The 63,869-nt window shown below is 40.2% G+C and overlaps 2 protein-coding genes, 1 non-coding gene and 1 pseudogene across 5 annotated transcripts; 2 read left to right on the forward strand and 2 right to left on the reverse strand.

Moving 5' to 3' along the window:
• The first annotated feature begins 12,361 nt into the window (after nt 1-12,361).
• Nucleotides 12,362-39,825, forward strand: LOC105058288 (ubiquitin-conjugating enzyme E2 2-like; annotated as a pseudogene).
• Nucleotides 39,826-50,834: 11,009 nt separating this feature from the next.
• LOC105058179 (probable xyloglucan endotransglucosylase/hydrolase protein 10) lies at nt 50,835-53,243 on the forward strand. The gene is made up of 4 exons (XM_010941021.2): nt 50,835-51,185; nt 51,286-51,386; nt 51,467-51,660; nt 51,769-53,243. Exons 1-4 carry the CDS (start codon nt 50,996-50,998, stop codon nt 52,169-52,171), a joined length of 888 nt encoding a protein of 295 aa, XP_010939323.1. The 5' UTR covers nt 50,835-50,995; the 3' UTR covers nt 52,172-53,243.
• A 1,250-nt stretch (nt 53,244-54,493) lies between these two features.
• LOC105058180 (uncharacterized) lies at nt 54,494-61,196 on the reverse strand. Of its 3 annotated transcripts, none has more exons than XR_012137129.1 (10): nt 60,978-61,196; nt 60,605-60,675; nt 59,775-59,853; nt 58,399-58,473; nt 58,149-58,263; nt 58,015-58,072; nt 57,867-57,938; nt 56,427-56,560; nt 56,140-56,348; nt 54,499-56,027 (listed from the first exon to the last, which is right to left on the reverse strand). XR_012137129.1 is itself a non-coding variant. In XM_010941022.4 (10 exons), exons 1-10 carry the CDS (start codon nt 61,041-61,043, stop codon nt 55,952-55,954), a joined length of 870 nt encoding a protein of 289 aa, XP_010939324.2. In that variant the 5' UTR covers nt 61,044-61,196; the 3' UTR covers nt 54,514-55,951. The 3 variants fall into 3 exon arrangements, 2 of the variants coding, with proteins under 2 accessions (XP_010939326.2, XP_010939324.2); XM_010941022.4 differs by having other exon boundaries at nt 54,514-56,027; nt 56,225-56,348; XM_010941024.4 differs by lacking the exons at nt 59,775-59,853; nt 60,605-60,675 and having other exon boundaries at nt 54,494-56,027; nt 56,225-56,348.
• A 121-nt stretch (nt 61,197-61,317) lies between these two features.
• On the reverse strand, nt 61,318-61,389 carry TRNAH-GUG (transfer RNA histidin (anticodon GUG)). The gene has a single exon. It is a non-coding gene; the product is annotated as a tRNA-His (tRNA).
• Between the last annotated feature and the right edge of the window lie 2,480 nt (nt 61,390-63,869).

Raw genomic sequence — 63,869 nt, forward strand, 5'->3', positions numbered from 1 at the left:
AAGAGTCGCATACGAAAAATCTATGCGGCTGTGGCGTTCTAGAGGAGCCTGATGGGTCCCATAAATGGGCATGCGTGATTTAGCGGAGTGACGCTTAAGGGCACCGCCCCTCAGGTGACGGCACCGTCGCAACCGGTAGGTATTATGAAGACCTACCTGATAGGACCCGTGTGAAAACTCATCTAAGACCGAAACATTCGCACACCACTTCCTCCGAGCCACACATCTTGGTGGGACCTGTGAACGACGATGCAATAGAAGCCCTTGCGGGTCATCCTGTACAGAAGTACGTTCGATGAGAAAACTTGGGATTGGAATCTTTCTGCCTCTTTGTTTTCTTTTCTCCGGACTGATAAGCGGACGGCAGAATGGAAGCGTTCACCAACCCCACTCGCACATGATACGCTAAACCATGGTGGGACCCAGTTCACATGGAGGTGAACTGCTAAACATGACTACGTGGCGATGCGTTGCGTTGGATGGTGTTTAACGCTATTGATGTGCGTAACGACGGTAACGGCATGCTTCCGAAATCAAAGTTTGGACCATTCAAAACACGGAACAAGGGGAAGAGCAGTTATGAGATCATTAATTGCGAGTGATTTCACAGAAATTGTTGTGTGGCCCTTATCTTGCCGGCCATCTTCTAGAACAAACATGGTGATCTTTTTCCAATGACCTCGAGACTTGCTACCTTCTGGAAGTGTCAGCTGTATAAGGAGTACAGCTCGTCATCTTAGTTGGATTTGTTGGGTATCTGGTCCACCAAACAAGAAGCATACTTTACATATATGAAATAATAAGATGTTTTTTGTTTTATTACTTTATCAAAAATAACAATAATAATAATAATAATAATAATAATAATAAAATTTTAAAAAATCATAGATTCAAGATAGAAAAGAAAAGAATGAGGTTTAGCCAGTTTAAAATTCTAGACCCCTTGGGTTGCATGGTTTGTTTAGCATGGATAGGGTTAAAGGTAGGAATAAAGTATGACGTGAAAGGAAAGGATGGGGGAGCAAAAAGTGGAGATGCATTCTACTTTCATCACCCCCATGTCTCTCTACTACCTCTTCACCATTCTGTTCTCTCTGTTTTTATATTTCAAAAGTTTTGTTTATGGCCAACTAAATGTGTCGCTGGGTCATCACTTTTCATATGGTCATGGTGCAATAGGACAGAGTCAAACTAAGTGGGGTTCTATTATATCTAAAAATATTGATGCTATCTACTCGATAGGAGACGTTGATAATTTTTTTAGGAGGATGCCCTAATATATCCAAGATGGGAGGCTACAAAATCAAAAGTTCTTTTTTTATTTTTAGATCATTTTAGTATTTTAGATTTTTTCATTCTACTTTATTTTGTCTTGCTTTTTCTTTTTTTTTTACTTTTTTCCTTTCTCTATTTATGGGAGTCTTATTTTAGAGAAGAAGCGAGATCTTTCACCTTCCTTCCCCACCAAATCAAGGTTGTTCCTGCAGCAGTTAATTTCTATTTCTCATTCCATAAATTTCAATTCATCACACTCGATTAATCTAAAATCTCAATTAGGTTATTATCTTCTTGATTTACTGTTTGAGACATGTTTTGAGGCCTTTGTGCTAGCTATATCCCTATCTCAAAGTAGTAGAACCCACTTTGAAAATATACATCTTCCGAGGACTAATTGGCTATCTTTTTTTGGTACAAAAAAATAACTTTATTGATTCAAAATACAACTGTACAGGATTGAAAAGCCAAACAGCCAACAGACCTACCCCATATACCAGACCATAGAGTGGAATATACATTAGAATTACCTAAGCAGGGATTAAGATAAAAAAACAGGGCTGCTAACATCCTATGGAAAACAGGCGCCCCAAAAGAAAAAAGACCACCATGATATAATAACATACAATAACTATATTCTATACATATCTCCAAGAGACCCTGTATATGATGAGCTAATGAATTTTTGAAGATCCTCCTGGAAAGCTGGATAGGTGATGTATAAGTTTATGATGAAAAAAAGCATGCTATCTTGAGTAAAGTGTTAGATAGAGATCACGGGCTCTTATGCAATGAAAGGATTTTGCAAGAGGATCGACAGCACAAAATGCATTCAGCAACATCATGTGAAGAATTCAGATAGAAAGTACAAAAAAGAGAAAGAATAGTGTCTCCCCATGGTGACAAGGATATCATCCAATAAATTGTTCACTAACAAGAAGATCTTAGCCCCAAAAAAATAAAAGCAATCCACCAAATCCATCATTCCTTAAAATCCCTAAGTTTTGAGCACCCCAAGCAAAAAATTCCACTCAAGCATATCATAATTTTTGAAAGTCCAACTTAATCAACAAGCCCTTTTCTTCTTGGATGGTAGTCAAAAACACTAATTTCTGCAGTGAGAAATTTGAACCGGAGGGAGTAAGAGATCAAGATGGACTTGGAGAAAATGTGAAAAGAGGAGTGGGAATGTTGGGAATTTCCGATCCCAATACGAAAAGAATAAGGTCAAGCCTTTACCAGAACCTTCAGGAGACAAAAGGGTTCGATTTCTCATCTCGACTCCGGGCAAGCAGCTTAACTTCAATGAAATCACATGGTCAATCGCATCTTGGTACATAGCTTACTTCCATATATCAGGATTTAGGATCAGCACACGTTTCTATTTGGTTTGCTTGTCAACAAAGCCACTGACTTAAGCTTCATGCATCATTTGCTTATATCTAATGCTCTCCAATGTGGTTGACCTTTCTTTTACAAGTACCTACAACAGTTGTTGGTGACTTAAGTTTATAATGACTTGTTTGTAGTTGTTAATTTACCACTAGATCTCCAAATCTTGAGCTGCTCAACTCAAAACTCAAGCTATTATAAAAGCACTTCAAAAAAAAGACTCAAACTAACAAACGCATGATGTATTAATGAAAAATTAGCCTCAACAGGAATTTGAATTTATGATCTTCACACCGATGCTATGTTAATTTATCACTAGACCACAAAAGTTCAAATTATTAAGGAAACGGTTAACATTGTATACTAGGCTTAACAGTATCGAAAGCTTTAATTCCATATAAATCAGGTAAAAAGGTGAGGGTTTGGATATTCTGATTATATGGGTGAATCAAATTTTTCTCAATTGTATGAATCTAATCCATGCAAATCAGGTATGGTTGCAATCGAGCTAGATTGGGTCTACTGTTGTCCAAGATTTGCCATATATATACTCGAGATGTCTAACTAGCATTTTGCACGGGGTCCTCTAACTGGAATCCATAGACCATATAAGACTTGAAAGGTGGAAGAGGATTTCTTACGGTGATCTACAAAAATATTAGATTTTTCTTTCGAGAAGCATGTTAACCGGTCATAAACGCACATCTACATGCATTTAGCCATTGGCAAACAAAAACGTTTGGACAAAGCTTGGCTAGTTGGTGGCGAACAAATACTCCTCATTCTCGTCAACCAAGGAAAATGTTTCTGAGTCCCTTCAAATATCCTACATAATGTTAGGAAATATAAACTTGAAGTAGAATGTTGAACACTTGTATGCAAGAATATGTTGGAAACATGAGATGATCCACTATCCTTAAGACATTATTTGCCCTCACTAGTTGCTGCAGAGTACCGGCAAGTCGTCTCTAGGAATGATCCAAGCACCAACAATTATAGGGACCTTACATTCAAGAAAGCTATCAAATGATATTTGAGAAGCAAAGAACTTTGAGAACAAATATGAATCTGTAAAAGTGATTTGTGAAGCCTTGGAGATCTCTATTTATAGTTTTCCAACAGTCATAAATCAAGAATTATATCCCATACGAGATAATTCTTCTTATAGAGTTGTATCTCTTGCTTGAAAGATCACAACTCATCCAACTATCGCAACTGTTCATGCAGCACCGCAGCACCGACGCTTCGAATAGAATTCTTTCAATTCAACACATCCAATCATAATTTTTGATTCTAAATAATAATAATAATATATATTTATATATATATTCAACAATCCCCCACTATATATATATATATATATATATATATATATATATATATATATATATATATATATATATATATATCACAAATCTCTGCAAAGTATTCAACTTCTCATGTCCATATAGACTATACATAAAGGAAAGTGTCTTTTGACTTGAACCTTCCCTTAGGATAAGTACTTCAAAGCTCTAACGTAATTATTGGTAGCTCATTGCTTTGAACCATAATCACTATGTATTAGAATTGGAATTACCACTCATATAAATCTATAATATTTCAACAAAATTCACAAAAAATTTTAACTCAGCATGTTTTACGACCATGTGCTCCATTCTAGTTTCATGAACATTTCCAAAAGCCAACCCTATAAATTTTTGGTAGAAGCGGGACCACTCCTTATGTTCACATAGGTGAAATTCCTTATAATATCTTAGCCTTCAATTGACTTCATTACGAGTTGAATACTCAACCTCCTTATACCTGTAATATTAGCATTTTATGCCCAAAAAATTTGCAGTACACACTTTACTTGGAATGGTGTTTCTCCAGTGCTTCAAGTCACTTATCAATAACTTATTTTTTATTTTTACCCATTGAACCTTTGCACTGGATTTTTTCCTAGATGAAAGTTGGGTTCCTATTATTGGTGACTTATATTAAGGGTTTTAATCCCATTCCTATTGATGATTTCCTCACCAATTCCTTTGTCAACCCTTTTGTTAAAGGGCCAGCCCAATTATTACTTGACCTTACATAGTGAATTGTGACTACACCGTCACAAATCAATTGCCTAACATATTTATGTCTCAAACTAATATGTCTAGACTTTTCATTATACACCTTATTAAAGGCCCGAGACATAGTAACTTTGCTATCGCAATGTAACAAAATAACTGGCATAGGTTGTGGCCACAACACTATTTTCACTAGTAAATTTCTCAGCCATTCTGCATCTTTACATGCACCTGCTAATGCAACAAACTCCGATTCCATCGTGGAATGAGTTATACACATCTGTTTCTTAGACGTCTAGGATACAGCTCCTCTACCGAGGGTAAATATCCATCCTAAAGTCGACTTATTATCGCTTACGCTAGTTATCCAACTAACATCCGTATAACCTTCTAGAACTGCTGGAAATCTCTCATAGGAGAGCCCTAAATGCTTTGTTTTCTTTAGATATCCTAGAACTCTTCTGATTCCATTCCAATGATCAACTCCTGGGTTACTGGTATATCTTGAGAGTTTACAAACTGTAAAAGATATATTAGATCGAGTACAATGCATAGCGTATATAAGACTACCAATGGCGCTTGCATACTCAATTTGGGCAATTGCTCTATCTGGATTTTTCTCAAATATGTGTGAAGCATCATAGGGGATATTTGCTTCTTTAATTTTTAAATGTTGAAATTTATTTAAAACCTTTTCAACATAATATGTTTGCTTCAAAGCAAAACCCCCACTATGTTTGGCTAGCTTTATACCTAAAATAGTATCCACCTCTCCAAAATCTTTCATCTAGAATTTAGATGATAGATACTTTTTAGTTTCATTCACAACAAGCATATTTGTCCCAATAATTAGCATGTCCTCAACATACAAGCAGATAATAACGCAGTAATCCTTAGTAGCTTTAGTATAAATATATTTATCTGTGTTATTATGCTTAAAACCATGAGACAATACCACGAAATCAAATTTCTTATACCATTGCTTTGGTTCTTGTTTCTACCCATATAAGGACTTTACAAGTTTACAAAGTTTATTTTCATTTTCAGATAGAACGAATCCTTCAGGTTGTTCCATATAAACCTCCTTATAGAGTTCGTTATTTAAAAATGCAGTCTTAATATCCATTTGATGCACAAATATACTATATATAAATGCTAATGCAAGCAGTACTCTAATGAAGGATATTCTTGCTACTGGAGCATACATGTCAAAATAATCAATATCCTTTTTTTGCCTAAATCTTTTAGCAATAAGTCTTGCCTTAAAAGTTTGCAAAGTACCATTGGAACCTAGAGGTAAATCTACCAACACCCAAGTATTGTTGGACATAATAGAATCCATTTCATCATTTATGGCTTCCCTCCAAAAGACAACATCTCTGGATGCCATTGCCTCACTATAGGTCTTAGGATCTCCTTCTTTTATGTTTAACACAATAGGTATTTGACGTAGGATAAAATTTCTACTACCCTCAACTAGAAATACTAAGGCTTTCCAGGAGATAAAATCAGAACCTAATGATTTCTCTTTCTTTGCTCCTGAGATCTCCTAGGTTCACTTAGGGATATTCGCAATTCTTTTATGACTGATTACGCCAGAATCACCTTGACCTTTATTTACAGGGTCATTTTCAGATCCTGTTCTTGTGGAATCATTGACAAATTTATTGTCAATAAATTCAACATCTCTTGATTCCACAATTACATTAGATTCAAGATCTAATATTCTATAGGCTTTAGAATTTTCTGCATATCCCACGAAGATCCCTTTTATAGCTCTTAGTCCCAATTTAGTTCTTTTAGGATTTGAAACTCTATAAAAGGCTTGACATCCCCATACTCTAAGATAACTTAAGTTTGGTTTTTTTCCTTTCCATAATTCATATGGAGAGATCTTTAGTTTCTTAGAGGGATCCTATTGTGAATAGGACATGCAGTAAGCAAAGCCTCTCCCCAAAGATTCATTGACAATCCAGAACTTACGATCATGACATTTACCATGTCTACCAAAGTTCTATTTTTCCTTTTAGCCAATCCATTTTGTTGTGGGGTATAAGGAGCACTAGTTTCATGAACTATAACATGCTCCTCACAATAGGTTGAGAACTCAAAAGAAAAGTATTCTCTTCCTCTATCACTCCTAAGAATTTTGATCTTATTTTTCTTTTGCTTTTCTACTTTCAATTTATAGCACTTTAACATGTTAAAGGCTTGATCCTTAGTTTTCATCAGATAGACATACATAAATCTAGAATGATCATCAATAAATATGATAAAGTATCTATTTCCTCTCTAATTAGAACTCCATTTAGTTCACATATATCAGAATGCACAAGTTCTAAGATTTCAAAAGTTCTTTCTATAGAAGGAAATGGCTTCCTAGTCATCTTAGCTTGTATGCAAACATCACATTTATAATTAACATCATTCTTGCAAGAAATCAAGCCATATTTTGATATATATTCAATAGATTTATAATTATTATGTGCTAATCTTTTATGCCATAAAGAAGTAGAGTACTCAACCATATAAACAGAAATATTATTACTTTTATTAATGCTTAGTTTGTACATGCCATCACAAGAGTATCCTTTTCCAACAAATACTCCATTCTTGGAGATTACAATCTTGCTAGACTCTATAATGGTTTTCAAACCTTTCTTACAAAGTAAATTTGCAGAAATTAAATTCTTTTTGATTTCAGAGATATGGAATACATTTCTCAAAATTAATTTCTTCCCAGAAGTGAATTGTAACTGTACGTTGCCTTTATCAAGAACCTTTGTGGAGTTGCCATTTCCCATGAAAATCTCTTTGCCTTCACTAGCAACTTCATAATTCTTGAATTGATTTTTATCATGATAGACATAGATTGTAGCGCCAGAGTCATACCACCAGTCAAAGGACTTAGTTGCCAACGCCATGTTCACTTTGAAAGTCATGCTAATTTGCATACTTGACACCATAGCAATAATGCTATCAACATTTGTTTCAACCATATTTGTAGAGTTGGATTTGCCAATCTTTTGCTTCTTCCAAATCCTACAGTCACGTTTCATGTGCCCTGACTTTCCGCATACCCAACAAGATTTCTTCTTTTGATTGTTGGAACTTTGACCCAATTCTGGTCTTTTTCTCTTGTTACCACCATTGATGCCTTGGGACTTGTTGCTTACACTTGTATTCACAAAGTTTACTTTTGAAGTAAATTCCGACCTCTTTCTTTGAAGATTTGGAGTTTCTTCTTCAATCCTCAAATGTTTTAAAATTTGGTTGACTGTGAAACTTTCAGATGTGTGCAACAGCTTCTTTCTATAATCGTTCCAATTTGAAGGTAACTTTGTGATGATTAGCCCCACTTGGAATGATTCAGAAAAACTTATCACTAAATCTTTTAACTTAGATACTAGAACTTATAAATCATGCACTTGATCCATACTAGAAGTATTATCATTCATATGAAATTCAAAATATTGCATGATTAGAAACTTATCTGTGCCTTGCTTTTCCGAATTGTATTTGAACTCCAAGGCTTTTTATATCTCCCTTGATGATGAAATTGAATGATATAAGTTGGCCAAGTGATCTGAGAGAGTGTTCATAATATATCTTCGGCATAAGAGTTCATCCTCGGCCCTCTTCTTACGTTGTTCTTCAAGCCTTTGAACCTCCTCACCTGTGCTTTTCTCATTTGGCTCTGGAATGGCGGGTGGATTGGCATCAAGAACATATGAAATCTTCATGGCAGTGAGCAAAAATAACATCTTGTCCTTTCATCGATTATAATTCATCCCATCGAACCTATTGAGTTTGATGAAGTCTTGATTCATAACTTTGAAAGCAGACTCTTGAGTGGACTCCAGCTTCCTTCTTCTTTACAAACAACGTCTTAAGATTGTTAGGAAATGTAAACTTGAAGCAAAATATTAAACACTTGTATGCAAGAATGTGCTTGAAACGTGAGATGATCCACTGTCCTTAAGATGTTATTTGCCCCCACTAGTTGCTGCAGAGTACAGACAACTCGTCTCCAAGAATGATCCAAGCACCAAAAATTCCTATTCAGTAATTATAGGAACCTTACGTTCAAGAAAGTTATCGAATGATATTTGAGAAGCAAAGAACTTTGAGAACAAATATGAATGTGTAAAAGTGATTTGTGAAGACTTGGGGACCTCTATTTATAGTTTTCCAATGGTCATAAATCAAGAATTATGTCCCATACGAGATAATTCTTCGTACAAAATTGTATCTCTTGCTTGAAAGATCATAACTCATCCAACTATCGCAACTGTTCATGCAGCGCCGACGCTTTAGATAGAATTCTTTCAATTCAACACATCCAGTCATAATTTTTATTTTAAATAATAATAATATATATTTATATATATATTCAACACATAAGATATTATTCACCGTGAGAATCTCAAGCACCATTAGTTGTCTCCACTCCAGAAACACGAGAATAGGTGGTCTCAAGCGAGGTTCTCAGGATTTTGGCCTATTTATATAGTGCGCATCAGCACCACGAGGAACCAAGTAGGGAATAAGTGGGAAGGGAGGTCTAGCCTTTTCCTAATGAAAACTACCGCATATATGTATCATCACTCTTGATCACTTCGCAGTTCACAAGTCCTAAACAATACTTTGAAATTAGTGTGATACACCAGGCCTTGAGTACTGTTCAACCGATCATTGCCTTCTATGTAGGATCAATAAACTGAGAGGTGATCAAAACGGGTAATTTTTAGCATTTTTCTTGCATAATCATGTATAACTAGATACACTAACAAATACATCTATATCTTATTTCTAAAAAGAGTTAGAAATGGACAGCATAAAATTACCCAATTCTTAGCCTTTTTCTGATGAAACCTGCCAGATATCATCTCTTTCGATCACTACTCAGTTTGATGGCTCTAAGCAACACTAGTTGATTGCTCTGATACACCGGGAATAAGTATTGTCATTTGGCTTTCTGGGTACCGTTCGGCGGCTAGTGATTGCCCTTTATACAGGATTAGTGAGCTGGGTGGGGAGCAAAATTGGTAAATTTTAGTAATTTTTATAATTATTTATAATAAAAAATTTTACATTAGCAAAAAACTATATTTTGTTTAAATAAAAAGTTAAACATAGTTCCACAAGATAAAAGAGTGAGAGACTAGGGGTATAATTGAGCCGAGCTGAATCGAATAATTAGAAGTTCGAGCTCAACTTGACTCAAAATATTCGAGCTCGAGACTCGATTTCAAATTGATCGAGTCTTTATATTCCAAGCTTGAGCTCGGCTCGATGAAAAATAGGTAAAATTTGAGATCGATTTGATTCAACTCAAATATCAATCGAGCCATACTTGAGTTCAAAATTGAACCTTACTTTACCAATAATATAATATTATATATATATATATATATATTATATAAATTAATATAATATTATTAAAAATATATATAAATCTAAGTAGGCTCATGAGCTTTCGAGCCAAATATCTTGCTACTTGAATTCGACTCAAAAAACTATTCGAATTACTCGAGCTCATCTCGAGCTCAATAACAATCGAATCAAGCCGAGCTTCAACTTGAGTCGAGCTTAAATAGCTCACAAATGGCTTTACTTGTTTGCACCCCTATAAGAGATTGTTCAACGGGATCACACTGCATAATATTTATGCTATGTAATAATCTAGGCACTAAAATCTTTGATCCCATGCTATTATTATTAATTTTTTGTATAAAATAATATGTTTGCCATTACACTATACAAGATACCGAAGATCATATGTCAGAGTTACTTCCAAATGAAATAATTAATGAGGGTAGATTCATCCATATGAATTATTGGGCTTAAAACTTAATGGCTTCAGCTCTTCAATTGAATTAGATTCTAACTTGTACATATGCCTTCTAGATGGATTCTAACTCTCTATTTCTTTCCAAGAAAAGTATTCAAGCCAATGCTGACAATCCTAGGTAAACTCTTGGAGTTGTAAAGATGATCAATTAGTAGCTCTTATAAAGAATGGTAACATGTTAGTTGATAGAGCCGAGTCATGGTGTCTGTAGTGTGTTCGACTGATGTAGCAAGTGTTTACCCAAAAAAAAAAAACTGATATAGCAAGTGCGTTTGTTAAAGCAACACTAGGTTTGAGCACTAGCTCGAGCATAGTTCTTGGAATAATGGATCTTTTTAAGGGGTGAGATGAGACATGGCTCTTGGGAAACGGAACTTTTGGCCTCTTATAGGCTTGAGCACCCACTTTTGCGGAGGAGCAGAAACATGTGGTGCATGTAAAGGCAGCTTGATTGAAGGGAAAGAATGTTAAAAATCATCTATGAGGTTCAATCTCATATAGAACAATGAATGAGAGGTAGATAGATGTCAATAGATCATTGGGTCCAAATTTTAACTTCATAAGCTTGAAAGTGGAATTGGATTCGAATTTGCATAACAAGGCTTTCTCCTAGTTGGACTCAATTTTCTTGTTTCTCTCTGATAAAAAATGTTGAGAATCATTTTTGAGATTTAGTCACACATGAAATAACTAATGGAAGGTGGATGGACCAATATAGACAACGGGATCCAAAATTTAATCGCTTAAGCCTTTTTTAGGTGAATTGGTTCCGACTTGTATACCAGAGCCCTTTTCTGGTTGGATCTAAACTCTCTATTTTCTTTCTGGGTTAACTCAAAAGGATAAGTTGAACATGGAGTAATTTGGAGAGAAAAATTTTTTTGTGCACCATGGATGATATAGAAAATTCGACGTGAAATGCACTATCCTATTCGATTGATCCACATAGTCACCACTTTCCAATGCATATTTAATGTCTGTAATTCTATTTTTTTATTTAAAATTTTGAACAATGAAAATGTTCTTCTTTAAAAAAAATTATAATATTTTATGGTATATTATAACATCGTGCATCAAATTATGACTTCATATATATAGTCCAGAAAATTATGACATCCTGACATATTATAATATCCTGCGTCAAATTATGACTTCCTGCATATAGGATATCATAATATGGGAGGAATATTTTTATCCAACTACTTTTCAATGCATATTTAATGTCTGTAGTTTCGTTTTTCTGTTTAAAAATTTTGAATGACAAAAATATTTTTATTTTTAAAAAAAATACGATATTTTATGACATATTACATCCTGTGTCAAATTATGACTTTCTACATGCAGGATGTCGTAATATACACATAAGATATCATAATTTTTTCAAAGAGCAGGCATTTTCGTCATTCAAAATTTTAAATAAAAAAATAAAATTATAGACATTAAATGTACGTTAGAAAATGATAACTATATGGACTAATGAGATAAGACGGTGCACTCTATGTCAAATTTTAACCCTACTCACGGTGCACAAAAAATTTTTCGATTGGAGAGTAGTGGTGGGCTGGACTTGAAGCGAAGAATTAGGATGAAATTTGTTTGGAGAACAGCAATGGATCAGACTCAAGTCAGAGTAACATTGGCTCGCATGTGAAGGAGAAGACTGTTAACGGTATACGGTGCCGGACTCTCCGTTTTTCCCAACAAAAAATGCTTGTGGCGCCGCCCTTTTTCTTCTCCAACGAAAAATCAAAAAAAAAAAACAAAAAAAAACAAACGCAATATGAGCAGCGTTTTCAGATTCCATGGCCGTTATTTTTTTCCCGTGAGAGCCTTCCTTTCGTTCTTGTCCTCGCCATTACGTATTCTCCCTTCCTTTTTTCCATCCCCAGAGAAAACAGAGACTGAGATCCTATCAAAAGTTTTGTTTGTAGGAACAGGCCACGGCGTCGTCCGCCCAGCTTCGCCTCATGACTGATCTCAAGGCCATCAAAAACGAGCCTCCGGAGGTAGTATACTTTCATTTACTTCCTGGACCGTCGTTTCCTATCTAAAGATTCGATCTTGCTCTTGTTATCCCTTGTGCAATTCAAGTTCAGGAGTTATTTCTTCTAAAATAATGATTTTTTTTTCCCGTTTTGGGGGACCGGGGGGGATCTTTGGAGTGTCAGGAATGCAGTTCGAGTCCCTTGTCCGACGAGAATTTGTTTGTCTGGAACGCGACCGTATTGGGTCCCGATTAAACCCCTTGGGAAGGTGGAAATTTTATACCATTTCTGATGGTTTTTGTTGGAGGTGGTACCTCGGTCATGCCAAAGATACAAGGTAGAAGAAGCCCCAAAGAAGTCAAGCCACCTTCTCCACTCTCAGGTCCTTGATTGTCTATCCATGTGATTAATGGGTATATCTCCACCATGAGGCGACAATATTCATCAAATTTAAGGTCAAAAAATCATACATGAATTTTAAGGATATTCAATGAGAGAAGAAAATCTTAGGCACCCGCCATGCGGGATTCTGACGGGACAAGGAGGGATGATGCGACCCATCCTTCATTTAGCACCGATCCAAGATGTGCCATGATTCAGACTTCCCTCTTGAGGATCGTAGGCCAATCCTTACTCCTAATTATGTGTCACTCTAATGACTATGTCAAAATAGTCTAGGGAGAGTTAACCCTCTTTGTTGAAGGTATTTTTTGTATTGGTCGAAGATGTGGGATAGATTTTTGAATCACACCAACTACCATGCATCAGCCCCTGGATCTGAGAGAGAGAGGCATTTTAATTGCTTCTCTCTCTCATCCCATTTTTCCATGGGCATCAGAACAAGACAAAAAGGAAAAGAGAAAAAGATGGAGGAGAGAGAAAAAGTGGTGGAGAGAAAAGGCACAGAGAAGCTACACCTATGCGTCTTATGCATCAGGCTTCCATCCACGTGCTCGTGCTCCCTATGCAGGTCCGATTCCTACCTCAGCCGACAAACCCTACGGTGGCCTTGGCCCTTGCATTAGCCATCGATCCCTACATCGGCTTCCATCCAGTTTTTGACCCCCAGGGGTTTCTTTATGGCTTTTTTCTCTGGCCCATCACATCATTATTTTAAAGATAAAGACAACCGTGAATAAAGCCATGTCATTTTCAAGATCTTAATTATCAATTCATACAATGAATAGAAATGGCTCTCACTAGCTGTGATGTGACGGTGTCCACCAGCCTTTGGATAATCAATAGATCAGACATGATTCCCAGGAACATCATGAGGGGCAAAAAAACCTTTTATGATCTTTTCCTTTCCTAAGACTCCACACCCACCTATAAAAAGATAAGCAAGGGATCCCAAAAGGTATGCCTCATCTCTCTTCAAAAATGCTCACTCTTTCCCTCTTATTGTCAAGGAGTTTGACTTGAGCGTTGGAAGGTTCCCATCGGCGCCACCTCCAGTGAAAACTTATTTTGCAAATCCGGCAGCTATTGACTCACCAGACATCGCCTCGCTCCAGCACCTCCGATCGAGGATGGATTCCAACCACAACAGATTGATGCTAGAGAAAAAGCCAGATCTGCTCGTGAGAAGGAGCAAACGCTCGGTGAGAGGAGCTTCATCGCACCACTTCGATGCCGATAAAATTCCGACTGCTTCATCTCCAAATCGATCAGATGATCTGGCTATTCGTAAATTAGCTGACGTCGAACAAATCTAATCATTCAGAATTAGGGAGTGATGATCTAAATGATTTTTGATTTTTAAATTATTTTATTTTTATTTATATTTTAAAATTTTAATTTTGAAGCAAGTTTCGAGCATGGAAGGAGACTACAATCAGAAAAGATATCATCATATTCAGATAAAAAATAAAATTATGAAAATTTCTATCGTAATGAGGCTAATGTTTTCTTTTTATTTTTTTTAATTCTTAATAGGATCTGGAAAGCAACAGAAGTGACTGTATAGGAGAAAAGACAGCACACACCCGCATGTCCGACCCAAGGCGACACCGAGGTCGCTCGCTAGTAACCCTGCACTTCCATGCGCGAGGGCCAACGGGAACTGAGAGTTAGCACTTCTCCCCATGATATGAATAAAATAAAGGTCGGAGGTGCAGCTGGACTGGCCAACAGTTGGGATGAGGCAAAAATACGAGGGAAGCACTCAACTCTCGAGACGACAAAATAGAGTTATTGCACTAGGTTTTTGGAAATCAAGGGATGAAGGCTTCTAGCCAAACAAGAAGCTACACTACATACTGTTATGTCACATCTTAAGTATCTATACATCCCATCGATTATTGCCAGAGCTTCACATGAGAAGCCATCCACAAGAGGCATTGATAGAGGATAGCATTAATGAGGCAATGGGCTTGGGTCCATCTTGGCTACTCTCAGTGGCCGAATGCTGCCCATCTTCAGCTGTCCCATTACGACCGAAGCTTACAGGCCGCGAGCATCCAAATCAAGTCAAAATTAAGACTGCTTTGAAATTTAGAGTAAAATTGATTTGAAATCAGGTTTAGACCAATTCGGAGTCTCCGTGATAATGAAAATATAGATGAAGCCACTGCAACGATGAAAGAGCATTCAAAGATTTCACAATGATGAGAGTATGGATAAAACTATTATGACGATGGAAGAATATCCGAAGCTTTTATGATGGTAGGAGTGCAGATAAAATTTTCATGATGGTAAAAAAGTATCTAAAACTTTCGCAATGGTTAGAGTGTGGATGAAGCTCCTGCAATAGTAAGAGTGCAAATGAAGCTCCCACGATAGTGAAAAAATATCCGAAACCCCCATAACTGTGGGAGAGCATTCAAAGTCTCCGAAATGATGGGAGTACAGATGAAATCTCCACGACGGTGGAAGAGTATCTGAAATCCCCACAATAGTGGAAGTTCAGATAAAACCCCTACGATGGTGGAAGAGTACCTGAAGCCCCCATGATGGTGGAAGAATAGATAAAGCTCCCACGAAGGTGGGAGAGTATCCGAGCTCTCACGACGGTGGGAGTGTAGATGAAACCCCAATGATGGTGGGAGAGCATCCGAAACCCTTATGATGATGGGAGAGTATCTGAAGTTTCTGTGACGGTGAGAGTGCAAATGAAGCCCCCACGATGGTGGAAGAGCATCTGAAGCCCCCACGACGATGAGAAAGCATCTGAAGCCCCCACGATGGTAGGAGTGCAGTGAAGCCCCCGCAACAGTAGAAGTGCAAATGAAACCTCCACGACGATGGGGGAGAATGCGAAGCATCCACGATGGTGGAAGTGCAGATGAAGCCTCCACTCCTCCATCAGAAAGCAGCCGAAGCCCCCACTGTTCAGTGGGAGAGCCAGCAAAACCTCCACTCCTCTATGGGAGAGCAGTCGAAGCCCCACACTGTTCAGTAGGAGAACCGGTAAAGCTCCTGCTTTTTCGTAGGAGAGCATCCGAAGCTCTCACGATAGTGGGAGTACAGATAAAAGTCTCCACGATGGTGGAAGAGCATCCGAAGCCCCCGCGATGGTGGGAGTATAGATGAAGCCCACACTCCTCTGTGGGAGAGTAGCTGAAGCCTCCATTGTTCAGTGAGAGAGCCGACAAAGTCCCTACTCTTCCATGGGAGGGCAATTGTAGCCCTCACTATTCGGTGGGAAAGCAGTCCAAGCTTCCATCCTTCAATGGAAATACATGTGAAGACCTCACTCTTCAATGAGGATCCAAAGCTATGCTAGCTGGGTCGGAGTAGATCAGAGTATGCCTCGTGAGGCAGAAGCTGAAATTCATTGGCTGAAGATTTCATTTTTTGATAGGGGATAAGAAGATCCCACTCTTTAGTGAAGGAGTAAAAGATTTTACTGGTGCAAAATTTAAATATATTTAAATTTGAAATACCACAATACATGAAAATCGAAATAATGAATACAAACAGAAATAAAAAATTTTAATTTAAAATATTTTAATAATAATTTGATTATAGAAAAAAAGCATCCTATGGATCCAACAAGACCGCTTATGCATGGATCCTCGCGAGCGCTTGAATCTCTCCTATATGCATGGCCAACCCCAAAAATGAGTCTGGCATTTAATGATGCCGAAGTCCCTTGGGAGGGCTCGAAGTTCCGTCCGTATCTCCGTGTTCGCTGTGAATGACTCCGAAATTATCCATTTGGTGTCGTAGGACTCACCCTCAGCGCGAAGCACCCACGCATCTCTAATCACTTTCATACTGTGTACCAGAACACTAAACACCCCACTGTTTTTGCAGTACAACGAGATGAATAGAATAAAAAGCAAAAGGGTAGGAGCTAGAAAAGGTGGCAGAAAGAAAAAAATATAATAATAAATGAGGTCGGGGGACCAAGCCTTCTGTCTCTTTTGCACGTCCGCTCCTCCCGTACGCCACCCGTGAGCGACTCCTTCCGAGCAACCGCGCCCATCAATGCCGGCCGATCCGGCCACAAAACCCTGCGCACCCACATGCGTGCGTCCGGCCCCCAGCATCATCGAACCCTCCGACGGATCCAGATTCGGGTGGCCCCGGAGGAGAGGGCTGGGCTCCTTCACCGGCCGATCCGGCCTCTGGTGCGGACATCGAAGTCCCCCTTGGCTATCACAGCCTTAGAAGATCCTGACATCCCCCGATCGGCCCGATTTCAGGTGGTCGGACCCTGCCCCTTTCTCCCATGCATGTTCTGGGCTCCACCGAATCTGCGGTCAGTCCGGACCTGAACGGTGCCGAATCTCTTCGCCGGTTGATCCCAAGCTACACCGAACTTCGTCGGCCAATCTCCCCCTAGGCGGTGCCGGGTCCCGTCGGCCGATCCATCATAGGAGGTACCAGGACCGACCCTCCTCGAACCCACTCCCGGGCGTCACCGATCCCTTCTCCGGCAGCGGATCCGATCCTTCCTTGTGCTGGCACCCTTGGGGCCGACGGACCCGATCCCTGGTGGCGTTGAGGCCCACTAGAGGACCTGATCCCAAGCTTCATCGGACCTACCGGCGGATCCAACTCCAAGCAATATCGGAGCTCTCACCGGATTCAAAGTCATCCACGAACAGCATCGCACTCTTCTCGCGCATGGCCCTACTAGTGCCATCGATCTCCCGTCTCCTGATTTGAGCTCTCTCGGCCAACAGCGCCGATTCTTTCTACACCTGAGGATCCGAGGTTCTCCTCTGACAACTCCAGACGTCCCTCGCAACGCCGATCTTTCTCCAACTCGACCGACCCGAAGCCTCCCGCTTATCCCTGCGTGGCCGAAGCTTCCCCATGCGCGTCCATGCACGGTCGAAGCATTAAGGGCTCCGAAGACCTCCCGGATGTACTCTGAATGAAGGAGAGTGATCAGAATAGAGAAGCTTCCCACATGCACGCCCTCAGCTAGCACCGGAGTCATCCGAGGCTCCGAAGCCCCGTGCGTGTGAGGCTACGGCCGAGGATGTCGTGGCCAACCCGATCCCTGACAGTGCCGAAGTCGCCCACTGGCGAACCCAATCTCCCACGCGTCCGATCTCCGTTGCGGCCGTCACGGTCGGTGCCGAAGTCATGGCCAGTGCCGAAGTCACCCACAAAAACGGAAGGACTAAGAAGAGAGAGCAGGTGACTACCACGTCTCCCTCTCTTCGTTCACCTTGCAACAGGATCTCTCCTCCCCAGGCGTCCTGTTCGGCGCCCGAAACCTGGGGTCGCTGGCCAATCTGGTCCTAGCTTGCGCCGAACCCACCGATATCCCCAATCTCGGGCGGCGCCAAGGTAGCCCACGATCCGCCACATCCCTTTCGCGCGAGTTCCCATCGTCGCCAGGGACTCCCGTGTGTGCTCTGATCGATGCCGAATCTCACCAGCAAGTCGATCTCCCCTGGCTCCTGATTTGAACTCCCGGTGCGGTCGGAGCCACTGGCGGCGCCAAAGCCAACAGGAGCAGGCCTGAAGCCTCCCAGTGTGCCCCTGAAGCGCTCACCTGTGCCAATCCTTATGGGATGCGCGGCACCAAAGCCTCCTGCGCGCCTCTTGCGGGCACCAAAGCCACCTTCATCCATGCCCGCTTCACCGAACCCAAGTTCAGTCAACAGCAAGCCCACCAGATCCGATCCATAGAAGTTCCCCCTTTTTGTGTGCCATCTCTTTGTCAAATCAAGTTACTATGAAAATATCGGGCTAAACACCAAATCAAACAAGATCAGACAAGATCCCATCAAATATTAAGATAGGGGGTAACAAGCCGAAGCCAATTATTATAAAACAGTTGAACATGCGACAGACGCTAGGAAAGGCTGAGACCTGATTCATATCTTTGGAGAAACGGATTGATTCATACTCCGTGGGCCTGACCACAGCTTAGGCTAGGGAGCAGGGGGACAGATGTTGGGGGATAATATTTCGATCACTATAAAATAATAAAAATCGGGATCTTTGATTTTGTCTAATATAATGTATCCTAAATATTGTTTAAATTTCATTGATGGCTGGTCTGAAAACTCACTGACTAGATGTTCTAAAGAGGCACTTAAGAGAAGAAGAGACTGAGATAATATAAAGACTGTTGGGGGATAATATCTCGACTATACCAAGGACAGACCAATAGAGGACTCTCGATAGACGATGTGCAGAAATATTATTACAATCAGTCGAAAATAAATGAGCACAATCTCAGTGAGAGCAATATAATCGAGACCAAAGAGTGTCGATAAAGATCCAAAGGCTCCTCGCTCTTTAGCGAGCAATGCTGACAAAAGTCCAAGGCCTCTCGCTCTTTAGTGAATAGAGCCAAGATCCTCAGAAGCCAAAATGAATACTCTTTATCTTTCGTGTGTAGGTCTATGGCAGCCGACTGATGCTCCTTGTCCATGAGTGAGCCAAGCGAAGGTTGTGATCATGATGACTGGCTCGACAGAATTCCTCAACAATAATTCATTTCCAAACAAAAGTAGCTTCGAAAAGGATGCCTCAAACACCAACACCATCATGCAGATGGCTCCCCATGTTTCATCGAGTAGACTCCATTTTTGGCAAAAGGTGACCTTGGCACGTCTTCGGCAAATCTGAGATACTCCCTTCGCCTGATCCAGTTATGATTCAGACTCAAGAGTAGAGGGGCTACTGTTAGGGGTGGTACCTTGACCGTACCGAAGACACAAGGCAAAAGAGGTCCCAAAGAAGCCAAGCCCCCTCCTCCACTCTCAGCTCCTTGATTGTCCGTCCATGTGATTAATGGGTGTGTCCCCACATGCCATGAGGCGACAACATTCATCAAATTTAAGGTCTAAAAAAATCATGCACAAATTTCAAGGATATTCATTGAGGGGAGAAAATCTCTGAGTTCCGCCACGAGAGGCTTTGATGGGACAAGGAGGGACGGTGCGACCCATCCTTCATCAGGCATCGATCCAAGAGATGCCATGGTTCAGGCTTCCCCCTTGAGGATCATTGGCCAATCTTTACTCCTAATCATGTATCACTCCAGTGACTATGTCAAAATATTCTGGAGAGAATTAACCCTCTTTGTTAGAGGTATTTCTTATATTAGCCAAAGACATGGGATAGACTTCTGAACCGCACCAACTACCATGCATCAGCCGCTAGATCACTTGGATCTGAGAGAGGCATTAATTGCCTCCCTCCCTCTCATCTCATATTCCCATAGGCATTAGGACAAGACAAAAAGGAAAAGAAAAAAAGATGGAGGAGAGAGAAAAGATGGTGGAGAGAAAAAGCATAGAGAAGCTGCACCTATGCATCAAGCTTCCGCCCACATGCCTGTACTCCTTACGTAGGTATGATCCCCACCTTGGCCAACGAACCCCATGGCGGCCTTGGCCTTTGCATCGGCCACCGATCTCTACATTGGTCTCCACTCAGTTTTAGCCATTTGACCCCCAGAGGATTTCTTTATGGCCTTTCTCTGGTCTGTCACATCATTTCCTTTAAAGATAAAAGCAACCATGAATAAAGCCCTACCATTGCCGAGACCCTAGTTATCAATTCATACAATGAATAGAAGCAGCTCCCACTAGCTGTGATGTGACGCTATCCACCAGCCTTTGGATAACCAATGGGTCAAGCGTGATTCCTAAGAACATCATGAGAGGCAAAAAGGTCTTTTATGATCTTTTTTTTCTAAGGCTCCAAACCCACCTGTTGGTGCAGAATTCCGTCGAAGCCAGAGAAGCTGGAGTTGAAATGACCGCGGCCACCGTCAGGACCTGCAAGAAAAGTCTAAACCGGAGTTGGGGGTGCTCCGACAAGACCCTCCGATGCTTAAGTCAGTACTCTGCTTCAACAGAAATAGAGTGCTCGAGTAAAAATTTTAGCAGAATTTCGAGATAGAGATTTAAGCTTAGAGAAGAACATATCTGGGGGTCCCTTTTTATAGACGGAGAGCATAACTGATTGACAGCGACGTCTATAACCGCTTGGTAGTGAGCCGTTCAGAGCCACGCGGAGTTTGTTATGGAGAGTAGTGGCGTCAGGGGCCGTTCAGGGCCACGTGGAGTTTGTTACGGAGAGTGGAGTGGTGTCCGTTATCGTAACTTGCTAGAGAGTGGTGGAGCCACGCGGAATCCATTACAGAGAGTGGAGTAGGATAGTGGCCATCGTCGTGACTTGCCAGAGAGTTCAGATCTGTCGGTCGAAGCTCGGCTGGGATGTCTGATGGAGCGGAATGGCTCTCTATCTCGTCGATCTAGGAGAAGCTCGGATGTTTTCGAGGTTGTGACAGGTCAACTGTTGTCGGACGCTTGAAGCACTGATGCTGCAGACGGAAGCCATCTACTGTAGAAGCTCGGACGGGGACTTTCTGTTGGGGAAGTCCGGTTTCGTGAAGAATCTGACAGAGGGTCGGCCGGCGGTGGACTTCGGATGGCATTGGGGAGGTTTGTCCGCTGGAGGAGTCTGGGGATCCTGTGGAAGTCTGGATGGCATTGTTGAAGTCCGACTGACGCTATTGAAGGTTGATGGCTGGGGAGGTTCGACAGACACCAGAGGCGATCGGCCATTGTAGAAATCCAGCTGCTGGAGCCCGTCTGTTGTAGAAGCTCATCCAGAATCCATCCGCTATGGAAGTTCGGATGGAGTTCGGTTCTTGCAGAAGGCTGAAAGGAGGCCGCTTATTGTAGAAGCTCGATCGAAGATCAGTTATCGTGGAAGCTCGAAGTAATGACCTGGTCGATGGAGCCTATCCCATTGTAGAAGCTTGTCTAGGATCCGGAGTAGATATTCGAAGTAGACCGCCTGTAGTAGGAGTTCGGAGTAGACTGCTTGCTGTAGAAGTTCGGCTCTCGCGGGAGCTCGGGTGGAATTTGGAAGGCGATCGACCATCGTAGAAACTTGGATGGAGTCTGGTTACTGTAGAAATCTTGTTGTCGGAGAAGCTCGAATATTGACGAAGTTCGGAAGAAGTTCGAAGTAGGGTCGTCCGTGGCCAGAAGAAGTCTGGAAGGGATTCGGAGAATAGTTGATCACTGTAGAAGATCGACTGATAGTGAAGCCTAGAGAGCCTTTGGAGTGGCCCGGTAGATGAATGGAGAAGCTCATTATCGGAGAAGTTTGGATGGTCGAGGGAGTTCAGAAAGATGTCACATAAGGTCAAAGGCCGGTAAAGCCCTGGAAGGGTCAGCCTTTTGCGAACTTTGGCTGGGGGTATTTTATACCCAACACCAGTCCCCCTACTTTCGAGTTCAGGTTCCGAATGAAGTATAGAAAAATTCTCACAGCCGAAGTTGCCTCCCTTGATTTCCGCACTCGATGATTTTCAGATATTTTGACATTTGGCGTGCTGGTGCTGGAGTCTTTTCAAATTAAAGTCATCCGAAAAATTTTTTTCAGAATTTTCGTCGGTGCATGGCTCTAGGTATGATGCAATAATGATTTTATTAGCTGTCAGTCATTTTCAGTAGCCTGTCATGGTGAGTGGGACACGCGGCGAGTGTAGGTCAGCCAGAGGAGATCCGCAATCATTACTGCGCCGGGTCCTGTTGCCTATTTAAACTCGCTCCCCCCTTTCAGGAATTTCACTTTGCCTCCTGTTGGTGCCCTTCTTCTTCTTCCCCAAGAGCTCTATCCCTTTCGACCTTAGGCGTTCTTCGAGTCAATCCCCTTCTCTGCATCTCTGCACTTCTCGGACCATCCTAGGTTAGTTCCAGAACTCCCCTATTCACTTTTTCTTTTGCTGTTCTTCTTCTGTTTTTCTTCTGTTACATTCCGCCTGTTCAGTTTCTCGCAAGCACCCCATCTCTTATTTTTTTTAATTTTTTCGGGATTTTTAGGGTTTTTGCTCGATCCATAATATCTTCCAACACTTCTTCCTCTAGTAGTTCTAGGAGTTCGTCCGTCCCGGCTCTCGAAAACCTTAGTTCTGTAGATGAACCTTGTCTAGTCTTTGTACCAGACACCATCCCCTGCTCTTTGACTCCTGAGGAACTCTCACTGATTAGGATTCAGTACGGGGTTCCTCCGGAGTACGAGCTGGAGCTTCCCAGACCAACTGGCTGGGCCAGCGCTCCTCCCCATGGCTACTTCTGTTTATACCAAGAGGCTTTCTGCATCGGACTTCGACTTTCGCTTCTGCCTTTTGTCATCGCTCTCTTCCGCTTTCTAAACATTTCTTTAGTTTCTGTAGCACCGAACTCCTTTAGATTTCTGATAGGATTTCTTTCCCTTTGTCGCCTAGCCGAAGTCCAACCAACCCTTTCTCTGTTTAGGAATTTCTATACTTTCAAGCGTCACCATTCGGCAAAGGACTGGTAGTACTTCTCCCCCCAGTTCGATAGAAAGGGGTTGCTGAAAGGCGCCCCCTCTTCTATCCACAACTGGAAGGAGAGGTTCATCTATGTTTGATGCCCGATCTTGGAGCTGGGATTACCCCCTTAGGTCTCTCTGAGGGATTCCGTCTGTCGGGCTTCTAGCCCGGAAAGGGATGACCTCGAAGCCTCCAAAAAGCTCGAGGCCTATCAAGCCCCCCTCCTCTCTGAACTTCTGAAGGAATAACTCTTGTTCAACGTCGGCCTGAGTCCTCTTAACCCTGCCGGTACCATTATTTTTTTTTGCTGCTTTTCCTCTCTCTTATTCTATCTCTGAGCCGTGTTGATCTTCTTTTATTGCAGACATGGATGCAGGCATGGCTCGGAGGTTAGCCCAGGGTCTCAAGACCCACAAGAGAAAAGATGCCTCGACTTCGGGATCGGCGAAGAGAGCCAGGACAGAAGAGACAAGCTTGACCGCGCTCGCTCAGGTGGTTACCGTCGATGCCCCTTCCGACGTTGAATCCGAAGTCCCCCGAGCCTCTTCAAGGAGCCCTCCGGTCGAGGATCTCGCTCCAGAGGCTCATCCGGAGGGGACACCCGGGGCCGAAGGGAGGAGGAGAAAGAAGACCCTGGCCCGCAAGAGCTGCAGCCGCAAGGCTGCCGTCAAGGGGGCCGATGGCTCCGAAGAAGATCTGGGAGAAAATTTCTTCAACAATAGAGATTTAATAAAGAGGCTGGTCGAAGGGTGCATTCTGCCCGAGGTCGTCCAGAGGATCGTCCTTGCTGATCCCGAGCTGCGGGTCTGGGACTCTCTAGGATCTTTTCTCGAAATAGGTTAATTCATTTTTTTCTCCTTCTTGCCTCTTTACTTAATTTACTCCTTAGCCTTTATATTGACTCCCCCGGCCTCTCTTACAGATTGGACACCAGCTTGTCGCCCACGTCGAGGCAGTGAAGATCACCAAGAGGGAGGTAGCTCGGGCAGAAGGTCGCTTGGCTAAGGCCACCCACCTCGAGGAGAAGATCGCCGAAGTCATAAGTCTCTAGGAGGTGCTGCAAAAGGAGGGACAAACCTCGTCCAATCTGAGGACCGCCTTGGAGGAGGAGAGAAAGAAGGCAGAGGTCGAGGTCTTCGAACTGAAGGCGCAGGTCTCCGAGCTGAAAGCGCGGATCCCTACCTTGGTCTCGGAGGCAGGGGCTCGAGCAGTGGAGGAGTTCAAGGCCTCCTCCGAGATGGAGGATCTGCAGGTCCAGTTCGGTCCGGATGCCTTCATCAAGGGTTTCGAACTCTACCAAGAGAAAGTGGCCAGAAAATTTTTCGAACTGGACCTCGGATTCCTGGATGAGGCGTCCGACGATGAAGCTGGACCTTCCGAAGCCGCTGCTGGTCCTCCTCCAGCCGGGACCTCTTCGACTGCTGCGGCCACTGCTACTGACCTTCCGAGGGCACCGAACCCCTTCACTTCTGCCCCAGAGGTCCGAAATCTCTAATTTTGTATTTTTTCTCTATGGTGACTTTTCTTCGTTCTCTTGTACTTAAAAATTATTTAATCAATGAAATCGGATTCTTCTTTACAGAGAGCCCCCTTTTTTTCTTCTGTATTCTTTCCTTCTCTTTTGTCTTCTTGCACTAATTTGAGTCATGGCGCTCTTGTCTCCCAACGACAGTGCCCTGCCGAAGCTCTTCCCCTACCACAGGGGATTCCTCAGAAGTCGATGATTCGAGACCTCAGAAGAAAAGTTCGTCAGTTGATGAAGAAATTCAAGAAGCTGGAAGATGAACTTCACCGACTGAGGGAGAGTCATTCAGAGGTCACTGCGGAGGCTACTCGCTTTCGAGACCTCCACAAGAAGGGTTTCATGGAATACACCCGGAGGAAGGCCGACTTCGTGGTGGAGCTTGAGGAACACCGAAAATGCACCAGCGATCGATCTTGGACTCAGACTTTCAAGATGAGCTCTCTTGAAGTTGAGCTGGCAGCTGCATGAGAAAAGATCGGCCAGTTGGAAGGGAGCTCGTCCTGGCTTGCAACTCAGGCCGAACGCGACCGAGACTGGTCAATCAAATTCTCCGACCTTCGAAAGTAGTTGCAGGACGCTGAGGCGAACTACAACGCCTATCTGATCGGCTGGTGCAGGCAGATAGAGGACTACCGAAGGAAGCTCCAGACGGCGATCGATAAAGTTGTCCACCTTCAGAGGCAGTTGTCTGAGAGAGTCCAGCCTACCTCTGCACAAGGCTCCGACGAGCTCCGCTCCTTAAGGGGGACTATGGAAGAACTGTCTGTGGCCCTTGGACGGGAGGAGGCCGAACTGCAGCGACTAAAGATTCAGCTGGTCCACGAGCAGCAGGCGGTCAGAGATGCCGAGGCGGAGTCCAAGGTCCTGAGGAAGAGACTTCGAGAGTCGGAGGGCGAAGGCTGGCGGTTCTACCAGATGTACCAGGAGATGCTGCTGGGAAAGATGGAACTGGAGGAAGAAGTCGAAAACTTAAGGCAATCTCTAATAAGGACTGAAACCGAGAGCTCGAAGTCGGAAGAAGCTGAGCTTCCTTAGAGCCCCTTTTTTTTTATCTTTCATCCTTCCATGTATTCTTTTTCTTTTCTTGTCGTTTCTCTTTTTTAGCCTTCGAGGCATTGTAATATGCACTTCACTAATGAAATGAAAAAGAAATTTTTCATTACCTTGTCCATTCTTGTATTGAGTTATCGTTTACCGAACTTCTTTTGTCTATTTCTCCTCGGCCTTTGTTGAGTTCCCTCTTAGCGACTGAGGGTTTTTTATAGGAATATCCTTCCACGTTGAGACAAGGTCCTTCGTATCTTTGACTTAGTTTGTTTTTCACTTATCGTTGATGTAGTTCATCGCCTTCCCTTCTTATCTCCCTTTTTCTTTTTATTTGGGCGAGGATTTTTCCTTTAGGAGAGGGTTTTCCCTCTGCTCTCAGCGGGGTTGTGGAGATGTAGAGGAGCCGCTGAGGAGACTTTTTTCCTCATCTGATCCTGATCAATCGGGTCTTTGTTTGTATTAGGACGAGATTTTTCTCCTGTCCCCAACATAGTCAATTTCAGCTCATGCTAGGACGAGGTCCTCCTCCTGTTTCTAACAAGGCTGTGGGGGCACATGAGGGCCATTGCAAGGGCCTCTCTCCCCATCCGATCTTTAAGTAATCGGACCTTCGACTTTGCTCATGTTAGGACGAGGTTCTCCTCCTGTTTCTAACAAGACGGTGGGGGCACATAAGGGCTGCTGTAAGGGCCTCTTCCTCCATCCGATCTTTAAGTAATCGGGCCTTCAACTTTGCTCATGTTAGGACGAGATTCTTCTCCTGTTCCTAACAAGACTGTTGGGGCACATAAGGGCCACTGCAAGGGCCTCTCCCCCCATCCGGTCTTTAGGTAACCGGACCTTCGACTTTGCTCATGTTAGGACGAGGTTCTTCTCCTATTCTTAACAAGGCTGTGGGGGCACATAAAGACCGTTGCAAGGGCCTCTCTCTCCATCCGATCTTTAAGTAATCGGACCTTCGACTTTGCTCATGTTAGGACGAGGTTCTCCTCCTGTTCCTAACAAGACTGTGGGAGCACATAAGGACCATTGCAAGGGCCTCTCCCCCCATCCAGTCTTTAAATAATCGGACCTTCAGCCTTGCTCATATTAAGATGAGGTTTTCCTCCTGTTCCTAACACGCTAAATTTTGATTGTATGAGGGAGTTACTTCCTGTCGTTATAAGCTCATGCTAAAAGAAAAAAATATGCAAATATGAAACTTTTATTTAAGACAAAGCTATTGGTAATACATTCGCAGATTTTTCGAATTATATGGTCGTGGAAGATCTGCTCCTCCGAGCTCTTTTAGATAGTATGTTTCAGTCCGGACTACCTCCTTGACTTCATACGGGCCTTCCCAGTTCGGGGCAAGTTTTCCTTGATTCTGAAGTTGTGAGACAGCAGCTCGCCGAAATACCAGGTCCCCCGCTCTGAAGGTTTTGCTTTTGACCCGAAAATTGTAGTAGCGGGCTACTTTCTGCTTGTAAGCCGCCATCCGAACTTAAGCTGTCTCCCACTTTTCTTCTAACAAGTCGAGGTTGGCTTTGAGATCCTGTGGGTTGTGCTGCTCGTCGAATGCCACGACTCGCGCCGACGGAAGCTTGAGTTCAATCGAGATCACGGCTTCTGTCCTGAAGGCTAAGGTAAAGGGGCTCCCCTGTGGGCAATCTCTGAGTAGTTCGGTATACCCATAACATATGATAAAGCTCATCTGTCCAAGTTCTCTTTACTTTTTCAAGTCTCGCCTTGATTCCTTGCAACAGAGTCCTGTTAGTCACCTCGGCCTCACCGTTTGCCTGCGGATGGGCTACCCAAGTGAAGTTATGGGAGATATTTAGGTCCTCACAAAATTTAGCAAACCTTGCTCCAGTAAATTGCCGTCCATTATCAGTAATGAGGGTTCTGGGTAAGCCAAACCTACAAACAATTGACTTCCAAATGAAGTCCTGCACTTTAGCTTCTGTGATTTTTTTCAAAGGTTCAGCTTCGACCTACTTGGTGAAATAGTCTATTGCCACCAGGAGGAACTTCCGCTGTTCGGATGCAATGGAAAAAGGTCCGAGGATATCCATCCCCCATTGCGAAATGGCTATGGGGCACTCAATGTAAGTTCGGAGGCAGATTGCCTTTGGATATTTGCATATCTCTGACACCGATCACACCTTCTGACATATTCGACGGAGTCGTGGTACATGGTAGGCCAGTAATAGCATTGTCGAAGCAGTTTGTGGGATAAAGATCTGGCCCCCAGGTGACTTCCACAGACTCCCTCATATACCTCTCTTAAGGCGAAGTCGGCTTCAGAAGGCCGAAGACATTTCAGGAGGGGCAAAGAGTACGACCTCTTGTATAGCTTGCCTTCGTAAAGGATATATCGGGAGTCCTGATTCCTAAACTTTCGAGCTTCTTTTGCATCAGGAGGAAGAACCCCATCCTTGAGGTATGCAACCAGTGGGTCGATCCAGCTGGGCTCACAGCTGATCTCCATCACAAGCTGTGATTCTTCCGTACTTGGGCACTTCAGAACTTCGAAGAAGATTTTCTTAGGCAGTTCAGTCAGAGCTAGGATGGCCAACTTGGAGAGAAGGTCGGCTCTGGTATTTTTTGCTCTTGGGATCTGCTTGATGTCAAAGCTGTCGAAGGTAGGGATGATCTCCTTTACCTTTTCTAGATACTTGGCCATACTGTTCTTTCGAGCTTCATAATTTTCGCTGACCTATCCCACTACTAATTGAGAGTCACTGTAGGCTTGAAGTCGATCTATTTCTAACTCTTTGGTGATCCTTAGTCCTGCAATCAGAGCTTCATATTCTGCTCCTATATTTGTCGCAAAGAATTCGAAGCACAGCGCATACTCCGATAATTCCATCTGGATTGATCAAGATCAGGCTCGCACCTGCGCCTGATATGTTGGAGGAACCGTCTACGTAGAGGGCCCAAAAACCATCGGGGAGATCTGTTCTTTCTTCAGGGGAGTTTGGCTGGAGCCCTGGGTTGTCGGCTTCATCTCGTCCAAGTTCGGCCTCTTCCAGGATAGTGCATTCCACCACGAAGTTTACTAATACCTGAGCTTTTATCGCCGGCCGAGGTCGATAGTCGATGTCAAACTCTGTGAGTTCGACTGCCCATTTTGCTATCCTCCCAGAGGCATTCGTTCGATGCAGAACCACCTTAATCGGCTGGTCGGTGAGCAGTGTTATGGTGTGTCCTTGAAAGTAAGGTCGGAGCCTTCGAGCTACAATCAATAAGGCGTAAGTTAGTTTCTCTAACTTAGTATACCTGATTTCGGCATCTCTCAAAACTCGGCTTATGTAGTAGATCGACCGTTGAATTTTTGCTTCTTCCTTAATCAGAACTGCTGTGAGAGCCACAAGGGAGACCGCCAGGTACAGGAACAACTCCTCTCCAGGTTCAAACTTTGTCAATAGTGGAGATGAGCCGAGGTAGTTCTTTAGTTCTTCGAACGCTTGCTGACATCCAGTGATCCAACAGAAGTTCTTCGGCTGCTTGAGAGTCTGAAAGAAAGGTAGGCACCGCTCGGCCGATCTTGAGACGAAGTGATTTAGAGCCACTACTCTCCCAATAAGGCGCTGAACTTCCTTTATTGACTTTAGGACGGTCATTTTCTGGATGGCGCGAATCTTTTCTGGATTTGCTTCGATCCCGCGCCCCGATACCATAAAGCCCAGAAATTTTCCTGAGGTTACTCCAAAAGCGCACTTGGCTGGGTTCAGCTTCATCTTATATTTTCGGAGGGCGCTGAAGGTCTCCTCAAGGTCGGCGACGTGGTTCATCGAGGATTTGCTTTTTATGAGCATATCGTCCTCGTAGACCTTCATGTTGTGGCCGATCTGCTCTTTGAAGATTTTATTTACCAGCCGTTGATAAGTCGCCCCAGTATTTTTGAGGCCAAAAAGCATGACCCTGTAACAATAAAGGCCATGGTTAGTAATAAAAGCAGTTTTTTCTTCATCCTTTGGTGCCATCCTGATTTGATTGTAGCCGGAGAACGCATCCATGAAAGTGAGAAGCTCGTGGCCCGAGGTTGCATCCACTAATTGATCGATTCTGGACAGAGGGTAACTGTCTTTCGAGCAAGCCTTATTCAACTTTTTGAAGTCTATACACATCCTCCATTTACCGTTCCCCTTCTTAACCAGGACCATATTGGAAACCCAGCTCGGATAGTTGTCCTCTCTGATGAACCCAGCTTTCAGGAGTTTATCAACTTCCTCAGCTATTGCCATTTATCTTTCCGGTGCATGACTTCGAACTTTTTTCTTCGTCGGTCGGTGTTTAGGATCAACAGCCAGACGGTGTTCCATAACTTCAGCATCGATCCCTGGCATGTCCGTCGGAGCCCAAGCGAAAACATCCGCATTCTTTTGTAGAAAATTGATAAGCTGTGCCCGCACCTCTTTCCCCAAGTTGGAGCCGATCTTCACCACGTGCTCTTCATTCCCATCATTCAAAGGAATTGAGATGAGATCTTCTATTGGCTCACCCCGTTCTTCAGTCAGGTCATCGCGGGTGTCCAATCCATCAATCGGACAGGGGTCAGGCTAACCATTTCTTTATAGGGCTATGTTATAGCAATGTCTTGCCAGGGCTTGATCTCCTCTAACTTCTCCGACCTCCTGGCTAGTAGGAAATTTTAATTTCAAATGGTAGATCGATACTACAGCTCGGAGGGCATTGAGGTCAGGTCGACCGAGTATTGTGTTGTAGGCAGACGGCGTCCTCACTATCAGAAAATCCACTAGCGCTCTAGATTGTTTCGGATACCGACCTGTAACTACAGTCAAAGTTATTACTCCCTCCACCGGCACAGCATCGTCAGTAAATCCTACCAATGGGGAGCCAATCGGCCCCAACCGACCATCAGGGATGGACATTTTTGAGAATGCATCGTAAAACAAAATATCGGCCGAGCTTCCACTATCAACAAGAATGCGGCGTACATCATAATCAGCAATATTTAATGAAACTACAACTACATCATTATCGGGGAATTGGATCTCCCGGGCATCTTCTTCAGTAAAGGTTATAGATCCTTCAGTTCTTTACCGCTTGAGCGGTCCGGCCGATCCACTGGCCACTCCCCTCCGGGGCCCTCCAGAGATGGTGTTGATGATCCCGATTAGAGATCAATCTCCAGGCTGTTCTTCCCTCCTTGGCGGCTCCGGTTGTGGCAGGGCCCTCGGCCGATCCTCCCTACCTTTAGGCCGACGTCAGATGAATCTATCGAGTCAACCCCGCCTGATGAGCTCCTCGATTTTATCTCGGAGCTGAATACCATCCTCCGTGTCGTGGCTGTGGTCACGATGATAGAGGCAGAATTTGTTTGGGTTGCGCTTTTCGGGATGCGAGTGTATCCTTTTCGGCCTCGGCAGCTGCTCCCTGACCTCCATCAGCACCCGGGCTTTTGGAGCATTGAGAGGGGCGTAGCTGTGGAATCTTCCTGGGGGAGAGCTCCATCGAATCCTGCGGTCTGGGCTCCTCTGCTTACGAGCTCGGGGAGGAGTCCGAACACGCCTGTGTCTGGGAGGAGTTCGAGAACGTGGCCAAGCTTCACTTAGCCCTTTTTCAGCTGTGGGCTTGCTGGAGCTACCCGCATGCCGCTCCTTCACGGCCTCCTCATCCTCCAACTTGAAGGCTTCCTCTGCTCGAGCATATCCTTCGGCTCGAGCCAGCAAATCAGCAAAGTCTCTGGGATACTTCTTTTCCAGGGAGAACAGAAGATCGTTCTTTTGAAGACCGCTCTTTAGGGTGGCCATTGCAACTGATTGATCTAAGTTCCAGACCTCCAATGCAGTGGCGTTAAATCGGTTGACATAGGTTCGGATGGATTCTCCCTCCTTCTGCTTAATGTTGATAAGGGACTCTGAACCTCTCCGGGGATGCCGGCTACTAACGAAATGAGCCGCAAACTGATGGCTCATCTGATCAAAGGAGAAGATAGTACCCGACTTCAGCATCGAGTACCAGTTCCTTGCTGCTCCCTTCAAGGTAGATGGGAAAGCTCGGCACAGGATGGCGTCTGACGCGCCATGGAGCAGCATCATTGTCCGGAAGGCCTCCAGGTGGTCAACCGGATCCGAGGTCCCGTCGTAGCTTTCGAATTGGGGGAGCTTGAAGTTTGGTGGGATCGGTTCCTGCATGATCATTTAAGAGAAAGGAGGGTCAGTACAGATGTCCTCATCATAAACAGAGGGAGCGTGGCGGAGCTCTTCGATCCGTCGGTTCATCTCCTGGAGCTTTTGATCCAGGAGGTCCTCTCGACTGCGAGTCTCGAGGGTCTTCTGGAAGAATGGAGGTAGGGATCCTCCGGAGGTGGAATCGTGATCAGATTGAGGGCTCTCCATCCTTGGCTTCCCCTTTCCAGGGAAGACAGGGCGACTGACCCAGGTGGCCCGCCCTATTGTCGGATTTTGGAACTCCGACGATGCTCTTTCCAACCGCACTAACGCCTGCAGCTGTTGCTGCTGCTGCTGCATGGCCTGCACTACTTTGGTGAGGCCTCTGATCTGCTGAACTAGCAGGTCGAACTACTCCATGCCGACTGCCGTTGCCGGAGGAGGAGGAGGCTGAAAAATTGGAGATGAGGTCGGAGCTTGTGGAGCTCGCTGAGATCTGGCTGCGGAGGCCGTGGATCGCCTGATGGATGCCTTTCGGAGAGGCATCAGGTGGAGATCTAGAAGGGGAAGGAGAAGAGGATGTTGGAGAAGATGATCGGAGACAGTCCTGTTGAGCGCTCCTTTAAGAACAAGGGTACTGCAAAGATACAGTGCCCCTTTCTCTAGCGCCAATTCTGTTGGTGCAGAATTCCACCGAAGTCGGAGAAGCTGGAGTTGAGATGACCGTGGCCGCCGTCGGGACCTGCAAGGGAAGTCTAAACTGGAGTTGGGGGTGCTCCGGCAAGACCCTCCGACGCTCAAGTCAGTACTCTGCTTCAATAGAAATGGAGTGCTCGAGTAAAAATTTTAGCAGAATTTTGAGATAGAGTTTTGAGCTTAGAGAAGAACGTATCTGGGGGTCCCTTTTTATAGATGGAGAACGTAACTGATTGACAGCGACGTCTGTAACCGCATGGTAGTGGGCCGTTCAAAGCCACGCGGAGTTTGTTACAGAGAGTAGTGGGGTTAGGGGCCGTTCAGGGCCACGTGGAGTTTGTTACGGAGAGTGGAGTGGTATCTATTGTCGCGACTTGCCAGAGAGTGGTGGAGCCACGCAGAATCCGTTGCAGAGAGTGGAGTAGGGTAATGGCCATCATCGTGACTTGCCAAAGAGTTCGGATCTGTCGGTCGAAGCTCGACTGGGATGTCTGATGGAGCGGAATGGCTCTCTATCTCATCGATGTAGGAGAAGCTCGGATGTTTTCGAGGTTGTGACGGATCTACTATTGCCGGGTGCCTGGAGCACTGATGCTGCAGGCGGGAACCATCTGCTGTAAAAGCTCGGACGGGGACTTTCTGTTGGGGAAGTCCGATTTCGTGAAGAATCTGGTAGAGGGTCGGCCGATGGTGGACTTCGGATGGCGTTGGGGAGGTTCATCCGCTGGAGGAGTCTGGAGATCCTGTGGAAGTTTGGATGGCGTTGTTGAAGTCCGGCTGACGCTATTGAAGGTTGATGGCTGGAGAGGTTCGGCAGACACCGGAGGCGATTGGTCGTTGTAGAAATCCAGCTGCTGGAGCCCGTCTGTTGTAGAAGCTCATCCGGAATCCATCCGCTATGGAAGTTCGGACGGAGTTCGATTCTTGCAGAAGGCTGAAAGGAGGTCGCTTATTGTAGAAGCTCGATCGAAGATCAGTTGTCGTGGAAGCTCGGAGTGGTGACCTGACCGGTGGAGCCTGTCCCGTTGTAGAAGCTCGTCTGGGATCCGGAGTAGATATTCGAAGTAGACCGCCTGCAGTAGGAGTTCGGAGTAGACTGCTTGCTGTAGAAGTTCGGCTCTCACGACAGCTCGGGTGGAATTCGAAAGGCGATCGACCATCGTAGAAACTTGGATGGAGTCTGGTTACTATAGAAATCTCATTGTCGGAGAAGCTCGGATATTGACGAAGTCTGGAAGAAGTTCGGAGTAGGGTCGTCTGTGGCCAGAAGAAGTCTGGAAGGGATTCGGAGAATAGTTGATCACTGTAGAAGATCGGCTGATAGTGAAGCCAAGAGAGCCTTAGGAGCGGTCCGGTAGATGAATGGAGAAGCTCATTGTCGAAGAAGTTGGGATGGTCGAGGGAGTTCAGAAAAACATCACACAAGGTTGGAGGCCGGTAAAGCCTTGGAAGGGTCGGCCTTTTGCGAACTTCGGCTGGGGGTATTTGATACCCAACACCACTTATAAAAAAATAAATAAGGGATCTAAAAAGTATGTCTCCTCTCTCTCCAAAAATGCTCGCTCTTTCTCTTCTGTTGCTAAGGAGTCTAACTTGAGTATCGGAAGGTTCCCATCAGAGTCACCTTCGGTAAGGACTTATTTTACAGATCCGACTGTCGTCTATCCATAGGAGTCACCTCGCTCTAGCATCTCCGACTCAGGATGGATTCCAACCGTAACAGTGTTATTACTTTCCTTCAATTTCTGAGAGATCTTTTAACTTTTTTATCTTCTCGATTGGGGAACCGCAGGTGGTGTTGTTGCCTTGAGGCTGACTTTTGATGATAATTATCCGGAGAAACCCCTCGGGTCTGGTTCGCATCGGATTTGTTCCATCCAAATGGTTAGTTTAAAACACGTAATGCGTTTTGTGATAAACTCTAGCCAATAACTCTTCCTTACAAGAAGGCTTTTCAATTATGTGCACTTCATGAATTTGGTTGAATTTTAGTGCTTATTTAGGTGCAATGGCTGCTGGACTGTTGTAATTTGTATTGGATTTATTAAGGTTTTTCTCGGTTGAAATTCTAATTCTGTGGTTTTTATTACTGTCCTCACTAACCTGAGCTTAGCATGCGTCTGGAACGCCATAAATGGTCATAGTTACTTTAAATTATGATGATGTGTTTGTGGAATTTCTCCTCCAATATTAGCTAATTGGAAACGTGTAATGAACAATCTTATCAACAAATGATAACTAGAACTTATTTGTTTTACACCACTATTCAAATTATTCTAACCTTTATGCGCACATACCTTTGAACGCATTTTTCACAAAAAATCACTGTTGCGCTAAAAACTTGCTATCAGCTTGATTAGAATCATGATTTCCAATAAAAAAAGAGCACTGTAAGTTTGTGCAAGCTTTGCATTGTATCTATTAAGTTTTACCGTCTCGATATCGGATTCCGTACCAGTACTATTCTATTATAGTGTCAATATGCAGTTCAGTCTAATACGAAATAGCATACTAAATGTCAGTACGGTACAAAATATCATACCAATTTGAGACCGATACAGGATGTATTGGGTGGTTTGGTCTAGTATGGCATTCCATCATATCTGGAATCATTTGATCCGGTATCAAGATGACAGGCCCAGGCCACCAAAGTGTTATTAAGCTCAGAATTTAGTTGTGAATCTAACACACATTATATATGGCCCGAATTTTATACATTTTTGCTTCTAAACTTGCTTCACCTGTGTTGTTCTAAGTTAAAACTATTGATGGTGCTCCACGAATGTCATTACTCATCAGGGCTATTGCACATTCTTTTTACCCAAAAATGTTGTGGAATGGTTTGGTTTGAGGTTATGATCAAATTAATTTAAGTTTATTTGGATTTTATCCTGCTGTAATAAGAAGAGAATTTTGATGCGTTTTTTCTTCTTTGTGGTAATGACTCAATGAAGGCCTTCCTAGCTGTGCTTTGTTATTCTTGCTTTACATATAAGGCAGATTTTAATTGGACTTCAGAGACTGCTGAGCATTGAAGATAAGTTTACGTGTCTTGCAGAAATCTATGGAAATGATGATCGAGATGGTAAGCAGTTGAGATGTTTAATAAAATGTTGTTGAGCAAGTAAAGGAGATTGAGTGCAAGCAAGGATATAAACCACAAATATTTGAAGACGTGGGTGGAACTTTTGGGTTGAAAATGAGAAAAAAAAATAGCAAAGGCAGGTAGGATTTGAGGCAATATGATGGGCTAATAAAATTGTATGTCTCAAGACATGGGTGATGTGGCATTTTGAAATTGAATTGATTGCTGTTTGAAATTGACCTAATTTGTATGGGCCTTGTATCATGACCGTTTTTGGGGGGGGAAAAATGAGATGACATTTTCTTTTGTACACTGTCATATAAGTTTTACGAAGTGAAAGTAGGAACTTTGTGCTAGTTAGTAGCTTAAAATTTGTCATATGATTGTTAAAGCAAACATGGAAAAACTAGTGTAGAACCTGAGGTGGATATGATGTTTTAAATGAACACTTCCCTCTTATTATAGCAGGAAGAAACACAATAAGTTGCTGAATGTGGTGGGAATTGTGATTGTATGCTTTAAGAAGCCCACCACAATCCAATCTGAAGGGTTCCCTCTTGTAGGAACAATAAGCACTGACAGAAGACATGCAAATCAATCATAAGAAAAGCTTGAAAATTCAGGTCATGACAAGAATGCTAGGTTGTTAGGTCTTCAAGACTCATTTTTTTTTATTATTAGGAATATTTATCGAAAAGGCTTTTGTAGTTTTATTGTACCAGATGCAACCAGATTGTTCTTAGTTAAACAACAAAAACAATCTGCATCTATTTTAGAGACTCTCTGTGTGTGTATAATGTATATATATCATAGTAAGCATGAAGACCTTCAGAATGTAGTGTTCATCTTGCTTTTTGCCACCATCCAAAAGTTCAATGAAGACATTTTTCTTCTCCTGATCTGCCTATAACATATATTCCACATGGCTAAACCACTCACATGCTACTTTTTTCCACATACATTATCAGTTTTATCCTCAAAATTCTTCTGGATCTGTTATCTTTAATTTTATTCTTGTTTTCCACTTAATTACCTGCGTAACCCTGTCTCCACCGCATTCAACTTATGCCGATGCTTGTTCTTCTTTGTCCAATATTTTCTTTAAAAACATCTGAATCAATTTTGAATGACTGTTTTGTGTTCAACATCATTATCATACCTCTCTGTGGTCTATTATGGATGTTTCAGAGCTGGAACGATGCAAAATCAGTTCTCCAGTTTCTTATTCATGGAGAACTGATGTTAGTTTCTTGGGGGCTCATGGCTAGAGATCAGCAAGATGCTCTCCCTTAGGCATTAGGCTTAATAGACTCAGATTTTCTGTTTTTCCATAGAATTACAACTTCTTGATGGAGCTTAAGCCATATAATGCTGTGCCACATGTTGTCATTTCAACCAGGGAGCTCTGATTAGGCTGCAATGGCACTAATTAATTCTATTTCACCTAACTGGATCTTACTTGATACATATATATAAGTACTTCTCTTTCTTTTCGGATCTTGCTTTCGCCCCTTAACATTGAAGACTCTAATGAGTAGTCTACCTTATACCTCTATCAAATTTGTTGGCAGAAGCAACATAGGCCGATCTGTTGTATAATTCTTTTTTGCGTATGAGGTAAAAATTGCGGTCGATGTGCTTTGTCTTAGTTGTTTGTATCACAAACCTATACAAATATTCCTTTCACAATGTCAGTTTAATGGGCAATCATATTTTCTAGGATTCAACTTAAGTACTGTACAACTACTGCAAAAGATTTAAGAAACATCCGATAACCATAGTTTCAAGGTAAATGAAAGCTTGGCGGTCAAAATGTATACATTGTCATTCGGCATCTTGCTGCACATGGATAAAATAATTTCCTTTTAGTAATGTAAAAATACTAATATTATAAAAAAAATTATTGTGTGTTATGTCTTCAGAAATTACCTGATCATCCGCATCTATTAACTTTTTGCAGTTTATAATGATGATTCACTTTGTATTGATATCATTCAGGATGCATGGTCACCCTGTCACAATGTTTGTACAATTTTAACATCAATCCAGGTAAGTCTTCTTTCTTTTCCACTCCACTCCACTTCCGCTGGTAGGTACACTCACACACATGAGCGTGTACACAATATGGGCTGCATATGGTACACTGGAGTAACTAGAAAAGCTATTGCAGTCACTTCTTACTGATCCCAACCCTGCAAGTCCTGCAAATCCTGAGGCTGCTCACTTGTTCCAGCATGATATTCAGGCATATAACAGGTTCCTGAAACTTGCTCTTTATTATGTAAAAAAAAAAAAAAAAATGTTCTGGTCTCTCATAAAATCAAAAGTGAAAGATTTTATTAACAGTTGGCCATTCAACCATATTCTTGTAGGAGAGTGCGGCGATGTGCTCGCAGGTCCATTGAGTCTTCATTATGATCTAGTGGCTGCCATTTTGTTCTGCAAGCACACATTTTCTTATCTCATATCTCACCATTAACATTAGCTACTCCTGACATCTGTCTTTAAGAATGTTAAAATAAGACTTTCTTGTCTATTGGGCTTTGCCCATAACTTTTATAACACCTTACATGAACATTTCTGAATTTGCTATATCAAATTTGGTTTAGTGGTTCACTTCATTAGAAGAGACATTCAAGTGCATGGATTAGTTAAATTTATGGATCTAGGGATAATCAAGTCAAAAATCATCATCTATGGATTTGGAGATAGATGATGATTTTGACTTGATATAACCTTTTTTTAAAAAGAAGAAAAATTCCTTCTAGAATATGTTTGTACCTTATGGTAGATGGTGATTAACTTTTAGAAAATCTTGGAATAGATACAGATTTTTATGTTATTTTGAACTTTTTCAGAGGTTTATGCTTGTTTTGTGGTATCTAAATGAAGTATGATAAATTGTGACACACACATTGGAGTACATCTCAAGTAGAGTGTTTTTCAGTCTTTCTTTTTTTTTATTTTAAAGTTTTGACTCTGATTCGATCTTGATATATGTAATAAGCATGACATCAGGAGCATACTGTTAATTGGCAGTGTTAAGCAAGGCGGTTCTACAACTTTGGAAAACACTGGCTCCAAAATGAGATCTTGATAGTTGTTCTAAGCTTTCTTTATTCTGAATGGACTCTCTTAATTGTATTTAATTATCCGTCTTTGGATAATCCTATTTTGTAATCCTTCACATGCTTAATGAAGTGTGGTGGAGTTTTGGTCCATTTCTTAAAAAATGAAGATGTAAGGAACTTACTGAAAAAAATACAGGTGGTGCAAATTTACTGAGTTTCATTTGGATTTGGACTTTGCAAAAGTTTATTTTGGCAAAATTCCTCCCCGAAGAATCTTCACAGTGTGACAAACATGTTCTCTTCATTGCTTTGCATGCTACTGAGCAACAAACGGTATATATGCTTTTTGCAAAATCATGAAAAATTAGCAAAATAAATGGCCGCTACTTCTTAGTCCGACCACCATGAATATCAGGTATATGATTATGCCATAAGATACTTGATCTACTGAGTTGGATGGCAAATCTCCACTCGTGTGATATGTCCTGTATGTTTGTCTTCTTCATTATTTCCCTAACCCCTTTTTTTTTTTCTTTTTTTTTTTTTTTCAAAGCAACTTTTACCACATAGGGAGTGGTCTGGTGGAACGGGCCTTTGCTTCCATGCAAGTGACCCGAGTTCGAGCCATCGATGGATGTTGGAGATTCGATTAAATAGTAAGATGCGAATGACCTCTTCTTTACCACAAAAAAAAAAATAACAATAATAATCTTTACGATATTTTGATACCATGGGATAACTGCTGAGGATTTCATCAGGGCCACTTGATCACCTACCATGCCCCTGTTCAGCAGAATCTACCCTTGCTTAACCAAGCTGCTAGCCTGCTACTTGGTTAGATTGTTATCAGAACGTTAACACACTATTGTATTGGAATATCGTATTGGAATATCCAAAAAACAAGAAGGATGATAAAGATATCTTACCTCCATAGTCCAAATTGATGGTCTGAAATAGAGGTGGAAGGTACAAATATGATTGCATATTAGGTAGGTGGTTCTTGTAAAGTAGCTTTTATTCTACAAAATTGTCTGCTCCAAAATCGTATACATCTGATATTACCATGTTAATGTTTAAAACTATTCTTATTCCATTTCAATCTATTAAAGTTTCGTTTTCAGAGCTTTTTTTCCTTGTCTTTACTGTTTTTTAAAAGAAAAAAAAAAAATCACATTATGTGGTTCTTGTAAAGTAGTGGATATTCTTCCACATGTACACTGTAAACTTACAGCTTGTAGACACATGATTTAATTTTGTTTTTCCAACATATATTGTTTCAATGGTTATGTGTTTTCAGTTCTAAAAGGAAAATATAGTGAACTGGATGGTCTTTCTTCTTATGGCTTTTGTTTTACATATTGATTAATCTGAAGGAGCATTGATAAAAAGGTTAAAACAGGGGAGGAAGGAGAAGATGAAATCTTTATATTTTTTGATTATTTTATGACCATATGTACATCGAAATATATGTGTGCAATAAAGAAAATATCAATCTTATCGGGACTATACTGTGATACCCGGCCCTAAATTTTTCCCTCCAGCATGAATCTTAGGATATTAAAAAAAAATAGAAAAAAAAATACAGCGAAGACTCCCGTAGGGAGTCTTCTTCCATGCCGATTCCGAGGAAGATTCGGCCTCCTCTCCGCTCTATAAAACTTCCCCTTCCCCTCCAAAGGATCCCATGACGAGCTCGGCCCTCCTCCTCCCTTCTTCCTCCTTTCTTCCCTGTTTCACTGATCTCTTTTTCACTGTGCTTGCTGGAAATTTGGGTCAAAGATGTCGTCAGAGTGCAAAGTAAGTCCCGATCCTACCTTCTCTCTATATTTCTCTTCTTCCCATGGTATTTGGCCTCGCCGTCGGCCACCAGCTTCGTCAGAAATCAACCACAAAGAGAAACTCCTATTTTTCTGGATATTTTTCCATGATTCCTGCCATCTGGACCTCATGGCCGACCATCCACTGTCGTCCCACCATCAGCCATTCCCTACCATCTACTATCGGACCATCAGTTGTGCCATCATACCCCATCAGAGCACCAACCCCCATCCGCATACCATCCCCTGTTCAGCCAAGAAAAGAAAGGAGAAAAAAAAAAGAAGAAGAAGAGAAGAAAAGGAAAGAAAGAAAAAAAAAAAAGGAGAAAAAGAGAAGGATTTTTCTCTCTCTTCTCTCTCTCCCCTTTTCTCTCTTATGTCTCATTCTATCTTCTCTCTTTCTCTCTCTATCTGATCTATGAACCTAAAATGATCTTTTCAACAAGATCCGAAATCACTTTGATATCCGTGCACTAGATTGGATCCCAATCCGATCCTTGCCAGAAATTCATAGCATCTAATCACTATTAATCTCTATTAAGTCATCCTAACACTATCGTGATGATCTTGATCATGGATTCCTCTTTTGAGGGATACGATGATTCTTTTTCTTTATCCACTTTCTCTTACTAAGAAGACCTAGGAACTCCAATATCAAGTTTTATCTTCCTCTTCTAGGGACTCGTGTTGATCCGATAAGAAGATCTCGAATCGCTTTGATGCCCTGATGATCTATCGAATCGATCACCTAATTAATGATCTCCTTTTATCCTTTAATTTTATTAAATTCATTGAAAAAAATTAATTATAATTTAATATTTTAAATAAGATTATCTAATTCATCTAACGAAGTCTGAAAATCTAGGATGAACAAGATAAGTGAATCTTATGCTCTTTATTTATTTTTAAATTATCATATTTTTTATATAAATAATCTGTTGATGATGAAATTATATTTTTTATAAAATAAGAATCAACATATGAGATATAAAAAGTATATTTTTTTATAATCATTGATTCCATGAATATGTTTTATGAAAATAGCATGTTTATGAAATTTAAATTTTATAATTTTCTCATATATATATATATATATATATATATATATATTTTAAGAAAAAGATATAAAGATTGTTCTCAAATAACTATGAATGAATCTCTATGAAAAAATTGACATCCGAAGCTAGTATCCATAAGAACACAAGCCTTGCCAATAGATATAAAGTTGGCATACGAAACATGAATTTTGTCGATTAAGAACAACAGTCCTGTCACGGGTATAAAGTAGAGCTGATCATGGGCCAAGCTTCGGGTCTAAACTCTATTCATTTTTAATCAGGCTTCGGATTGAGCTTATGTAACATTTGATATTTTCTGGCCCAAGCCCAGTCCATGATCAGGTCTAGTACAAAGTGACCATAGCACGAATATCTAAGAGCAACACTTTAAAACATGATATGGATATATGATAAGAATGATTTACGATTCATATATATGAAATATTCATGATTTATGCATGCATGATTGGTTTATGATTTATTTTATTATATGTTCTATGACATGCTTAATTTTATAATATCTGTATTTTCTAAACATTATATTATCATAAAAAAATTTATATTTGATCTGATAAGAAAGCATAGATTTTACTTACTGAGCTAGTGTCACTACTACAATAAGAATCTTTGGCAGCAGTTACTACGACAGCAGTTTCAAAAATCGCTGCTATAGAGCCAACGACAGCGGTTATTGCGAACCGCTGCCATAGATTGGACCTACAACAGCGGTTGGTGTAATCGCTGCTATAGGTCAAACGGTTGGTGTAACCGCTACCGTAGGTTAAACCTACGGTAGCGGTTATCACCAACCGCTACCTTAAGTTGGTAGAATATAAATTTTTTTTTCTGAATATAATATAATTTTAAAATTTAAAGTTTATCTTCACCATTCATTATCTAAATAATTATCATTAAAATATCGTTATAAAAGACCGTCTCGATCCGATAGTTCTAGCTATGTCAATCATTATAATTCGATTTCAACAGTCATGAACGACTGTATGATGATCTGATAGATAGAGACCATCAATGGATATGAAAACTTTCAACGATAATCTCGATAATATTTTTAGTACACTATCCAAATTTTATTTCAATCAGACATCATTAGCATGGTTAATTTCGCACAGGATGATTTCGACCGTTAACTGAAAAATGAATGATCAAAAGGCCAAACAGCATCTGATTATGATGATTTTTTAGATAAATAATTTTAGCTACTACTTTGATCATTTGCATGATGATAATCATAAAATTCAAACTGCATGTATATGAACCATCCATGTTAAGCAGATCTTGCAAAAGCACAAGTATAATTACTTAAGGACTTTATAAATGAGAATCAAGAAACATATAATTTTAGATCGTTCATATATGCATGTTAATCATTTTTACGATCACCACTATACAAACAATCAAAATAGTAGCAAAGATCATTTATCTAATCGGATGTCTTATAATCGGATGTCGTTTGGTCTTTTGATCACTCATTTTTTATTTTATAGTCTAAATTATTTCATACTCAATTGTTCATGATAATGATGTCCAATTAAAGTAAAATTTTGATAGTATGCTCCAAATATTATCAAGATCATCGTTGTAAATTTTCAGATCCATTGATGGTCTTTATCTATAAGATTATCACACGATCGTTCGTGACTATCGAAATTAAATTTTATTAATCGACATACCTAGGCCTATCGGATTGAGGTGGTTTTTTGTGACGATATTCTAATAATAATTATTTAGATAATGAATGATGAAGATAAATTTTAAATTTTAAAATTATACCATATTCAGAAAAAAAATTTATATTCTACCAACGGCAGCGGTTATTGCGAACCGCTGCTATAGGTTGGATCTACTGCAGCAGTCAAGGGCAACCACTGTCATAGATTGACCTACGTAGTAGTTGCCCATCAACCACTATCGTAGGTCTAACCTACGGCAGCAGTCAATGGCAACCGCTGCTGTAGGTCCAACAATGGTTGATTTTGATAGTCCCACATCGACTATGAAATAATGAATGAATGGTATATAAAGACTTAAGTTGTCAACCACCAATAGCATTGGGTTGAGCATTTCATGATGGGCCCCACCATCGCGGGCCGTCGTCATCCCACCAATCACCGTCGCGGGCCCCGCCTGCCACCATCACCTGCTGTCATTGCCCCCTCTCGTCGGTCATCGACCGTCGGCAAGCAGCCAACCAGCAACTGTCGGCAATCGTCCGACCCTCGATTGGCTATTTTGATCGATCAAAAGCTATGGCAGCGGTTTGCCAATTGCTGTCATAGATCCCTATAGTAGCGGTTGACATAACCGCTGCCATAGATTAGGCTACGCTACGGTAGTGGTTTGGCAACCACTGCCGTAGCTTAATAAAATCGCTGCCATAGGTTATCTATGGTAGCAGTTGATATAACCGCTGCCGTAGCTACATATTGACCGATAAAAGGCTACAGAAGCGGTTTGTGAACCACTGCCGTAGCTTAAAGAACAGCTGCCATAGGTTATCTATGGTAGCGATTGGCATAACCATTGCCATAGACAAAAAAATCACTATCGTAGGCTACGACGACGACCACAATGGCAGTGGTTAGACAATCGATCGTAGGCTACGACAATAGTTTTAAACCATTGCCATTGGTATTTTTTGTAATAATGTGTTGCTCATACATTTTTATTTTTTTTTTTACGGAGGAATAAAGTTAGAAATGATGGAGGATCTAGGCTTGGGGTTATGCATAGCAAGCTTGAAAATTTTGCAACTAAATCTTAATTTATTGGATGATCATGGACTTGAGGCCAATTATTTATGAATTTTAAGATATAAGTTTGATATTTAATTTTGGATTTAGATGCTCTAAATCAATCTTGATTTATGTACTTGATGAATGATAGAATTGAATCTTTTATTATAATTTATTTGTGAAGATTTTAGCTGATGATGATTGTTAGGCTTCATGTTATCGAGAGTAGCATTTCTTAGTAGCATGATCGTGTTATGTTCCAAATTTGAGGCATGACATTTTATGGTATCAGAATAATAAGTTTGATCATGGGTAGAATTTAAGTTAAGATTTATGACTCGTAGGATTGGCAAAGATGAGTATAGAATAGTTGGTTTAGATTAGAGTAGCACAGCAGAAGTATGATGGTGTACCACTTAAGAGTGGAGATATATCAAGTTTTGAGGATGAAACTTTTTTAAGAGGGATAGAATATGATATTCGGTCCTAAATTTTTTCTCTGCATGAATATTAAGGTATTAAAAAAAATAAACAAAAAAAATTCAATGAAAACTCTCATAGCGAGTCTTCTTCCATGCGAATTCATCAAAGAGGAAGCTGATTTCGGGGAGGATTCAACCTCCCCTCCACCCTATAAAACCCCCCTCCCCCTCCAAAAGATTCCATGATGAGCTCGGCCCTCGTCCTCTCTTCTTCCTCCGTTCTTCCCTATTTCACCGATCTCCCTTTCACTATGCTTGTTGGAAATTGAGGTCGAAAACACCGCCAGAGTGTAAGGTAAGTCTTGATCCCACCTCCTCTCTCTATTTCCCTCCTTTCCATAGTATTTGGCCCCACTGCTGACCACCGGCTTCATCGAAAATCAACCACAAAGAGAAACACCTATTTTTTTGGATATTTTTTCATGATTCCCACCATCTAGACCTCATTGCCAGCCATCCACTACCGCCCCACCATCGGCCATCCCCTTCCACCCACTGTCGGACCACCAGCTGTGCCACCGCACCCCATCGGAGCACCAACCCCCACCTGGATACCATCCCCTATTCGGCCAAGAAAAGAAAGAAGAAAAGAAAAGAAAAAAAGAGAAGAAAAGAAAAAAAAAAAAAGAGAGGGGCTTTTTCTCTCTCTTCTCTCTCCCTTTCTCTGTTACATCACTCCCTATCCTCTCTCTTTCTCTCTCTATTTAATCTATGAATTTAAGATGATAATCTTTTTAAAAAGATCCAAAATTGCTTTGATATCCATACACCAGGTCAGATCCTAACTCGATCCTTGTCAAAAATTCATAACATCTGATCACTATTAACCCCTATTAAATCATCCTGACATGATCTCTAATGATCTTGATCATGAATTTCTCTTTTGAAGGATACGAAGATTCTCTCTCTATTTTCTCTCTCTTCATCCATTTTCTCTCACTAAGAAGACCTACGGACTCTAGTTGTCATGCTCCGAACCCAACATTCGGATTGGGCACACGATGGCTACACTCCCTAGAACAAGTCCTAAAAAATATGTAAGGTCTATAAAATTTCTCACGATACCTCAATATCCATAAATAATAATTTTTTTCATAACACTCAGCAAAATTAACATAATTACATATTCAATTTTCTTAACCATCTAACTAGGTATCAATCACACTCTATCTATCCATCCTGTTCATCCGTGAATCCAAACCATAACTAATCATAAATATTCTGCAACTCTAAGAAAAAAAATGGAGGAAGGTGAGCTTTACAGCCCACTAAAATTTAAATTAACATCAATATAATAGTAATAGATAAAAAAATAATAATGATTATTACTCATATCAATCATATACCAAAAGATAACATGATTCAGAAAATATGCATAGTAAATATCTTTTTGGGTAATAAGCTACGTCATATCATTATCTCAAATCAATTTATATCGAATTCGATCGTATCAAGGTGCTCGGCTCTGAACTACCATGATCACATATCAGATCTGTGATAAGACAACAAAAATGGTTAGTCCTATAGACTATCACGCCACCCATACAAAGGATAACAAAGTGGCTAACCTTATGCACTACCACAATCACATTTCAGGCCCGTGGCAGGCACTAAGAAAGTAGCTAGTCCAAAGGACCACAGGTGCTCAACTCTGAATTATCACACTATGTTTCAAATCAGTGGCAGAGTCTCAAAAAGTGGCTAGTCCAAAGGACCACAAGTACTCGGCCTTAAACTACTACGGTCACATTTCAAGCCCGTGACAAGGCATCAATAAAATGGCTAGCCAAAGAACCACAAGTGCTCAACTCAAAACTACCACGATCACATTTCAAGCCCGTAATAAGGCATCAATAAAGTAGCTAACCTAGAATACCACAACACATATAGGTACACAACTTAATTACAAATTTGTTAGATATTATAATTCACAATCAAATTCTTTTGCAAAACTTGATGCGCATGATTATTAGAATTCATTCAAGTCAATATCAGTGATATGTCATACATAATTTCATATAGAATCATACATATACTTAATAAATAAGTATATAATATGTAACTATCAAAAATCACATAAATCAAAATCATCAATGCGCAAAATAATTTTTATATAAATTGATGATTAATGTCTAAGAATTCTTACCTTTACGGTTGTCAATCTAGACCGGTTAGGTTTGTGATCTAGGTGTCAAGAACCTTGCTTGATGTCTTCTTATCCAAAACATTATTCTTCTATATATTCAAATTAATATTTTAAAATAAATCAAATTAAATATCGAGAATCTTGTATCGGAGTTCACCAGGTTCCACACCTCCGCCCCTAAAATTTTCAATTCTAGAAATTTTTCTTTTTGAATTTTTCATAAATAATTAAGTAAATAATTAAATTTTAAATTTTAATTTTAATCTAGAGAAGAGAGAGAAAAAGCCTCTCTCCTTCTCTTCTTTCCTTCCCAAAACAGGGGGTTTATTCCCCCTCTTCTCCATCTCCCACGTACGGCCACAAAAGACCAGGGATAGCCACCCATGGAGGCTCCCAATGGCGGTGAAACTATGGCCCCAATGATGGCCCAAACGATGGCTGTTGCCCGTGATGATTGAGGAAAATAAAGAAAAACAGATGCCCTGTTTAAAAGTAAAATTAGCAGCTTGCCGGCTCCATATCGTGCACCAACGATGAGCAGAAGCCCGAAAAAAGAAAGAGGAAAGGAATGAAACTACCGAGGTCTAACGAGGCCAATAGAGAGGAATCCGATGGTCTTTTTCAGTGAAACTAAGAAAACTCAAAATGAAAGACTCGAGAGATTCAACGGCACTGGACGATGATTCTTTTATAAATCAAGATAGAATTCAACGGAGGGTGGAGGGCTTCTTATAAAGAAGATTTTCTAGGGATTATTGGCCTTATTTGACTCCAGTCTCTCTCCCCGATCTAATCGGACACGGAAGAAAGGAAGAAACAGAGTTCAATCGGGACTCTCTTCTTCTTTGGTTTCTTTTCCCTTTTTTGGCTTTAAGATCTGTGCGAAACAATCAGAGGATGGGTTCTCACACTAGCATCGATTTTGTCTTCCTCTTATAGGGACCCATGTTGATCCGACAAAAAAATTTCGAACCGCTTTGGTGCCATAATGGTTTATCGAACTAATCACCTGATTAATGACCTTCTTTATCATTTAATTTTATTGAATTAATTAAAAAAATTTCATTATGATTTGATATTTTAACTAGGATTATTTGATTTATCTAATAAAGTTTGAAAATCTAAGACAAACAAGATAAATAAATCTTATGCTCCTTATTTATTTTTTAATTATCATGTTTTATATATAAATAATTTATTGATGATAAAATCATATTTTTTATAAAATAAGGATCAACATATGAGATATAAAAAATATATTTTATTATGATCATTGACTCCATAAATATATTTTATAAAAATAACATATTTATGATGCTTGAATTTTATAATTTTTCAATCTATCTATATATATGTTTTAAGAAAAAGATATAAAGATTTTAAAGATTTTTAGATAGCTATGAATGAATTTTTATGGGAAGATCTACCCCTAGAGCTAATATCCATAAGAACACAGATCCTGCCAGCAGGTATAAATTGACATACGAAATAAGAATTCTATCGATTAAGAACACTGATCTTATCACAGGTAAAGTGACCATAGCACAAATATTTGAAAGCAACACTTTGAAACATGATATGGATATATGATAAAAATGATTTATGATTTATATTTACGAAATATTTATGATTTATGCATACATGATTGATTTATGACTTATTTTATTATATATCTTATAAAATGCTTAATTTTTATAATATCTATTATTTTTTAAATATTACATTATAGAAAATTTATATTTAATCCAATAAGGAAGCATAAATTTTACTTACTGAGCTAGCATAGCTGATATTTTTTTACTTTCTTTTTCTTTTGCAAAGGAATAAGATTAGGAATGACAGAGGACCCAGACTTAAGATTCTACATAGCAAACTTGAAAATTTTGCAGCTAAATCTTAATTTATTGGATGATCATGAACTTGTAGTCAATTATTTATAAATTTTGAAATATAAATTTGGTATTTAATTTTAAATTTAAATGCTCGGAACTAATCTTAGTTTATATACTTGATGAATGATGGAATTAAATCTTTTATTATAATTTATTTATAAAAATTTTAGATGATTATGATTGTTAGACTTCGTGTTATTGAGGGCAGCAGCCCTTAATAGCATGACCGTATTATGTTCAAGATTTAAGACGTGACAAATATAGCTAATATCACGTTACCAAGCACACTATTTATTTTCTTAAAAGATTCGTTTCAAGAGGCAATCTATGTTAATTTACTTTGCAAGCATAATCTGATTATTGTTTGTATTGACATTTGCTCACATGAAAAATAATCACAATAAGCTAAATTTGCAGTCGGATTCTTTTCATGTTTATCTTTAAAGTTCTCCATCTAAACTGAATCAAGTTCCTTGCATTAGAACCTGATAGTGGTTCTGATTGTGTGCTGCTGAGAAGTTTGCAGTCCACCTCTGCTCTGTTTGAACTCATTCATACTTTTGAAAGCTGTTATTGGAAAAAAAAACAAAATGAATGGCTTTTGTGTTCGCAAGGTGACCAAACTGATCCTGTTTTGCCGGTTCATGAACAAATAACCTTTAAGTACACCTGTGATGATCATGTTTGAGTCAATTTCTAGATAAAACACAGGAGGAATGATAAAAAGGAATTGCAGCTTGCCTTTTAAGCTTAAATAATGGAAATCTAAATCATGATACAAGTGGCCCGCAAGAATAAATCAGAAACCGCATTGTATTAATTCATTATTCTCACAAACAACTAGATCTTTAATCCTCTAAGGCAATGGAGCTGATGTGATATTATCTAGACTTGTTTTATGTTAATTGTCACTGCAATATTTTCAAAAAACAAAAAACTGCAGTCACCACCAGGTCGGTAGGAAATCATGATGGGGAGCTCTCCGTTCTCAAGAACCTCGAATCTTTATCATATGACCATTGCCTCCATTGCATTGTTCTGTTTCTCTTTATAGATAGCTGAAAGGACAACGACCAACAGAATTTTGGGTCTTGGTCAATACTTCAGCTAGTCACCCTTCCATTCAAATGAGAAGAAAAGAATCCGGACATCAACTTCAAGCCTTCTGACATGTGGACTTGAAGTATCAAACTGTTCCAAGTTATTCTCTTAAAAAAGCTTCAAGGAAGAGATTGAGAAAAAAGTCAGTTGCACGCTTTCATGCACGCATGCACAGGCACGTGCGTAGGCGTGTGTGTTTTTCTTTCTTTTTTTTTTTTTTTCCTGAGCATGGAAGGATTGAAATCCAGGTCCCTGAGCAAGGAATAGTACCATCCAAATTAAAGATCAGTAGTTGCATGCCTTTGTTATTTGTACCTATAAAGCATTTGATCTTTATGAGCAGCCTATGGTTTCCTAGTAAAAGCTTGGCATAATAGGATCTGCAGATCTGCTATTATAAAAGGCTGTATTCTATTTTCTTGGTAGAAAAGTGTTGCATGCTCAATGCTCATGGATTTCTTACTCTTTGAACACCTTGCCTTCCAAGTCTTGACTCTGTGATGATCTCATTTGATTTGTTTTAATTATCCGGTTGATGATTACCATGATTGACATCACTACCTAATGACATCTTTGGTGGTTAACCATGTTGAGTAACATCAAAGCTAAAATACCATAGTTCTAAAACAAATCAGATCAGGTCATCTAAAAACAGGAGTATGAAAAGAACCTTGTCTATTGGACAGCATATACCAAGCTTTCAACTAGTTCCATTTGATGACCATATCTCTGTACTGTCTATAGATTTCAAGGACAATACTCAGACACACACAATTAAACATTCCTTTGCTTCTCCCTCAAGGCATTCTTGCTTCACAACAAAACTACATTTCTTCCTTCTTTCTACATCCTATATATCATCAGAACTCCCATCTCTTTCATGACCACCCACAATCCATAGCATCATGGCTAATATATGCAATAGAGACACTCATGTCCTTGTGCTTTCATTTTTCAATCTTATTAGCATTTCGATCGCTTCTGTCATCTCCACTGGGAATTTTAATAGTGATTTCTACATTACATGGTCTCCTAGCCATGTCTACGCTTCAGCAGATGGACATTCAAGGAGCCTGAAGCTAGACCAAGAGTCAGGTAATCTCAAATTAACCAAAAAAAGAGAAAGGCAGAAGAATTTTTTGTACTATCCCTAGGCATGCACTTGTCTTAGTGAATCTCTTTTTATGTGTCCTAGGATCATCGATCGCCTCAAACGATATGTTCTTGTTTGGGCAGATTGACATGCAGATTAAACTGATACCGGGCTACTCCGCAGGCACTGTCCTAGCATTCTATGTGAGTACATTAGTGTTCTTGATTGACATAATATCTTGTTCTTTGGAGATATGGGATTCATGTGTTTATTTGCCATGCAGCTCGCATCCGACCAACCAAACCGAGATGAGATCGACTTTGAATTCTTAGGAAATGTGACCGGGCAGCCATACATTCTGCAAACAAATGTATATGCTGATGGTTTCGACAACCGAGAGGAGAGGATCTTTCTATGGTTCGATCCAACCAAAGACTTCCACACCTATTCAATTCTTTGGAACCTTTATCAAATAGTGTAAGCCTTTTCTTATGCAAAAAAATCAGAGAGACAGATGGAGAGCTGAAAGATTGATGAGTTCATTTGAATTGAGACTGATAGATTACACTGGTCATCCTCTTGCAGGTTTATGGTAGATTGGGTGCCAATAAGAGTGTATAGAAATCATGCAGACAAAGGTGTGGCCTTTCCAAGAAGGCAGCCAATGTCTCTCAAGGTGAGTTTATGGAATGGGGACAGCTGGGCTACGAGGGGAGGGCGCGACAAGGTTGACTGGTCAAAGGGCCCTTTCATAGCCTCAATGAGGAACTACAAGATCGATGCTTGTGTGTGGAAGGGGAACCCTAGGTTTTGCAGGGCTGATAGCACCGCCAATTGGTGGAACGAGCCCAGGTTCAGCAGCCTTACATGGAACCAGAGGAGGCTGTTCAAATGGGTCAGGAAGTACTACCTCATCTATGACTATTGCCAGGACCCCAAGAGGTTCCAAAATCAGCTACCAAGGGAGTGCTCTCTTCCCAAATACTAGCCTAGAGGAATTCACCTCTTGGAATGTCAGCAAATTAAACTGGTGTGTTTGATGAGGAAAGATAATGAATGAGCTTTCGGTTGGCCTTTGATATATTTTTCTTAGACAACAATAATAGCAAATGTATGAAGTGCACCAATAAGTTTCTTTCATCCTTGCGATCAAATATCTTCATTCATTGGCTTTCAAGGGACAACATTGTAACTATCATAATTCCACCAATTGGCCAGCCTACATAGCATATGACCTCAAACAATTTTTTGTGATCATATAGAGCACGTTGCATACACATGTCCTTGCTATCTCAAACAACCACAGGGTCATTGCTCCTAGTCATAAATTCTCTACTACATTCTTGTATATTTATTCCTCCAAACTTCTCAAAAGATCGACTTTTATGGACCTCATTGGTTAATATCCCCATGAAAACATATATGGAATCAAGTCATCGAGATGGTGAATTAAAAGGTATACTCATCCATACCTTGATCATCAATGAAGTCTTATGTATTCAATGGATAAACATCTTTCTACCCTCATTAGATGATTTAAGCCTTTTATTATGTTCTGAACCAACACAGATGCGGACTTGATGTTGTTAGTTCCGAGTTCAATGGTAAAACCACCGCCGAAACAGGTCGAGCAGGCAGCTCGAAAGACCTAACTTGACCCCATCCAAATTCATGCACCACCCAATTGCCATTTCACAAAGATAATCCAAGATCGACCAACTAGGGTCCAATTTATTGATCAATAAAGCCAATAATCCAGGGCCCAAATATTCAGTTCCAATTGTCTAATAAATTCTAGATCATGCCATCCTAATCAATCCAACACCCTTCTCTTCATAGAGACTAAATGACATTTTATGAAATTTTTTTTTTTCTTATTTAGATTCACAACGATGCCAACCAAAAATTGTAATTTCATTCATTAGATGAACATGTACAAAAATCAGGCTGAATTCAAGTGATAAAGGGTACAATGGAGATGAATCCATTCTCTTGTAGGTATATGGATAAGGGTATCTACCTCATGGTTATCTAACTATCTAACCATCCACTCAAAGCTTTGCATCTCCTCATATTTCTCTCTCCATCTGAGCTAGTTAACATGGACACACACATAGGCCACCCCGAATACAAGGAAATTGCATCATATGATTTCATTTGACTCAGATGGTACTTATGGGTCCTATCTCCGGGTCCCATTGCATGAGCGGTGGTGCTCACTTGCTTATCAATCAACGACATTTGGTGAGTTCTTTTTGCATGACACTTATCTTTCTGATTTCCATCCATCCAAGTAAGAGGGAAAATTTTTTGAAAGCTTTAAACCAAACCTCCAATTCACATGGCCTTGGCATTAGAAAGGAAGTAAGAGAAGAAACTTAAAGGGCTTTTTAATTGTTATATGGGTGAATGGGACGTCCTCATCCCCCAACTTCTTTTTGTCCCCCGTATGTTGGTTTGATTTGCTCATTCCCAATTGCTCATACATGGGATTCTTATATGCAACTTCTCTCTCTCTCCTTCAAGAAATTTATTGTGTCCCTCTTCAGTTTTTTCTCCTTTTATTTTCCTCTCCATTTTGGGAAAAAGAGACCGGGCAAAGCCTGTTTCAATTTGTAGAAACAAAGAATCAATCAAGTATAACCCCTTTGTGAAAGAAATAACAGAATTTACATCCAACTTATGGTGGGCTGAATTTAAGTCAAATAATTCCGATCGTGGGAAAGTGAGGGTTCAAATATTGGCCTGAACTACTAAGAGCCTGTTTGGATGTTTGGGCCTAAGATTCCATGGAATCTATAAGTTGGAAAGCTGAATAGAATTGGCGTGAACATCTAACTATAAGAATCCAAAGAACCATAGCCTCCAAGAGAAATTCTTGAAATTCTTTATGCACCGCGAGCGGTATAGAAAATCCACACTGCTTTATGTAATTGATCCACGTAACCATCAATTTCCAATGCGCATTTAATGCATGCAGATCTATTTTTTCATTTACGAAAATATCTCTACTTTTTGAAAAAAATTATAACATCCTATGACATATTATGACTTCTTACATGCAGAATGTTATAATATGGCTCAAGAAATTATGACATTCTATAGCATATTATGACATCTTGCATCAAATTATGATTTTTTACATGCAGAATGTCATAATATAGCCCACGATATCATAATATGGAAAGGACATTTTTGTCCAACTACTTTTCAATGCATATTAAATGCCTACAGTTCCGCTTTTTCGTTTAAAAATTTTGAATGACAAAAATATCCCTACTCTTTAAAAAAATATTTGAACATCCAGTGATATATTATGGCATCCTACATCAAAATTATAACTTCCTGCATGCAGGATGTTATAATATAGACATAATATGTCATAATTTTTTTCAATGAGCAAAGATATTTTCGTCATAAAAATTTTCAAATGAAAAAATGAAATTATAAGCATTAAATGTGCATTGGAAAGCGATGGCTCCATAGACCAATTACATAAAATAATGCGCTCCACGTTGAATTTTTTACACCACCCGCGGTGCATAAAGAATTTCATTAGCCTCCAATAGTTTTCTAGGTTCTTATAATTATTGGTCTAAACCAGTCATACTTAGCTTGTTGCCTGGGCTCAGCCCATAGATCTCATGGGGACCTAGGCCCAAACATCCACACAACTTTGACAGACATGCCATCATCGGTGCCCTGTAAAAATTATTCAAAATATTCCACTTTTAGAAATAAGAGATGGCTTAAATTAGGTCAAACAACTATGAAATGTTCTGCTCTTGTTAAGTACATCATATGCATGCTTAGCCTTCTGAGAACCAGCTCACGCTCTAAGAGGATGGTGCTTGGCTTCCTACTTTTCCATTATTGCCACATCTTTTATATGCCAATCAAGTTGTGAATTGATTGTCTAGACGTAGAGACTAGACATGTGTGAGGCAGTGGCATTAGAGATTTCCAACAGAATTAATAAATAATTTCTTAAGACAATGGCCAAATGAAAAAGGAATGGAAGTACAAAGCAAAAACATGCATTAGAATGAGCAAGTATGCCTTCACAGTATGCATTACAAGCTGTTGTCAACAACCAGTGCTTAGCTCAATAATTACCTTATCCAAAGCTTAAACCAATCAGAAGAGTAAACTAATTCCCACACATATTTTGAAGCTCACAGCATATAAAATGAGCCAAATCCTAATACCTACTAGCTTGCAAAGATAATTGCAAGCACTGATGCAAGTAGACCGTTGGCTCATTCAGGCAGATCTTAGGCGCAGCTTAATAGATGACCATGCCTAAGCTAAGGCCAAGTCAACTGAGCACAGAACAATTGCTTCAAGACTAAATTGTGAAGATGAATTGGATATGAGAATATATAGCATCTAAGGGATGGCATCGGAGAAAACCGTCGAATGGTGCGAAAGGGCAAAAGAAAAAAAGAAAAAAAAAAAAAAAAAAAAAAAAGACATACTGTGATTTCTGTCAAATTTTCCCAAAAGACCAGCTTCAAACACCAAGATAGGTCCTTTCTCAAAGTTTAAAGAACTCCACAATTAATTGCTTCAAAAAGTTTGTCTATTTAATCTTTTACGTATATAAAGAAAATTCTACTAATATACCAAGACATTGGACATGCCAGAAGATAAAGCTCAGATACTTCCACTTTGGAATATTTTGAAGGCCACCAAAGAAAAGAACAGTAATCATATGCTGTGTTTCTCCAAAATAATGTTTCATAGATGACGAGATTATGGCACTCTATTAACTGCACTTACTAACTTTAACTGCTACTGGTTCAGAACAATAAGGGCAGTTCCCAAATAGAACATCAAAGGACCTGCAAATCAAAGATCCAGACAGGCATCATTTTTTTTTTTTTTTAATGGTGGTTATTCACCACCTCTCAGGTTTGAAGCTAAGATCTCCCACATGGAGAGATAGGTACCAACCAGGTGAGCTACCAGCGGTTAGTAAGGCATCAACAATAAAATGAACAGGAAAAAAAGCACAGCTTAGGAAATCTTTTCAACATACTGCCTTGTTGTTGTAATTGAACGCAGCCAATCCCTGAGGCACACTGTATGAAAAGCTCTACTGCAACTCAGATTTTCACAAGTATAGTCTGGTGCACTTCCACTATTATCTCCAAACTCGTCATCTTGAAGAACATTAAAGTTAATCAGCACATAATTTGGCAAGCTACTTAATGGATATTCTATGAGGCAATCAAACTTACCAACAGGCAGGTATTGAGCATAACAAATTCCACAATCAACTTGCTCATCATTTTTATTGCTAACAGTGTGAGGTCTAGGTAATGTAGTCTCCAGAAGAATAGCCAGATTTTCATGGAAATGTTTATCCTTAGTCCTAAGCATCAGAAAACAGACAGTGCATCAATGTAAACTCTAAGGTTAATGACAGTATATCGTAGGACCACAAAAATCAGGAATTCGTGCTAAGTGATTATTCTTAGATTTAAGTTTTTCTTCTTTCTTCTGTACAATCTGCCCTTAATAAGAACAGCACCCTTATGTTATGTAGACTGTGACTCAAAATTTTAAGTCCTTTGGGACTCTTTTAAGATCAATGAATATTACGGACAGGATACAGTAGTTCTGACTGTGGATTTCCTGGTTATCATGGCTGGTAGAAGCCAGAGCTTATCAAATTCTTGACCAAAGAAGATCTTAGACTTTCCTCATAACTACAAAGTTACCCAACCTGGCAGCATTCAAACCCAATAAGAGTTGACCAAAGGGATCAAAAACAAAATTGTAGGTGTTACCTGAAATAGTCTCGAACAGAATTAGACTGTGACTCAAATTTTAAGTCCTTTGGGATTCTTTTAAGATCAATGAATGTTACTAGACAGGATCCAATAGTTCTGACTGTGGATTTCATAGTTATCATAGTTGGTAGAAGCCACAGCTTATCAAATTCGTGACCAAAGAAGATTTTATTCTTTCCTCATAACTACACCATTACCCAACCTGGCAGCATTCAAACCCAATTAGTTTTGGCCAAAGGGATCAAAAACGAAATTGTAGGTGTTACCTGAAATAGTCTGAAACAGAATTAGATACTTGTACTAACAGGACACAAGGCCACAGCAACACTTACCAACTTAAATTATGGGCACATAGGTCATATATGGGACAAAATAAACTTTTCCTCATAACTACACAGTTACACAACCTTGCAGCGTTCAAACCCAATTAGAGTTGGCCAAAGGGATAAAAGACAAAATTGTAGGTGTTACCTGAAATAGTCTCAAACAGAACTAGATACTTGTTCTAACAGGACAATGCCGCAGCAACACTTACCAACTTAAATTATAGGCACAAACCTAGAATAGGTCATGTATGGGACAAAATAAACTGATATTCAATCATTTGATCACCGAAAGCAGCCAGTGACCAGTTCATCCAAGAACATGAGGCATATCTGACCAGTTCAAGAACTTGATAGTCATAAGAGACTACCTGCCAGTGCTCACATCTGGGTGTGCACAAGAAATACCAGTTCTTAAAGAAAATACATATACGATGGTTAAATTACTGGTGAGTCTGTTACTTTCCAACAGATAAACAGTAATTTACTCAAATGGAAGATCAGAAATTACTAGCTTGGCAGAAAACATATTCCTAGAAAAAGAGAAATGATTAATATGTACCATTTCCTGCTGTTTTTCCTCCAGTTGTTTCTCAGTAGATTTACAGTTGAATCTGGACCGAAAAAACGGCACCTGGACTATTGGATATGATTGATCATCAACATAGATAAAGTAAGAATAAATGACCACTTTTTGATAGTAAACTTACTCTGGTAAAGACCATGCATTGCGAGCATATACATTTAACAAGAGAGAGCAGTCATTACCTAAAAAAAATTATGACCAAGTAAGTATCTGTTATTAGAAACACTGATCATCATCATCATTAAAAGAAAGCCTCACCGAGGCAAATCTGTCGATAGGATGTGGCAAGAGATGGCTGTTTTGGATCTAGAATCCACAGATTTCTGTCAATATCTTCCATGATAGACCAAAACTCCTGCAACTTCTGCAAATGCTGTGTATAATTGCAAAATCATTAGGGGTCATTACAGAAGGATCTATTCCATAGGCTGAAGGCAAAGGTAAAAGCAGAACTTGATACATTAATCATCTGCAAGGAACTATGAAATAAGATGTCTGCTTCATGTACCTCTCTGAATTGTTGTACAATATTCTTCAATTTTGAGCTCTTTGACCACTCTATATCACAGATATAAGGTACATCCTGCACAAAAAGGAAATCTTATGAATCATATTTTAGAAGAACATCCTAACATAAACTAAGAACTCTGCCACTTCGCTGCTATTTTAAGAGATTTTTCTTCTTCCTTCAATAGAGTCGATAGTTTCAGCATTTCACAGAATAGTTTTGGAAAGATGGCTTCCTTGGCCAACAAGGAGACACTTAAATCATGTTTATTTTGGAGGATGATATTGATTTTGAATTAGTATGAGGCTGCCAAGCTGGTGCTTCCCATTGAGTTATATCAGATATGCTAATGTCATGTTTCATTTCTTTTTGAATTATAAAAACTTTTCTTATATTTACTAGTTTATGGGGTTTATTATTTTTGGGCTGCCTTCACCTCCAAGTGGCCACCTAAGCACCTGCCAAGCACCTAGGTGCTAGACAGCTCTCTCACAGTTCCTTAACCGCTCTATGGCCAGCAATCTTTTAAAGAATTATTGAAGATAAAAAGCACCCCTAATAATATTTCCCCTTTTTTTAGAAAAGGGGAGGAATCTCCTTATAATATTTCATGACTCTATTTCTGCTGTTATCATAGTTTGAGTTCATGTAACATACAGCTAAATAATACAGGAGGGTCTTCTTCTTTCTGTTTTTTTTTTTTTCTTTTTTTTTTTGATGTAAAATTATTGTTGTTATTTAGACGAAGTTTCCAATTAAGGAGGAAAGAGTGAAATAGTAAAAAATGACAGGAATTTGGAGGCCATATATACATGTTCTGCCAGCTAAGAGAAGTAAGACCAAATAACTGAAACAAGAGGGGAAATATATATAGTAGGACAAACACCCATCTCAAAATTGATAAGAAGTGGACTCTGCGTATGTATAATTAAGATCCATGGCATAGTAACAAGAGTGGCCAAACTTAGGAGAAGAGAGATGCATAATCTGTTGTACTCAGTTGTGTATAATCTGATGAATGAAAGCTTTAGTTATTAATTCAACTCAATTCGAAATATGGATATGGAGTCACAGAACCAAGAAAATCAAGTTTAATGCATTATTAATATGATGCAGTGTATGCATGAGGCTGTCAGCAGTCATATTGTTATCCCCTAATCCCTATAATTGTCTCAAACAGCAATATAGTAACTAGACTTGTAAAACATCTATCATCCTTCAACAAACTTTGCCAAGGTTGAAAGGATGGCCTATTGTTAAGACATGTCTCTTACGAACCAGTATTTGAATTGTTCAGACTCATTTTACACCAAGAAGTCATGACTAAAAAAGAGGAGAAAAAAGAATCAAAATCAACAGAAACGAAAGCAACCAACCGCAGCAATTGAAGGAGCACTTTCAGGATAGTTTCGAGGCAAAGCTATCTCGAGAATATGTGCCCGCCCGTTCTTATCTCTTACAATTGGAAACAAGGAAAACCAAACCAAATGAAAATTAATGAAAAGAAATACAACTAATGATAGAGAATAGCATAACAAACAATAAATACGAAGATCTGTGCAACTAACAATTCATAAGTAGCTCATTGTATATGCTAGGGATAAAATGGAATATGTGGAATGACTCTAAAATCCATCCGTTTCCTCCACACAACTTGACAATTTTTTCCTTCACCAGTTCATAATGTAAGTCAGCATCCAGACAACATAGAGATGTCCTCACTGGAGGACTGGGAAATTGCTTCTGGGTGTGGGTGGCTGGATAGTTGGTGTGAGGCATCCAAATGGTTATCGCACACATGCAGGGGATCTACTCTCACCGATGGAAGCATAAGCTCAAGAGGAAATGAAAAGATAATCCTACAGAACAGACAATGGAAGCTCACCCAATAAATTATTTCACCTCCCCATCAAACAAAGAAGTGTTGTTGACGGATTAAAAATACAGCCAGGATTAAAGTGCGAAAGATGGAACACCCCAAAACTTTGCTATCATGTTCTGCAACTAGGTCTAGTTTAAATCCAGTATTTTGTCAAATCTGAAACAACTCTCTAGAACACTACACATTATGCAAAAGAGGTCAGCTGGCACAAGTGGAGTAGTATTCAAAATATTTCTCGGTCTAACGGTATAGATTCCAAAGGAGGTGGATAAATGAAGTAGAAACAATAGATAGCATTAACATAAGTTGGTTGCCTCATCTTACAAAATGCGAAAGCTGAGAGAGGATAGGTCTTCCTCCGATCTAACAAGATGCTCCCATCCAACCTCCTCTATCTGGCGCACCAAATGAACACAATCCATTGAACAAACAACGGTAACATTAGAGGTAAATAACGTGATGTAAATGTCGAAAAAAAATCACCAAAAATCAATACTTGCTTGTACATCATAATCATCACCAAAAAAAAAAAAAAAACAGCAGAGATGTTACAATAACACATCCTACTAAATTCAACGGAACTTTGACCGAGATAGATGTCATAGAATGTTGGGACTAGTATGCGGGCATTATTTCACAGACTATGGGATTCAAGTTAAAAGGAAAAATGAAAGGATTAGCAAAAGTAGGGTTTCACCTCGGAGAAGATGGAGCGGTAGAAAGGGGCAGGCGGGGGCAGTTCTTGGCGACTTCCTTGTTCCATTGAGAAAATTTAAATCCTAATGGAAGATCTTATAGTTTGAAAAGAGATGGCGCAAGAGAACCGCGGTAGTAATAACTTTGAGGGGAAAATAAAATAGATGGGTCAACAGAAACATGGAAGGAACAAGAAGGCATAAATTCCGACCGGGGAAAAAAAAAAAAAAAGAAGGGATGAATAAGAGAACCGTAGGACAAAAAATAGTTTTTTTCATAATTAATTAAGTTTTTGGAAATAAAAAATTTCAATGATCAACCAAAACAATTTTTTTCCTAATTGTGGCTGCTGGGATTCGAGCCCAGGTCTCCACGGCCACAACGTGGAATTCTTACCACTAAACTACAGCCACGCGAATGCGTATAAGAGAATTAACTAAACTTATATCTGAAAATAAAGCCGAGTAATAAATTATACCTTAACGTACTGAAGCCAGGGTCTCTCCCTGTATTTGAGTGGAAATAATATATAGATATACAAAATTATACGAACCAAAGGAATAGAATGAATCAATAGTGAAAATGCACGATGCTAATCAAATGGCTTCCTTACATTTGCTTGCCTTAAAAGTGTAGTTCTCTTCAATTGAGATGTGTCCATACCAGTAGCTAGAATGTTTCATGAACATAGGCATATCAGAAAAAATTGTTACTAGTTCATTGTATTATCAATATCCTAGGGTTGCTAATCCAACGGGCCTAGTTTGGGGACAATTTATGGATGTCAAATGCCTGATCCGGTGCACTTCATGATGGTTGAAGAACGAGTTGGAGCGGCTCAACATATTTCCTTTTTTTTTTTTTTAAGAGAAAAGTAGCTTAATAATTCAAATCAATTCTCATGCTATTAGTTTTAGACAGGTCTCCATGCAAGTGCCTATGATTCAAACCTCCTCCACCCACCATAATGCATGGCGTACACTTTGGTTTTCCCGTCGAATAAAGCCAAACAAAACAAACTAGAAGAAAAAGCTAACCTCTGGAAAGGGGAAGAATATCGTTTAATCAGCACGTAGCATCACTAGCTCGATGGCTAGGACTGGCTGGTTTCGCCCAATCCCTCGATCATATTTAATGAGCCAAAATGTAATGGATGTATGTATATGTAAGTTTGTTACATTAATTAGACCAAATTCCAACAAATGGATAATTGCACTGTGCCAATGACACGAGGGTAGTGTTAGCTGCCGAGTCACTAATGGGACGGACGCAAGTCCTCTCAACGATGCAGTGGTCCAGACTTCTTAAGGAGTCAAAGTTATAGTACTTTCTCTAGTGATGGTGCCATGGCTTATATAGAAGGTTGTGGTGAGCCATCTCTTTCTGCAGTGAATCGTAGGTACAAATTTGCTACCAAGCGCTTAAAGTCCTTTCTGCCATGGCGCCACCTTTGGATGAGAACTTTGACAACCACCTCACCGAAGTCAACGTGATCCCGTGAGATGGTTCAAAGCTTGGGATTTGAACTGGTTTTGGTGGAACGAGTTATTTAAATTAGGGATTGTAGAGGTTTTTGTTATTGCCACGAGACATGTTCAGCCTATTATTAAATTATCAGTTTGTTATGTTAAACATTGTTATTTGAGAAAGATTAATATTAAAGATCATAAGCCATACCCATGAATAGCATCATCAAAAGACTTGTATGCGAGTTGAGGCATGCAGCAAGCGGCTAAAAAGAAGTTTGAGTGACATAACATAATTATACCAAATATATTCATAAAAGTTAACCAATACTCTTTGTAGGCTGGCAGTTGTCAGAGTCAACTTCTTTGTGCAGAAAGTTAGGTTAATCAAGGTTGATATTATGATGTTGTCTTGCCAATTTCAGCGCAGCATTTGTATGATATGGCTTGGGTGCAATATATATGTACATATTTTGCAGTGCAAGCCGGTCGTCATTGCCATATGTAAGTTGATTCATAATGAGATGAACACATCACATTCAAGGGTCACACATGTTATGGTATCAACTGAGCATATCAAGTGGGCATCATGTTGTAAATTAAACAAGTTGCGCTTGCCTAGCCTCCTGTACGATGCCTATTGACTATATAGATATGGATGGCCACCATCAAGAGATCAAAGATGGCTATTGAAACAGTCCATGAGTATATGTTGTACCATATAAAATATGTATTGTTTGATAGTCGTCCATCTTTTAATGATAGTTATCCAAGGATGTGTGATCTTAGATACCAACTCTTTGGCAAGCTGCAGTTCAACGCCTATGGTACCAAGCCATTTATTTCGCACTCCCTTGCAAACCTATCCTCTGCTTTGCAATTACCACTCTAAGATAACCAACCAAACAAGTTCCGACAATGCAAAAGCTGCATATAGCTGGGCCACCTTCTTCGCATCTTTATAATAATACCTCGTGTCCTTCATAAGTGACAAAAGGAAAAGGTTTGTTTCCCAAACCACCACCTTCCGGCCCATACGAGACACCTATTCCAACTCTCTCTTAGTTCCTCCCAAACACAAAACTCCAATCAGCAGCGCATACACCTATTACCTTGCACATCCTGCCCGTATTATATGATTTCTAACATTATCTACTACTTAATTATTGGGATTTGGAGAACTAAAAGAATCAACTTAACATTAATCATTCAATCTAGGCACTAAATATAGCCCATAGATGGTCCTATACTTGTGTAATAGTTTTTTGTTTCGTGCCATGACATAGTAGGCCATGGCAGAGCTAACATCAAACCATAAAAGACTTCATCAAGAGATCAAAAAAGTGACCGAGAAACACGTTGATGATTCAAAAGAAGTTGCAGTATTTTAATATATTAGGCACCCAACCTAGCTAGCATGGGTTTGA

The sequence above is a fragment of the Elaeis guineensis genome, chromosome 15 (assembly GCF_000442705.2).
Source record: "Elaeis guineensis isolate ETL-2024a chromosome 15, EG11, whole genome shotgun sequence".
NCBI classification, from domain to species: domain Eukaryota; kingdom Viridiplantae; phylum Streptophyta; class Magnoliopsida; order Arecales; family Arecaceae; genus Elaeis; species Elaeis guineensis.

Bases quoted from the DNA above. Each gene is read 5' to 3' on its own strand.
- LOC105058179 (XM_010941021.2), top strand. From the start codon at position 50,996: ATGGCTAATATATGCAATAGAGACACTCATGTCCTTGTGCTTTCATTT. The intron at 51,387-51,466 runs GTGAGTACATTA...TTTGCCATGCAG, and splicing joins GCACTGTCCTAGCATTCTAT to CTCGCATCCGACCAACCAAA. The intron at 51,661-51,768 runs GTAAGCCTTTTC...ATCCTCTTGCAG, and splicing joins TGGAACCTTTATCAAATAGT to GTTTATGGTAGATTGGGTGC.
- LOC105058180 (XM_010941022.4), bottom strand. From the start codon at position 61,043: ATGGAACAAGGAAGTCGCCAAGAACTGCCCCCGCCTGCCCCTTTCTAC. The intron at 60,676-60,977 runs GTGAAACCCTAC...TTGGTGCGCCAG, and splicing joins ACCGCTCCATCTTCTCCGAG to ATAGAGGAGGTTGGATGGGA. The intron at 57,939-58,014 runs GTAAGTTTACTA...CCAATAGTCCAG, and splicing joins AATGCATGGTCTTTACCAGA to GTGCCGTTTTTTCGGTCCAG.